The 72089-nt window shown below is 33.3% G+C and overlaps 1 protein-coding gene and 2 long non-coding RNA genes across 3 annotated transcripts; all 3 read left to right on the forward strand.

Moving 5' to 3' along the window:
* The first annotated feature begins 12576 nt into the window (after nt 1-12576).
* On the forward strand, nt 12577-25510 carry LOC124457555. The gene is made up of 8 exons (XM_047007787.1): nt 12577-12885; nt 13016-13248; nt 13417-13447; nt 13531-13762; nt 14254-14624; nt 19061-19097; nt 22997-23126; nt 24548-25510. Exons 1-8 carry the CDS (start codon nt 12780-12782, stop codon nt 25064-25066), a joined length of 1659 nt encoding a protein of 552 aa, XP_046863743.1. The 5' UTR covers nt 12577-12779; the 3' UTR covers nt 25067-25510.
* A 9606-nt stretch (nt 25511-35116) lies between these two features.
* On the forward strand, nt 35117-52266 carry LOC124458118. Its single transcript, XR_006953015.1, has 4 exons — nt 35117-35126; nt 48207-48212; nt 51060-51279; nt 52120-52266. It is a non-coding gene; the product is annotated as an uncharacterized LOC124458118 (long non-coding RNA).
* A 5120-nt stretch (nt 52267-57386) lies between these two features.
* Nucleotides 57387-58403, forward strand: LOC124458120. The gene is made up of 2 exons (XR_006953017.1): nt 57387-57611; nt 58132-58403. It is a non-coding gene; the product is annotated as an uncharacterized LOC124458120 (long non-coding RNA).
* The last annotated feature ends 13686 nt before the right edge of the window (nt 58404-72089 follow it).

A 72089-nucleotide genomic window follows, 5' to 3' on the forward strand; every position in this document is an offset into this window, starting at 1 on the left:
ACCCCCATTCAAACCTCTATGTAATAAGTTAAGTTAGAAATTTGGTACTACAAGTGACAGTTCATAAATATAGAAAAGCTCAGACTTCAAACCATGCAAGTTTATTGTAACCCTTTACCCATCTCCACATCAGAGCCAGCAAATTCACTTTTTGAGAAAAAACTCAAAATTTTTTTTCTGTCAAAGATTAAGAAAATTATCAAAGTGAAAAATTGCAGTTAAGGACAGCTTAATGCCATGAATGTTTCTTAGGCATTTCACTAGACTATTATCTTCTGTAAGTATATGCAAGGTGTGCTATATAGCAATCACTAGTAGCATTGTATTTGCAAATACAAACAGAATGTAACCAACATGTCTTTAATTATATAATTACATGAATGTTAAAATTGGTTCATGTGTCATGCTTACTGGTTATGATAAATATCTTTTCATATGATCAAAGCTCGTTTAAATGTAAATCTGAAATAATTTAGTTTAGAAATTATACTGATCATGAGAAAAATTACCTAGTGATCATGAAAAATGCTTTGCTGTTTTGCCAAATTTCAAGGTTTATCTGCATACATTGGAAGACATTTTTACTTTATAGAAAATGCTATTCATACATCAATAGCCCTTTGGAATTTATGGCAAACAATCTGGTATGAGCCGTAGATTAACACACCTTTACATCTCTACATGAGGTGTTCAGTTAGAAAAGGGGACAATATGTGACATGGGACAACATTTCATGTATGTGAAATACTCAGGTTTAATACCATTCCAGTCAAATTGTCAAAATAAAAAGCTTCATGGATCATAAGACTCAAAATCACAGGTTATAGTAAACAGCTCCTCATGTAATCAATGTTAGTTTTCTCAAATCTTAAACAATATGTAGTATAACTGTCCAATGATTGAATGATCAATGATCATAAACTGAAAAGCCCCAAACATTTGTTTATGATAAAGTAAATAATAGTATGTCACCTTATGGCTACAGGTTTTTTGTCCATTGAAATATATTTGCAGGAATGTAGGATTTCGCTGCCATATAACGGTCACGATTCCCCAAGCATTAAAGAAATCATAGCTAATTTAAGTCCTTCGGCAACAACAATTTTAGAAGCATCAATCTGCTTACCATACGCCATATTAACATAAAGTGCATCACACACTCGCATAAATTGACTTTGATATATTGCATTCATGCATACACTTCACTTGTCCTTTACTTACGATTTTCGATGTAAATTTCTGCTGATAAAACTCAAAACAATGTTGGCTTGCTTTTGAACATCAATGACTGAAATGTCGCTCGCGAGATCGTCTTTGCCAAGCATTTACAATTCATCCATAAATTTTTCACCCTCTTGAAAAAATTCCCAGTTTGGAAAGCAGCATTCATGTCAACATATGAATTTGTAAAAGATTTCCATAAATTCCATCTGATTGTAGTTTAGTTTCTGTCATGCTTCAGAAAATTACTATGAACGATGAAACATTCAATTCAGACAGTGAGCTTGAATATGTTAGTTCAGTTGGCTATCAGTCGAAATCGGTCAAACCAATCACAGTAAGACAAAAATTCAAATGAACCAATTGTAAGATAGCAATTGGACTCCCTTATAGGTCCGGCCACCCCTATTATCGGTCGAGATTATTCCAGACTGTCCACTGATCTGGCCATTGACCAATAAAATAGCGTTTCTGGCGTTCATAGACTCCTTTATAAGTCGAACCAGTCAAGCCACCCGCTTATCAGTCGGTTATTCCAGGTCAATTAAAATTCAACTGATTTGGTTACCAAGGAGATATCGTTGCATTAGTCATTAGTTTTCAATAATAAATAAAGCTGGATTTTTATCACGAAGTAAATGCGACAATAAAGTAAGAATAATTAATGATTTTTAATTAATATGAATAGGCAATTTTTGAATTTCAAACATCAGTCGCGCGACGGATTTGACATACTCTAGATCCGCCCCTGCATTCAGACATCGAATTCGAATTATCTGAGCACTGATTTGAGGCCATACTTTCCGGACAACTTGTTTTTTAATATTTTATTGAAAATACTGTCATTCTTTGTTTTTAAGACAAGAAAAACGACAACAAAATCACCTTCTATAATATAATATTATATTGACGGAAACAGACGTGTTCAACTATCTACGTCACAAGTATCAATATGGCGTCGTAAAAAATTCGCAAATAGTACCCGACTTTGGAGGCAAAAATAAGCAACTTATATTTATCTGTTTAAGTCCAGCGACATGTCATAGTTCTTCAAATAATCCAAATTTTCAATTAAGCTCATAAAAGAGGGGGGCTAAAATTCGTGATATAACCACTTTAAAAGCGAGAAAATAAATGCCAACTACTTGCCAACAGATAAAAAAGTTGATATCTGTTAAAAAGTAATTACATTGATGATAATTCAAATATACTGTTAATATATAATGTCGCCATATACAACGTCAATTTAAAATTTTTGTCACAAATTTGCAAGCTGGCTACGCCATTGTAATTCCCATATCATCATTAACTCAGTTACAGGTGACTTAAAGTACTTTATTTATTGCGAGTGATCTATTTGGTTTTTAAAAGAATTTCATTCCGTTAAGAAATCAGCCAGGTACATTCCAATGTATTAATACACACCCCATTTCTAAAGTGAAGTCTAGTAATGGCCTTGGATTTTTTAAAACCTGTCTTTCTCAATGCCACTCATTGTCTTTATCAATTTGTAATTCATCATTTTATGTTTATCTCTTTACTTTTTACCAAGTCTTTGTCATTCTTCATTTTTTTATAATTGCCTTATTTACTTTAACTTCCTCTTTCATCCTTTTAAGTCCTTGTTTTACCATTGCAAGTTCCATTTGCGGAGGCCGAAGCAAATTTCGCGCCACCTTCACCTTTGAACTAATGATTTTTGCAGTGCTTGCCGCAGTATTATTGAGTTTCGATACTTTATGTTAGCCTTTGCATTTTGATTACACTCTACCGATGACTGCGCTACCACTAAAAAATTAAAAATACGTACGCGAATAGGTTAAATGTCGTCATGTAATCGTGTCAACTTGTGAATTGCCGTCCTATCACCTGGACATTTGGACATTTTTTAGTATAACATTGTGGTTAGCCTGTGAGCAGGCTACCCACAAAAAATATTATTAAGCTTGGATTAATAAAAAGATGCAATGCCAGTAACGATTCCTGTCTGTGGGAGAAAGCCAAGAAAATTGATTGAAATAGGCAAAAAACTATACACTTTTATGCCTCGTTGCGCCTCCTAAGAGGACATTGAATTTGGCTCTGTATTTTGTCTACAGTCATTGTAACAATTGACAAGTCAGGTTTTGTTGCTACATAAGGAACATCAAGAATGCTCCTCAATTACTTTATCCCTTAATTGACTGTAAAATGCCCCCCCTTACAAGGTTTCATTTTGATCAATCTTCCTGTTTCTCAACAATTAACTTCATTTACTGTATATTATAACTGTGGAAATAACTGTTCTGCTTCAATTCATTTTTCTAGCCAAAATTTAAAACTTCGTGACTCATAATCATTTCTGCGCCCCAATAAAATCAACAGCTTGGGGGGACTTGCCTTCCCCTCCCCTCCCTGCCCCCTCTGCCCCCCTTGCCACCACGCCACTGCGTCATTGTCAAAATTTTGACTCTGAAGATTACTACCACTAGGGTTGTCGAAACGTCAGTCAACAACAACAAAAACAGTCCTTCTCAGGACTATACCAACCTGGCGATCTACATTTACAAACATGTAACGATACTCCCGGATTCAAACCATTTACTTTAATATAGATATATATAGAGCTATTTACACAGTTTGAGATATCAGATTATCGTGAATGTGTAATTGTGATGTGATGTATTGTGTGATGTATTGTTAGGGTGAGGTGTTGAGAATAGAAAAGCTTAAGAGGGATGGAGCTGCCTTGGGTATTAAGTGAAGGTTTTAGTTTGGAGATGAGGAGGCTTTCGTGGATTATGAGGTCGAATGTGTCGGAGCAGAGTGAGATGATCTTAAAATCGTCTGGCGAAACATGGTGGTTAGAGGAGATACTAAGAGTAAGAATACTTGACATTAATGGGATAATATAGCGTTTTCCAGTCAAGGGAGAGATCCCCAAGTGTTCCGAGATTCTGGTATGTAAATAGCTCAATATATATCTACATTCTTGTTAACTTCCTAATTCGTCTAAAGATGTGATAAGTAAAGACGAAACGTCACTGTTTTAATAAATTTAATAAAACCAAATTGTTTATGACTATGTTTAAAATTATTTGCTGGGCTCTAATACTTATATTGAGAATCCGTTTCCCGCCTGGCACTTCATTGGCAATAATATCGACAAATCGATATGACAATAAAACGCTTAAAGAATTTAGAAAGTATTAACGTATCGAGCTCGAATTTGGTAAAGCTATATTGGATTTAAAATTACTTACAACATGTAAAAAGCGTTCAGCAATACCACGTTTCTTGTGGTTCAAGGTTGCAAATCGCCGTCTGCGTAGTTCTTGCACCTATCGACAATGTCAAAGCAAACTAATCCTCGAAGAAATAAATGACAATTACTCCAGAATACGCGTACTATCTGCACAAGTAACAACGACCCATTCTCATCTGGCTTCATTCGTATCTACACTAGACTTTATACATTTGAAGAATGTTTCAGATCGTGAGAACTCGAAGAAATTAAACCAGCACCAACTCATACAAGATCGAACGCTTTTCATCTTTGCGCTAAGAACTACAATAAAATTCAAATCATCCCAGACAAAGTGGTGTTCAATTTCTCGAACAGGTTAATCACAACACAAAAAGACATCCTTTCCAAGGGTTTATATTTTGCCATTGCAACTACTAAGTTAAACCACTTTAATTTTCTCGCACCCTTCGAAAAATTCTTTGCCGCAACTCATAATGAAAGCATCTATGAACACTCTGGTTTTCACTATGTATCCGTAAAACCCGAATGAAAGACATAGCACTATCTGGTCTTCGCAGCTACAGCCGTCGTAGTTTTTTATTTTCAAGAGACGAAATCAACCTTCTAAACGACCTTAAGAATGACAATAGCATTGTTGTCATGAAACGTGATAAGGGCAATTCCGTTATCATCCTTGATAAAACCGACTACAATAACAAAATAATAATATTAATAAAATAATATTTAATGTACTGAAGATGGCATCATGAGATGTCGAAACATGTCTATTTTAAAAATAATCGTTGTGTGTATTAAATGCGCATTAGCTATAGTGCTTCTACGAAATTATGGAATAATAAATATTCTATCAGTTGCTTGAAGATCGACCTACGGCGAGAAGCTCGGGGTAGCGACACCAAAAACTTGTCGATTTTATTTCATTTTATCTTACGCTCTTCTAGTACATAGTATATCGAGCGCTATTTTATCCAGGAATATTCTCCCATTAATTCATATATATATGAAAAATCTGATACCTTTCTTCGTAATATACGCTTGAAAGCTTACTTCTTACTTAATCCGAATACTACCACCGTTATAAATATACCAATGGCTTCAAGAGCACTAAAAACGCTAAACCGATTGACGACCTAAAAGATATCGGGAAAGACATGACGAAAATGATACAATGAATAAAATTTAAAGACGTGAACAGCACATTCCTCAACAAAATGAAAGATAACACCACTACCATGAAACACGAAACGAAGCTACTAATCCCTGCCGACAAAACAACGAATTTCCACAAGCTAGGCAAGCCAGCATATTGCGACCTCCTTAAACAAAACATCACAAAATCATACAAGAACTCAAATGCCGACACAATAAAAGCCATCCACACGGAAGACAAAAATATCACATACAACTGGGTACATCTGACAGAGTAGAAGCCAGCGCTCACAAAAATGCACTTATAACATTTAAAGAGCATAAACCAAACTTTACGAATAAACCAACCTGCCGACTTATCAACCCAACAAAATCCGAAATTGGTAAAATTAGCAAGAAAATACTGGACAGAATCAACAGCAACATCATAAAAACAACCTCTTTCAACCAATGGAAAAATTCATCATCTGTGATCCAGTGGTTGAAATCAATCAAACACACAAAAAACGTCACCTTCATATCCTTTGACATCGTAGACTTCTATCCATTCATTAACTAAGACCTACTAAACAAAGCACTGGATTTCGCCTCAACCTACGACAACATCACAAACGCCAAAAGCAAACATCATTATACACGCTAAGAATTCATTTCTCATACACAACCAACAACTCTGGCAAAACCAACAACTCTACATTCGACGTCGCAATGGGCAGCTTCAACGGTGCTGAGACATACGAACTTGAAGGAAGCCAGTTCCTGTCTCAACTACAACACATCACAACAGACATATGACTTTATCCAGACGACGGACTGGCCATTTCAAACACCACATCAATAGAAACAGAGAACATCAAAAAGGAGATATGCCGCATCTTCAACAACAGTGGACTACGCATAACTATCGAAGTAAACAACTAAGCTTTGATGCAAGTTAATGTATTATTGACGGTCATCCTTGACCATGCCATTGAACAGTTGAGGTATTATTGACAGTACATCCTTAACCATGCCATTGAACAGTTGAGGTATTATTGACAGTACATCCTTAACCATGCCATTGAACAGTTGAGGTATTATTGACAGTACATCCTTAACCATGCCATTGAACAGTTGAGGTATTATTGACAGTACATCCTTAACCATGCCATCGAACAGTTAATGTATTATTGACGGTACATCCTTAACCATGGCATTAAACAGTTAATGTATTATTGACAGTACATCCTTAACCATGCCATTAAACAGTTAATAGATTATTGACAGTACATCCTTAGCCCTGCCATTGAACAGCTAATGTATTATTGACGGTACATCCTTAACCATGCCCTAGAATGTTAATTGGGAGTGGGTGGTGATATTCAGACATTCGGTTGCTCCTGCCTGATTTCTTATTAAAGTGTGTTTTTTAATGTAAATCCTTAAGAGATGTATAATATATAAATGTAGCTTATAGTTTTTTTGTTTGTGCTTGTAAAATTTATGCGTAATTTATTATTGTTTAATTCTATTTGTAATTTTGTATAAAAATTATATTTACCTTTTTTTGTGTCTGCACATGCGCAGATATACGTATTGTATGACGTCTATTACTGTAAATGCTAAAGCTTTAGGATCGCGGCGCTTATTTAATTTTTAAGATTTTGAATGCGTCGCGTATGCGAAAGCGGTACTTTAGTGGTACTTATTTAATATTTTTATTGCGCCAAGAAAATAGCGAGTTGACAAAATACAAAATCTATTTTCATGATAAAATATTATGTAACTTGATGAAAATAATGTTACATACGCGCAGAACAAGGATGTCCTGAACTGTAAAGGTTAATAACTTATATTTCTTCCGAGCGCCGCTCTAAAGTTACTCAGATGCGGTGAGTGACCGGAAATGGCGCTAAATAGCTTTTCTGGATTCTGAGGGCGGCGCTTGAACTTCTCCGTGCGTGAGTCACGCGTGACATTGCTATCGCCTTTCCCCGCTAGTTCGCTGACTTGATTATTGGCTCAATAGCGAGGATCTTTCCTGCACGTCTAAAAAGAATCGATAACAGCAGCCATCCATCCACATCAATTCACTTTACCGAGGGTACCGTCGTTGACAGTTTAGTAATTTAAGTACCATTTTCGTGTTTTTTTAAAAGACATATTTCTCAAATGCCTAAGTTTTATAGTTAGATGATTTGTCAAACTCCAGTGCCATTTGTTTGACAGCATTACAAGCGGAACGGAGGCAAAATTAATAGACAAACTCTAATAGCATTTATTAACGAACTTCAATGCTTACTTTTTTTTCTTACTTAAATTTTCTGTATCTTTAAATGTTGTTATCGGTTGTCAAATGTATTAGAGAAAACAATATCTAAAGTATTTTAGTCTTATTGCAGAGTTTTCATCATATTTGTGTAGACGTGTATTAAGTCTTTTACAAATATTTGTTATTATTCATTATAATGACAGTTAGAGGAAATTGCTCTTTATTTATAATTGATTTAGCAGCTAATAACCGAAATAATACAACTTAAAACATCTTGTAAGTTACTACTTGAGCTAAAAATCTGACACGCATTTTAACGCAAAGTACGATTGAAGTATTTTCAAAGATGAAATTCGCGACTCAACGAGTTTTCTTTAACTTTAAAATGCTATATAATTAATTTTACATCAAGGAACATCTACGCATCATACGCAAGCGCAGATACATGTACGCAATGTGCACCTATTTTTATTGTATTGAAAACGGATGATTCATCATAACACAAACTTCCCATTTCATAAATATGAAAAATATTCAGTTATACAAAATCATTTCCCCAGCCACACGTGAAAGTATATTATATTTTTCTATTTAGGGTTTTGAGGGCATGAAAGCATATTTTGGCTCATATGATGGCCAGATAAGATTATTTCGACCCATCGAGAATGTGAAGAGGTTACAAAGAACAGCAGAAAGACTGTGTCTACCTGTAAGTATGAAATGTGTCATGAAATGTAAAATATAAATTTCACCACTTTTGAATACATGCCATTGTTTGAGTTTAACTTAAAAATAACCGCCTAAAGTTGTCAATGGGGAGCTTTTGCAAAGACTACGTGTAAGAAGTACGTCATTTTGGCGCGAAAACATTGTTTTCACAAGAACTACTCGTAGCTGTCATCAATCTGAGTCGATGTTTTGTAAAAAAATTGAAGTCGCGACTACGATGTTTTTTAAAGCAATAATCCGTAAACACATATGATTTCAATAGAAACTAGTAAAGTAAAACATGCATACATGAATAATACCCAAACTATCATTATTCCACCACTCTTAAATCCTGTATTAATAAAAATAAGTTGTAGTTGTTCAATTTTTAATTCAAAGTACCAACCACTCTATGGGCTGTAAGTTTTTGAGGAGAAAAATGCAACCAAGGCGCTTGCCCATGATGTATTTGGAAATGTAACAGCTTCGTACCCAGGCGCGATGCCCACACACGCCGTATAACATGTTTAATTTCTAAAAATTGCGCTTTCAAATCAGTCACTCGAAGTATTAAAAAAGCGTCAAATTGTTGAAAGCACCAAAGCACTTTGGTACTATAGGCTGGAAATGTCCTATGTTGAAAAATGTGCTGCAGTTCTTTCTTTTGATGTACCCCATATTCGCCATTGTTTTCCTTAAACAACTAAACCTAAAAAATATAACAACAACATCATCACAGCCATCTTGTCTTCATTTACATAAACATTATATATTTTATTTCATAAACTGATAACTGCATTGAATCTACTTTCTCGAATATATACTACTTATGATATTTTAATATAAATGGTAGAAGTGATGTTAATAGTCCACAAGCAGTAAACGGCTATATTGTCTGTCACATTCAGTGTTTATGATTCAAATTAAAACAGCAAGGCAGCAGTAGTTCAAAAACTGCGCTATTTTCAAATACTTAGTCGATTAAACATTAAACAATTTAGAAGACGTGCATTCGGGCTAAACGCTACCCTCTACCTAATTTTTTTCTGATATTTTTACACATCTCTTTGACATATGTGTTTCTTAGATGCTTCCAATACCAACAATGGAAAATGGTCCAAAGATCGCCAGACGGTTTTACAAGGAACTTACTGATATTCAGGTAGATGCTGCATGAATAATGTATTCATTTACCCCATATTTCGATCCAATACTCCATACTAAGTTGTTCTTTATTTTTTTCAGTATGGAAAAGTTTCCAGTCCATGGGCATATGTTGTAAATGATTCATCTGATGAGAACGAAAATTTACAAGCTATGAGTATAAATTAGTTGCTGTTTCTGGTTCATAGAAACCTTTTTTGTCGTATGTCATATGGACACTAAGAAGCTAAATATAACCCATTTGTAGAAAACCTCAATAATAAATACTTGTTTGACAGAAAGAATTTATGCTCGTTACCTTTATTTGCTGAAATAAGATTTTCCTAAAATAATTATGGCTAGTTGTAGCAAAGTCGGCTCGTGTTTTATTTTCCTATACAATGCAACTATTGCTTTCTTCATGTACAAATATTTTTGTATATGAAACAGAGACTTTGTGTCGTGGTGTCAAACTTAAAGATGGATTTCAAAATAGCAAATACCATGGTGAATGGTGATAATAACAATGTAATAGTTCTTAAAAGAACTGTTTTAACCAGAACTCTAACCCAACAATTTAAAGGAACCGTTATTTACAGCTAGAAAGAGACACTATGCATTTCGGCAGACTACTCATCAGGCGTCAACGTCTGCTAAATCCAATCGCTGAATCACATAGAAAACATCTTTTAAGCAACACTCGCTGTGCCAATGCTTATTCTGATGAAAACTTTAAAATTATTTAAAAATGTCGCTCGTTATTCCAGCTACGCGTCATGGAGTCGGTATTAATTCAATTGACTAATCCTGTCCTTTGCCGACAAAAGGATTACGTGTTTAATCTGTCTCCGTTTTAAGTGTCATCTCTAAAAGTAGGGATGACATTGACTATTTGTAGCATTATAAATATAGCATGATTTGGAGGTTCTCATTTAGCAGACGTTGACACCTGACGAGTAGTCTGCCGAAATGCATAGTGTCTCTTTCTAACTGTAAATAACGGTTCCTTTGAATTGTTGGGCTTGTATAGAACTATGTATTTGTTTTTAAGTAAATTTTACCTCACTATTACTTCCCCAAAGTTGATATAGGTCGCAGCTAAAATTATTCATAAAATTTTTTTACCTGTAACAGGTTTAACAAGCAATAGCCGAATATCTTTGTAGCTGACTAAAGTTTTCAATTAAAAAGCACCGTGCGCTAGACTTATACAAAATTAAATAAATTTGTGATAATTTCGGAGTTTCATTAGCTTTTGACGATATTTTCGCAATTAAGTTTTTTTTATGCTTTTAATAATCGATATCACTTGACTCCGCCAGTCCGTAAACAACTGGTTGTTATCAAAGTACTTACTTGCTTGTTTTAAGCAAGTAATCTTACCTTAGGCTATGTCTCAGTGAATATTTTAAGTATAATTTCGAACGATTAATCACAAGTTCAGTTTAACAATCCTGCGTTAAATAAAGTTTTTAAGAGCATATTTTTTAGTTTTTAATGTAGAACCTATCATGCTAGAATAAACGATGTATTTAACGTAAGAAAATTATAATTTTAACTTAAGTTATTCTAAGAAAGCACTTTAAGAAACAAACGCAATAAAGAAATAATGATTTTGAAGATGAATCAACGTTCAGCAAGATGATGTGTATAAAGAAATGCTTAAAAATGTTGGTAACAATTTTTTGGTGGTTTGAATTTTTTGTCAGATCGAATGCTTCTATTTTTGTCTTTAAATGGCTCAAATAAAATGAACCTAAGTGCCTTTCTAGCTTAATTTATGTATAAAAAAGTGACATACGCAATAAGTTAGCTACTTAAAAGAAACAGATGTTGAATGAAGATATGATCTTAGCACTTTTGCCGGGATCAGCTTCATGAGACAATTGCTTAAATTGTCCAGCAAAGCGCGAAGATCATATCTTCATTTAATTTCAACACCACACTGCATATAACATTCTTTCAGAAACAGATGTGTTGGATTTAGACATAATTTATTAAATTTACTATAACTTTGTTGTCTCATTACATATTGGCGTCATTTTAGTAATGAGAGTTATTTCACTTTAATATTTAATACAATTCGACGCCTTGTATACATAAACAACGTGTTGTTATGACAATTTATATTTACTAGTTTATGATGTCCATTGGATAAAAATGTTTTTTATTTTGCAACGTTAAATGCAAACGCAAAAATTGTTTCCTCCCTTTGATTCATTTGTTAAAATCCACCTATCAGCGAAAACTTTTTTCTGAAATATTACAACAAGGTGTAATGTTTAACGTATCCCTGAAGAAAACGTTTTAATTTGTTCAAATCTTTTTTTTAATATGACGGTTGTAAGTTGCCTTTCAATGGAATTGCTAGATTTCGATTCTAGCAGAATTATGATATCATCGAAGGTATTTGGTGCATATATCTTCTATTGACAAGTGCCATGCATGACGTCACAAAAGTAAGTCAATAAAGACTTTTCGCACGACAGGCAACGTCCACTATAAGAAGGAGTTTGCCAACTTTGAACAGCGAAAAATATGGAACAAATGAATCAACCTAAAAAAAATTCCCCTGATAGGTTAGAAATATTTTCTAAATTGAACATCACAATTAAATTTTTTTTGTCGTTCAATTCTCTGTCACATATTTTATCACTGTGTAAACATGTTTCTTGATAAAGTCTTTCAACCCAAACCACCTGTTCTTAATGCACCCAAGCAAATAAAGTAATTTGGCCTTCCATTTACTGGCTTACACTCATCCCAAATCCGCACAAAAATCAATCCCCTTGTAGTGCTCCTTTCCCACACTGTGAATTACGATTCTTCTTTCGATCCACCAAACACCTCTCCAGCCTGTTTCCTTTCAAGGACAAAGTGCCCAAAACTCTGAAATCAAATGTTGTCTATTCTTTCAAGTGCCGATGATGCTCGGCATCGTTGTTGGTCAAACCACCCGCCACCTACACACTCAAATTTCAGAGCATCTGGGCATCACCTGTTTTTAGTGATTCACTTAGCTAAGCTGTGTTTTTGACTACAATGTTTAAGTGAGGCAACATGTTTTTAAAGAACTGTATAAAGGTGCTTTTAACGATTTTTTGGTGTTTTGAATATTCTCGTCAAATCATGTGTTTCAATTTTTGCTTCGATTCTTCACACAAAGGTAAGGCACGTTATGTAGAAAATACTAGCTATAAATAAGGTTTGTCGTAAAATATTAAAAATTTGCATTTAGCTAGACCCAATTCTTTTTTTATCAGAATTATGTTTGAAATATAGTTGTTCATTTCTAGATCGGAGACTGTGGAGCAATATATACAAAAAAATTAATGTGAAAAATGAGATGGAATGCATTGTTTCTTGCGCTAAGGAACCATGTTGTCGATCTATAAACCACAGGAGAAGGTTAAGTCAGGGAAGTCGGAGTCTTTGTGAAATGTTACATAGTGTCCTCAACAAAAGCAAAGAAAACGATTTAAATCATAATCGATTTTATGATTACATTGTTCTCAATTCCCCTTTCAAGGTAAAAATAAGTTTTATGTCAATCCAAGAATAATTGTTTTGATAAAACTGTTCTTTCTAGTTATATTAAATACGTATTTTTATATTTAGTTGTAACTTATTAGAGATGTTTGTTATTTAAACACAAATTCCTTTCTCTTCAATTCAAATGTTAATTTCGATTGTTTAGGAGTACAACGAAACATGCGAACTCCAATCGTGTAAGTTTAGATGATTTTTACATAGCTACACAATGTTTTTTCTCATATTTATATAAATATAAGGAATTTCAATTCATTCTTAGCTTTTAACAAAAGTTATGATTTGCTCTTTCCCAACGCACATTCTGAGAACATGATTCTGATGGATAATGTGATGCCTAATATGTCAGAGTTAACGTTGATGTTTTGGATAAAAATGAACTCAAGTCAACAAATGGCCCTGTTTTCTTATGCTATAGAAGATAGTTCTGATGAATTTTTTGTTGGCTTTGAAAAGAATTGGCTTATTATCAGAATGCAGTCCAAGGATATTTTGTAAGTTATTACGAAAGTACTTACTCATTTATTTGCATCATTTATCAATCAACATGCCAAAGTATGTTGAATTGCATAAAAAAAACATTCATTTTTATAATAATAATAGACATTAGTTTTTAAGCAACCAAAGCATTTTTGGTTGGTATAATTATTAAATAGTTTACATATGAGATTTTCGATGCTCTTTGTTTTGGAAACTTAGTAATTAATGTTAAGTTTTGTTTCGTTTTTCTTATCTTTTATTGAATTCTTGGTTTGAAAGAGGTGGTTTTTATCAGGAAGAATGAATTGAAAAATGTAAATTATCAAATATTTTTTGCTCATTGCTTCGAAAAATTCCAGTTTCATGATTTATAATCTATCAAATATAACGAATTTACAAAAAATAGCTTATATGATTAAGATAACTTGGGAGTTCCATAATACAGCTTTTTAATTAATGAAAATAATACTAAGTCCCTAACTTACTTCTATTCGTTACGTTACAGAAAACTCAACATTTCACAAATCAACGACGGTTTTTGGCATCACTTGGCCATTATCATTGGTCACATGAGTAAAAAAATTATTCTTGATGGATTTACAATTTGTAACAAAACTAAGTTAAATCATTCATTACCATTATTACATGGTGGCGGTGTTGTTGCTATTGGTCAAAAACTTGAATGTGTGAATGGTGTTTTTGATCCAAATATGTCATTTGTTGGTAAAATAAGTTATTTGAACTTGTGGAGCAAGATGCTGATCATTGATGAATGTACAACTTGTCTAAATCAGAATACTTTTGTAATTAAGTGGGATCTTATGTACCAATTTACAAGTGGAAATGTTACAAAAGTGCCTTCATTACCTAAGTTTGGTAAGTTAAAGTTGCATTTTTACTCCAATCGTTTTATAATTATGTTTATGAAAATAATTCAAAGCAGGGGCGGATCTAGAATTTTTCAAACATCAGTCATAAAACGTCGGAGGCGCTCCGCACCTGGGGGGGTCTGAGGGTATCTCTCCTGAGAAATTTTGAATTTCAGAGCCTTAAAAATGCCATTTTAAGCGTTTTAGAGCATTACAAAATGTATTTTGTGGGCATCGCTTTTGCGTAAATGCAACACATTTTGGTTACGTTTTTTTCAAAAAAAAAATGAAGTGAACAATACTTGAATGTTTTGCCAAATATTTAGGCTCATTATTATGCCAAATATATGGCTCATTAGCATGTCTAGGAACGTAAAATTTATTTTACAATAATGCTATATTCAAAAACAGATATAGCCTTTAAAAATTTCTACCAAGTTGTCAGGCATAGACCCCCCTAGAGACCCCCATTTAAACCTCTATGTAATGAGTTAAGTTAGAAATTTGGTACTACAAGTGACAGTTCATAGACATAGAAAAGCTCAGAGTTAAACCATGCAAGTTTATTGTAACCCTTTACCCATCTCCACATCAGTATTAGCAAATTCAACTTTTGAGAAAAAACTCAAAATTTTTTCTGCCAAAGATTAAGCAAAAATTATTAGAGTGAAAATTTGCAGTTAAGGACAGCTTAATGCCATAAATGTTTATTAGGCATTTCACTTGACTATTATCTTCTTCAAGGTGTGCTATATAGCAATCACTAGTAGCATTGTATTTGCAAATACAAACAGAATGTAACCAACATGGCTTTGTGTCATCTTACAACCCTACATCACACAAAGCCACCACAATCACAACATTAACAAGACGTGCACAAATCATATGTGATTCACCGGACGCTCTACAAAACGAAAACAACTATCTCAAACGTGTTTTTGACAAAAACCACTATAACTCTGACTTTATCAAACGTAACACTTACAAACCCAACGAACCCAGCGAAACGAACAACTCAGTGACAACAGCAACGATACCTTACATCAAAGGTACGTCTGAGACTATCTCGCGTATCTTACGACCATACAACATACGTGTCGCACATAAACCAATCACAACGTTACGACAAGTACTAACGAACATAAAGGACAAAGAACAACCCAACGAACGACAAGGTGCAGTTTCCAAAATAAACTGCTCCGACTGCCACGCCTCCTATATTGGGGAAACTGGCAGGAACTTAAACATAAGACTTACTGAGCACAAATGAGCTACTAAGAAGCAAGACAAAACTAATCACATTGCCGAACATCACCGAATCACAAAGCACAACATTGACTGGGACTCGGCAAAATGCATCACTTACAGTACTGACTATAGACAACGGCTTACATTAGAAAGTTGGTATACCAACTTGGAACAAACCCCCCTGAACAGATCACAGCAATTACCGGCACCTTACAAACGACTTATTCACAATACAAACAAACGATCAACTAAAAACATTACACTTCAAACTAATTCACAATGACAATACACAATTGACACCCACACACTACAACTAAAAATGTCACACCTAAATCACACATCAGAACTAAAAATAAAATATTTGACTTCACACTAATCCACAATGACAATACACATTTCCTGCACATTTCCTGTACACACAATACAATGACGTAAGAACCAGACAACAAATACGGCTAACCTGACGTTTACTCCTCATTTGACTCTGAAGATGACTACCGCTAAGGTTGTTGAAACGTCAGTCAACAACAACAAAAACAGTCCTTCTCAGGACTTTATTAACCTGGACGATCATCATTTACAAACATATAACGATACTCCCGGGCTCAAACCATTTACTTTATGTCTTTAATTATATAATTACATGAATGTCAAAATTGGTTCATGTGTCATGCTTACTGGTTATAATAAATATCTTTTTATATGATCGAAGCTAGTTTAAATGTAAATCTGAAATAATTTAGTTTAGAAATTATAATGATCATCAGAAAAATTTCCTAGTGATCATCAAAAATACTTTGCTGTTTTGCCAAATTTCAAGGTTTATCTGCATACATGGAAAGACATTTTTACTTTAGAGAAAATGCTTTTCATACACTAATAGCCCTTTGTAATTTATGGCAAACAATCTGATATGAGCCGTAGATTAACACACCTTTACATCTCTACACGAGGTGTTCAGTTAGAAAAGGGGACAATATGTGACATGGGACAATATTTCATGTATGTGAAATACTCAGGCTTAAAACCATTCCAGTCAAATTGTCAAAATAAAAAGCTTCATGGATCAGAAGACTCAAAATCACAGGTTATAGTAAACAGCTATTCATGTAATCAATGTTAGTTTTCTCAAATCTTCAACAATATGTAGTATAACTGTCCAATGATTGAATGATCAATGATCATAAACTGAAAAGCCCCAAACATTTGTTTATGATAAAGTAAATAATAGTATGGCGCCTTATGGCTACAGATTTTTTGTCCATTGAAATATATTTGCAGGAATGTAGGATTTCGCTGCCATATAACGGTCACGATTCCCCAAGCACAAAAGAAATCATAGCTAAAAGTCCTTCGACAACAACAATTTTAGAAGCATCTATCTGCTTACCATACGCCATATTAACATAAATCGCATCACACACTCGCATAAATTGACTTTGATATATTACATTCATGCATACACTTCAGTTGTCCTTTACTTACGATTTTGTATGTAAATTTCTGCTGATAAAACTCAAAACAATGTTGGCTTGCTTTTGAACATCAATGACTGAAATGTCGCTCGCGAGATCGTCTTTGCCAAGCATTTACAATTCATCCATAAATTTTTCGCCCTCTTGAAAAAATTCCCAGTTTGGAAAGCAGCATTCATGTCAATATATGAATTTATAAAAGATTTCCATAAATTCCATCTGATTGTAGTTTAGTTTCTATCATGCTTTAGAAAATTATTATGAAACTATCTATCATTCAATTCAGACAGTGAGCTTGACTATGTTAGTTCAGTTGGCTATCAGTCGAAATAGGTCAAACCAATCACAGTAAGACAAAAATTTAAACGAACCAATTTTATGATAGCAAGTGGACTCCCTTATAGTTCCGGCCACCCCGCTTATCGGTCGAGATTATTCCAGATCGTCCACTGATCTGGCTATTGACCAATGAAATAAGCGTTTTTGGCCTTCTTAGACTCCTTTATCCGTCGAACCAGTGAAGCCACCCCGCTTATCAGTCGGTTATTCCAGGCAATTAAAATTCAACTGATCTGGTTACCAAGGAGATATTCATTGCATTAGTCATTAGTTTTCAATAATAAATAAAGCTGGATTTTTATCACGAAGTAAATGCGATAATAAAGTAAGAATAATTAATGAATTTTTAACTAATAGGAATAGGTAATTTTTGAGTTTCAAACATCAGTAGCGCGACGGATTTGACATACTCTAGATCCGCCCCTGATTCAAAGTCAAAACATTTTTCGTGAATTTTACTAAAAATGGCAAATAGTAAATAAAAAAAACGCAGGTTCATTTCCTATAAAGCTAAATATTTAAATCGATGTAAGTATTTTAACTGTATTTTCTTGAGACGTTTAATTGAGATGTACCCAACCAAACTGAAAATAAGATCTTATCTCGCACTTTTTTATCAATTACTTCTAGCAAAAAACCTGTATTTTTCTTGAAATTTGTATTACGTGGCATTACTCGCCTAACAAACATGTTCTTAAACCGTACCCAGTCAGCTATAGTTTTATTAAATGGCGAAATTTTCAACTTGAACGGCTTTGCTTAAGTTGCTCCTACAGCCTTTTTAACTTCTAGCTAATTTCTTTTCAGTAAGGTATTAAATAAATTTCTTGCTGTTGTAGTAATTTTATATCTTGGTCTTTTTTGATAATTCTGCTTCTTGCTATTTATTCTTTTCTTCTCTATTATTTTTCTCTTGTGTCTAGCTGGAAATGTAGATAATTGATTCATGTTACTTAACAATGGCAAGTACTTCTATGTTTCATCTTTCTTCCATTTTCTGATTGACCACGACGTTTTTTTATTTTCTTTTCTCAAAATAGACCCCGTGCAATGAAATTCATTTTGCTAGATCGCTTTAGTTCTTTTTGTTTACGGTCTCTATTTCCTCAAATCAATGTTTGCAATCAGTTCTGCTGTTTTCTCTTATTTGCATTTTAATTGTTCGAATCTTTCGTCAGCTAGTTTTGACATAAATTTGTTGCTCACTAGTATTGATGATTGGTTGATTTTTTAATTCAAAGCGCGCTTTAGTATATTCAATAACGCTTCAATAAAAAAATGTAGGAAATTAAAGTTAGCTACATTTCATATTACGTGTTGTTCAAGGTTGTCCCAAATTTGACTGATGCTTATCTAACGCTTCTTAACATTTATTTTTCAGGTTTTTCATCATGCAAAGAAGCATTAAAAGATAACAGGTATAGTATGCCTAACACATAATTTATTAGGAATTCGTGTTCATTATCTGATTAAAAAAGTTATGTCCACCTTGTTTTTTCCCACGATTATTGAGCTCAATTCCACGCCCACGCTTATTTTGTCGCGGTTGGTAAACAAAAGACAAAAAACACAGTTAAGCTTTGGGCAACTGGCTTTAGATAAACGACTCGAAAGACATTGATTTTATTAGTTTTCATTTTATTATTAGAGCAAATTCATGTTTAACTTAAAAACATAATGAATTACCGCAATAGTCTTCATCTGGGGCGGATCTAGAATAAATCAAATAAATCACGCGACTGAAGTTTACAATTCAAAAATTAGTCATCAAAATTAATGCTTACAATTCTATTTTGTCATTGGACTAAGTCACTAAGGAGTTATATGAGATATGCTCATGCAAATCTAGTGTTATTTTCGCTTGTTAGTCGTTAGTGTCGATCGCAAAATTTTGTAATTGGCGAGAAATTCTGATATGGATGGAATTTTACAGTATGATCACAAAAAAACTGACATATTGGACAATAACGAAAGAGATCCAATGAACGAGAAACAGATGCCAAAAGTTTTTTTCAAAACTTAAATTAAGTTTTTTTGAGCATCGCAGACTCCATGAAATAAATGAAGATATCAATAAACTGTGGTGGTGCATTTAAAGCACATGGAAACGGATAAACCGATGAAGAAACGACCGAAAAGCTTAAAACAAACTGAGTTTTAGGACAAAAGCGATGTTAATGATGAAGAAGCCTTGTTGCAAACGACAGACATCCTGGCCAACATGGTCATAAAGGGTGAAAGAAGCGTCGAAACTGCTCGAAATGAATAGGACGCTATGCTTATTGATATCTAGAAAGATTTCCATCAAGAGGAGGACCTAGGTCTGAGCATAAAGAAGCAACTTACTGACATTATAAACAAAAGTTAGCCTGCTAAACTAACCGACACAAAAATAAAAGAAAATTTGAAAGAATACGCACGACCGGCAAATTCTTAGAAACTAAGTGTCCCAGAACACAATATGAGTCCATTGAAAAAGGAAGATTTATTGCATTCAAAGCGAATTACTTTAATTTCGACCTCTTTTGCTAAAGGTATAAGGTTTTTTGCAGTATTTTTTGAAGTTAGTATGGTGTATGAGACAGTAAAAATGGTCAATTATTGATTAGTTATCAGAAGCCTCATTAAGCCGTAACATCTGACACTCTATCAAGGTGGCTTAAAAAATCTTAAAAATGGATGGTATTACTGACTTTAAAAGACACAACACCAGAGCTGCGTCATCATTTGCAGCAAAATGGAGTAATGCTGATATTGCATGAACCTTGCAAGTTGCTGAATGGATAAATATCTACGCTTCACATATCTTATAACAATTCCCTGCACATCAACGCCAGTTTTAGGCTAGCGTTGTTACAGTGCGGTCCAAAGGACCAAATGTAGCAAAATATAATGTTATTGTTATTCATCGAGAGCGGTTTTTCAGAATATATTGACGATTGAGGGGCTGTTATTATTACGTACGCTCATGATCCCAACACTTTGAATATTTCGCGTAACTCTTTAGTAACGTGGTCCAATGACGAAATAGAATTTAAGTGTGATTCTATGCATGTGATTTAATGAACAAGGAAACTAAGAAGTCAACCATGCACAGTAATGCCTGAGAGAACAATTTGGTTTGTTTCCCACCTATGGGTTTTTTTTCCTTATGTTTTTATCACTCACAGCATTGAAGACTGAACATTTGACCTGCGTGCACATATCTGACGTGATTCCCTCGTTTCATTCTCCAATAACTCATAGAATTACAATAAAACTTCAAATTACAGTTAGTTTTTCGTTTGATTTTAAATTATTTTGTTATCATCAAAATTCCTGATTTATAATGTCGTTCAAATTTCATTGTCAAAATTCTATTTTATATCTGAAAACTTATATAAAGGTCACCCTAGTAAACAGATCATACGATTTTAACATATCTGGAATTATATTAACTGACTGACTAATAAGCGGGTTGGCTCGACATGTTTGACAAATAAGGGACTTTAAGAATGCTGTTTAAGCCATTCCATTGGTTAATAGCCAGATCAGTAGACGATTTGGTATGATATCGAACGATAAGCGTGATGGCCGGATCAGTTAGGGAGTTCAATTGCTATTGTGTAATTAGTTCGTTTAAGTTTTTGTCTTAAGCCTTGTTCACAGCTACAAGCTTTCTACCTGCGAATACGCCTGCGAGCGTTGACGGCTTTCGCCTGTATGCTTTTGCCAGTTTTCCTAAGCGCGAAAAGTCAAAATGGCACCTGTTAATAGGAAGCTTTTTCCTAGAGTTTGGTTAGCAATTTGTTTGCTCTTACTCAAATTAAGATACAGGAAACTGGAAAAGTTGATAAGAAATTAAAACCCCGGAGGCTTAGGGTCCAACCTTTGCAACCTTACAGAAAGATCAAATTTTGGGCTATACCATAGTTTATATTTAGAGCTAAGATTGTTTAAGCAAGACTACTTCTCCAGGTTTTAATATTTTATTTTGTGTGCTTTGCAATGCTGATGTGTTTTCAGCATCGCTATTTTAAATATTGAAATGTGAGGAAATATAAGGATTGCGCGGTACATTTCAACTTGCGATGGCTGCCGAAGAATGTTCACAGCAAGAATATTGGCTTTGTTGTGATTGCTTTTGTTTATTTTGACTGATAGTTTTTTTTTCATATATATGGTTTGAAATCTGATTTTTGTTACATCTATAAAGTGTCTCTTTTGTTATTTTATTTCTTAACTCATAGAAGCATGAATGGGGTCACTAGCGGGGTCTATGCTCGACAACTTGGATATAAATTTAAAGACTATATCTGTTTTCGATTAGCATTATTGTAAAGTTAATTCTATGTTTATATGCATGGTAATAAACCTTAACTTTTAGATTAATATTCAAGTATTTTTCATTTCACAGTTTTTTTTTTGAAAAAAAAAAACGAAAACGAAAGCAAAATATGTTGTTTTTACACAAAAACGATGCCCACAAAAAATTTTGTTTTACTGTCAAACTGTGAAAATGGCATTTCTGAGTTTTTAATTAAATAAAGTAAATGGTTTGAGCCCGGGAGTATCGTTACCTGTATGTAAATGTAGATCGTCCAAGTTGGTATAGTCGTGAGAAGGACTGCTTTTGTTGTCGTTGACTGACGTTTTGACAACTTTGCGGCAGTCATCTTCAGAGTCAAAGCGGTAGTCATATTTCGATTAGCATTATTGTAGAGTTAATTCTATGTTTACCTTCTTGGTAATGAGCCTTAACAACCTTAGTGGTAGTCATTTTCAGAGTCAACCTTAGCGGTAGTCATCTTCAGAGGCATTTGACGTCGGTCAACAACAACAAAAATAGTCCTTCTCAGGACTATACCAACCTGGACGATCTACTTTCACAAACATGTAGCTTTAATCAAAATCGAAAATTTCCCAAGAGAATTTGACCATACCCTCCTCGGTGGGGAATGTCTTAGGTGATCCATTACCAAAGTTTGAAAAATCCTAGGTCAGCTCCCGCTGTTCTTTAATCAGTTTCGCTTTTTTCCTACTTTTTGATGTAGTAAAAATTTTCTTGAAGCAGTGGCAGATTTTTGAAATAATTCTTCTAATTTTAATTTTATTTATGAAAACACATTATATAAAACGTACTGTTCATAATATTCTAGTAATAATACATAACTATCCATCATTATACTCACTCAGGATTTTTTTTTCTTAAACAAAATGTTTGAAAAAACTTGATGTTTGATAACGTTTCTTTTTATAGAATATTATATTAATAAATTCTAGCAACAAAATCAACGTTCCAAATTGTTTTGTTTTTTATTTTAAACAAATGTAATAGTTCAAAAGATGGTGTGTACTTGATAATGACAGATACTTCACTTGGCTACAGCAAAGTTTTCTGTATGAAAAACATTTCTGGTTGTTCTGGAGAAGACTGGACGCTAGTGATGAAAATTGATGGGAAAAAGGTACAAAAAAATAAACTGAATTTTGCCTTTAACAATAAATAGTAATATATAACACTTTAAGACATAAACTTTTATCATATGTGCAGGCATGGCAAAATGATAAAAATATATTCATGTTGCACTCAGGAGCGTTATTTTTGATGGAAATCGCAATTTTTATCTTTACATTGAAAGTTTTTACAAACCATAAGTTATTATTTAAGCCTGGTTAAAGTTTCCACTAAATCATAATTGCTAACAGTCATTAATTTTCATCGCATTTGTTGTTACGACTTCTGCACGCAAATTAATAGAGACTTTATAGAAGTATTAAATACAACAATCACAATAAAGTCGTAAGTATTGGCTGGTGATGATTTTTGGAGTGGTGATTACGACTGATATTTTACAACCTAAATCCTACTTTAGAAACAATAGCTCACTGCTATTTAGTACAGTCAAAATATGCAGCCATAATCAACAAAACTTTCTTGGAAATTTTTGAAAAAGGCATTAACCTTTTTTTTGACAGCCTTTTAAAAGGTTATAGAGCTAAAAATTACAGATAGAAAAAAATTTGAAGCAATGTGGCGGAAGCTAATGAATTATCAGTTGAATAATGCTAAAGAAGCACTTGCAATTAAAATAGGCTGACTCACTTCTTTCATTATATTTCATGTCCACATGTTTTCCGTCCAGAACACCAATACAATTTTCAAGACTTTATTCATTTTTTCATTCACAAAAATTCGTCCACTCTAGTGGGAGATTTTAAATAAGTTTTGCTTAGAGGTAGTACATGATCAAGAGCTTGTCAAAATAAATTATATCTCTTAGTTTCAAAATCAAAACAAATATAGAACAAAATTATTGGTAACTAGTTTCCAAACAATGAAAGTTTACTGATCTAAATGCCTATAAGTTATTCCGAATTGTCTATATGTCCAAGAATTAGGTGCAGAAATTTATTTTGACGAGCATTAAATCTGCAACTGAACCAGGACAATCCAAATTGCATGTTTTGTTTCCAATGCCGCTTTGCGCATAGTCAATTCAAATCATTATACATGCAATCAAGTTAAAAACTGTTTTTTCACGAGTGTAGGAGATTTAAAGCAACATTTGTTCATATTAAAAGAAAGTGAGTTGAAAGTCAAGCAATATTTTGTGCTAAAATATCTTTATTTTGTGTGTTTATATACAACAAGCAAAAATTCAGTTCTAGAAAAAGGGAGGTTTGAGTGAAGAGTTTTCGTGTGGAAAGGAATTTGCGCCATCACTCATACTAGGATTTCCGACTGTGTTTATATTTATACACGTTAAAGGGTTATTTGCTGTTTTGATGAAAGGAAATACTGTTGGCTTCAAAATAAATGTTAGTAACATTTAAATACTATGTAGATAGTTTATAACATGCTTTAATTTACAAAAATTATGTTTAGGAAACATTCGACTTTAACTCATCGTTTTGGACAAATAAAAAGAGTTACAATATTAAAAATGGTAAAACAGGAGTGGATAATTTGGAAACAAAACTTCCTACCTACTGGAGCACAAAAATAAACAAGATCTGTGTTGGAATGAAATTCGAAGGTGAAACAAATTTTATCAGCCTCAATTTTCCTGCTAAATCGTTGTACGATATAATTGCCGATGGAAAATACCGCCAAACCAATGTGAGCAGAAACAAATGGATGTCATTGATTTATGACAGTGTTCTTCAACCGAACTGCAATAAAGAAGGTTTTAACGCAAAGGCAGGAAAAGAGTCATTTGCTCGTGTAAGGATTGGTATCCTGGGAGATAATAAAAACCATTGTAAGTCAAGCAACTCTTTCATTGGTTTTGGCTGTACGTACAAGAATTGCACGCGAAACGCTCAAAAAAATAGCTGTGGAAACTTTAAGCGCTGCAATAGAAATAATAACAAACAATCAATGGGATACATTTTTGTTTCCTAAATATAGTAATACTTATGTAGATCCACATTTTTTTGTTTGAAGTCATTAATATTTGTGTAGTTTGTTTTATATAGTTATGCCAATAAGCTCTATCAGTATAAATTGTAAACTTACTTTCTTTTTATTAGCTATACGGACAATTCATCAACTTTTCTTTAGAGTAATTTATAGAAGACTTTTACAAACTAAATTAGCAAGTCCATTTTTGAAAGGCTATCATTAGATTTATCTATTGTGAGGGCAAAATAATTGTATTCTTTAAGATTTTTATGTTTTAAAACAGTACCAAAAACGTATGTTAATAAATGGCACATGTAAAAATAACACAAAATATGCTTGTTATTTAAATTGGTAGCACTCATGTTTTTGTAATGAAAGAACTTGCAGCAGAGACATCAGAAGAAAACTGTTTTAAAAATAAATTTTTTTCATTCCAATTTAAAACAGTTTTGTTTATCTGTTTCATTACAAACAAAGCAGACAAGAATATTTTCTCTAAAAGCAACAAATCATACGCTTTAATTTCTCACGCATGTAAATATCTGATCCATTGCAGAAAATTAAAATGAAAAATTCAGCAGCTTAGACCCTATAATTATAGCTATTTAGCAAAGATTTATTGCAATAAAAGATCTAAATAAATGCAAAACTATGAGCATACGGTTATTTGACGATTGGCACAGCCTGGTCACAAGTTTAGCATACAATTTGTTTAACATAGGCATGCTTCATTTTATCATTTATTCCATGGACTCATTCAGGAATAAAATGTAAAGAATTTGAGTAGTTCAAACAATTTATTTTGCACGCATTAAAATTAGACTTAAAGTGATGTAATTTTCTAAAAATTATGCAAAATTTGAGCAGTATTTACATAGATACGGTTGTATTAATTAAGACAGCGTATTTAAGAGAAGCAGAAACTTAGTTACATAGCTACTAAAATAATTTTCGTTCAAGTGTATGGTTTCGTGTTTCACTTTTAAAAGCTATTAAATTAATAATTCCCCTATTTACATATTTTGCTTGTTTGAAACACGCTATCTTATTTTTAGGCAATGTCACATGCATAGTCATATTGTGCGGTGTTTCTGGAATTACATGAATCATAATTCATGTGAAATGTTCCCCGTTTTAAATATTTTTTAATAGCATAATTTTTTTTTTGAGTACAACAGATCACAAGGAAATTATTTTGGCACGACCATTTATTAATTGGTAAAGAAAATTTAAAATAAGAAAATTATCATTTCATTACAGAAAAGTAATTAAAAAAACAAACGTTATGAAAGCTAATATGTTTATAGTGATTCACTTATAGCTAAGCTGCTTTTTTTTGACAACGATGTTTATGCGAGGTAAACTATTTTTAAAAATATCTATAAAGTTACAAATAGCAATGTTTTTGTGTTTTGAATATTTTCATCAAATCAGATGTTTCATAATTTGCTATGATTCTACACACAATGTTAAGGCCCGTTGTGTAGAAAGTACTATAAATAGTTTTGGTAGTAAAACATTTAAAATACACATACATACACCCAGAGTCTTTTTTTTTATCAAAATTATTTTTGACATATAGACTGCTAAGCACAATATATAAAAATATTGATGTGAAAAATGAGTTAGAATGCATTGTTTCTTGCCTTAAGGAGCCATGTTGTCAATCTATAAACCACAGGAGAAGGTTGAGTCAGAGACGTTGTAGTCTATGTGAAATAGTCCATAGTGTCCTAAACTATAGCAATGGCAAAGATATAAAACATAATGGATTTTACGATTGTATTTTTTCAACTCCCCTTTAAGGTAGAAATAACCTTCATAAAGAAGTACGTTGATAAAAATGTTTCATCAAAGTTATACCAACTACCTATTTTTATCTTTAGTTGTTAAATGTTACACGACGTTTTTTTTATTTAAACACAAATTCCTTACTCTTTATTTCAAATGATAATTTTTTTGTTTACAAGTATAATGAAACATGTAAAATCCAATGGTGTAAGTTAGATGCATTCTACATTCACACTGGTTTTTATATTTATATAAACATAAGAAACTCGTTCTTAGCTTTTGACAAAAGTAATTATTTGCTCTTTTCCAACGCACATGTTGAGAATGTGATTCAAAAGACTTTGACTCTAAAGATGACTACCACTAAGGTTGTCGAAACGTCAGTCAACAACAACAAAAACAGCTCTTCTCAGGACTATACTAACCTGGACAATCTACATCTACAAACATGCTATTTAATAACGTGAAAATATTAACGCAATAATTGGCGTCAGTCCTGTTTGAATTGAGATGGAGGGGGGGCATATTCTTATATTCTGCTATGCTTGGTTAATTTCTTTATAAAAACAATGTGATTGTCACAAAAAATAATTTTGGCATAACTGAATATATCACTATGGTCCCCCGCAGATATCGCAGGACTGACGCCCATTTTCGCAATTGTTTTAATTCAGAAGAACGTTTTGTAAACGATGTAGAAAAGTTAAGTGAAACATCATCTTTCTACAACCTTAAACCAACGTTGTATTAAGGTTGTGCTTTTAAATGAGCCGCCATTAGACAGTTCAAAACACTATGCTTTTGAAAAACTGATATGAATGAGACTAATGAAGCGTTTGTTAACATTTCACTACAGCGCGGACATGTAAAAATTTGTCTTTGTGGTACATATTTTAGAGACAAATCTGTTTGAACTCGTTATCCAGCCAAGTCAAAAGCTATTATCTGAAGAAATAAATTTTGTCCATTTTTGAATTTTCTTGCTGGTCCGTATTTCCAATCATTTCAACTAATTTCTCATATTAAGAATAAGCCGTATTATGTCTATTTCAAGAAAAAAATTAATGAAAATCATCCACGTACAGCTTTTTGACTAATATTGTTTTGACAACAAGGAAACCCCCGATAGATCCTACGTTGTTTATTTGTTTGTTTAGGTTTCAGATAAAAAATGATGGCAGTTTTTATTTACATAAGCATATGTATATGCATATATAGTATTTTAATATTCAAATAGAATATTGCCAAGATAGTCTTTAAGAATTTCCTTAGAGAAAAAAGTCCTGTTAATGGCACATTACAGAAAGTTGTTATTAAAGAGTGAGTTGCTTAAAGATTTATAGAAAGCTTAATAAACGTTTTTGTTTTAAAAAAACATATTTGATCAGTAAATACGCTAATTTGACAAACTTTGAAGTGCAATTTGTGAATGACAAAGATCGAATGAATATAATTATGTTCTTTACCGGCTGCGAGCTCAACACAGAAAAAATATTTTTACGACCTCTCAATGCTTATTTCATCATCCTTTTTAGGATAGTGAAATATTCAAGTGTTCCCCATGGAGGTCTTCTACAATGAAAGAATCATTTGTAATAAAAATGTCATCAGGCCAATCAAAATGGTCCCGATGCATTTTTTTTGACGAAAAAACTTTCACGGTGTTTATGCAACCGATACTCGTCTTGTTTGCACAAGTAGAACTTCTTACATATTCAAAGTTAAACTATAGATTTGTTTGCTAAAAAGTGCCAAGGAAAATGAACTTATACAAATTTATTAGAATTTGTACTTGGTAACCTTGGTAACCTTTGTGTAGTCGATTAACAATTTAGAAATAAAGCAAAAATATCAAAATAGTAATTCAAAATATGGAAAAGGACGGGAGGTTATAAAGTGTGCATATGCAACTAGCTGCAGGAGTTAAGTGAGATACAAACAAGTTGAAGTTTTCAAGGAGTGTGGTCTATTATCAATTTTATATCGTACTTGGCTAATTATAAGTCGCAAATTACTTGTAAGAAAGGGAAAAGTAGGGTAGTAATTACTAATCAAATTCTTGTTGGTTGTAACGAAGCCTACCTATGTTTAAGAGTTATTGTAATTTGTCATTACTATATCTGCATTAGAAGTACAGAGAAGTTTGGATTGCCTGTTGACAAATGTGATTTGTCTTGATTTAATAAAGCAGTACATTATCTATACATTCAAAGGGTTTTTTGATAAATAAGAGTATATAATTTTAGTCAAACTTTATGGTCTTATAGATGCATTCGATGTTGCAAATTACTTTGAAAGAAAGTTGTCCTAGAAACACAGAAATACACGTAAACCGTATTAATGTCAATTGCAGAATGCATTGGGTTTATCATAGGTTATTTCGTTTCATTCACAATATACTCGTGAGTAGCTATGACACTACTTTAACGCTAGATTTCCTCAAACACATTTCTTTTATTCTTTAGGCGAGATTACACCGTGACTGTTGAATGTATTAACCATGTGTGAATGATTATAACCTGTATTAAAACAAGGTCCAAGACATCAGGTCTCCTTGCTAGCTGCCTTAACTGCTCTTCTGTAGCGGCAGAAACGTAAATATTTGCAATCGATGACGTCAATACGACAATGATTTCCTTTCTAGACGGTTTTCATAATACCAATTATATTTGAAAATTGTATAAGTAGAAAACAACATCAAACGGAGCAATATTGAGAAACTCTTCACTCAAATCTCTTGTGATTTTAGAGGGCACCATACTTGCTTGACAAAACATGAGTCAGGCTTCCGCGTTCTAATTTATGATGTACTCAAACAGTGTCCTTGCCAAATAATTAAAACCTACAGAATTATATCAAAACAATCCCATGTTTGTAAATGTAGATGGTCCAGATTGGTACAGTCCTGACAAGGACTATTTTAGTTGTTTTTGACTGACGTTTCGAACACCTTAGCGGTAGTCATCTTCAGAGTGAAATGAGGAGCAAACGTGAGGTTAGCCGTATTTTTTATCTGGTTCTTACGTCATTGTATTGTGTGTTCAGGAAATGTGTGGGGTGAATTGTGTATTGCCTTTGTGAATTAGTGTGAAGTGTAATGTTTTAAGTTGATAGTTTGTTTGTATTTTGAATAAGTCGTTTGTAAGGTGCCGGTAATTGCTGTGATCTTTTCAGGGAGGCTTGTTCCAAGTTGGTATACCAAATTTCTAATATAAGCCGTTGTCTATAGTCAGTATTGTAAGTAATGCGTTTTGCCAAGTCCCAGTCAATGTTACGCTTTGTGATTCGGTAATGTTCACCAATGTGATTAGTTTTGTCTTGTTTCTTAGCAGCTCGTTTGTGTTCAGTAAGTCTTATGTTTCAGTTCCTGCCAGTTTCCCCGATATAGAAGACGTGGCAGTCGGAGCAGTTTATTTTGTATACTGCACCTTGTCGTTCGTTGGGTTGTTCTTTATCTTTTATGTTTGTTACTACTTGTCGTAACGTTATGATTGGTTTATATGCGACATGCATGTTGTATGGTCGTAAGATATACGAGATAGTCTCAGATGTGTCCTTTATGTAAGGTATCGTTGCTGTTGTCACTGAGCTGTTCGTTTTGTTGATTTCGTTGGGTTTGTAAGTATTGCGTTTGATAAAGTCAGAGGTAAATGGTTTGAACCCGGGAGTATCGTTATGTGTTTGTAAATGATGATCGTCCAGGTTAATAAAGTCCTGAGAAGGAATATTTTTGTTGTTGTTGACTGACGTTTCGACAACCTTAGCGGTAGCCATCTTCAGAGTCAAAAAGAACATCTCAGTGTCATTTTGACTCTGAAGATGACTACCGTTAAGGTTGTCGAAACGTCAGTCAACAACAACAAAAACAGTCCTTCTCAGGACTTTATTAGCCTGGACGATCATCATTTACAAACATATAAAGTCAGAGGTATAGTTGTTTATTGTCAAAAACAAGTTTGAGATAGTTGTTTTCGTTGTGTAAAGCGTGCGATGAATCACATATGATTTGTGCACGTCTTGATAATGTCCTGATTGTGGTGGCTTTGTGTGATGTAGGGTTGTAAGATGATTGGTCTAGTAGTCGGTCAGTATGTGTTGGTTTGCGATAAACTGTTGTCCGTAGTTTTTGATTGTCTTGTTTTACCAAACAGTCGAGAAAAGGAAGAGTTCCGTTTTCTTAGTAAATTGTAAGTGGCTGTTCTGTTTGTTGATGTGAGGGTGAAAGTCATTAATCTCGTCTGCATGTAGTGCTGTGATTGTGTCATCTACGTAGCGGACCAAAAAAGTGGTGCACGTTTGTAAGTCGTGACCGCCCGTTCCTCTATAGACTGCATTACAATTTCAGCAAGAACTACAGAAACGTGTGAGCCCAATGCTGTTCCGTGTAATTGTTTGTAGTGTGTACTTTTGTACTGAAAGTAAGTCGAGGTGAGGCAGAGCTCCAGTAGCTCCATAATGTCTTCTGTCTGTAATGGCAGTACGTCCGTGGTGTTTATAATGAGGGTTTTTGCACAAGCAAGTGCTAGATTAAGTGGAATACTGGTATACCGTGAGCTAACATCAAACGACACTAGTACATAGTTGTCCGGTGTTTGTACAGTGCTCAGTTTTCTAATGAAAGTTTCAGTGGATCGTAGCCTGTGTTTTGATTTGTATGTAAGTGGTTGCAGTATATCAGTCAAGTACTTTGAGAGTTCGTAATAGGCGAACCACAAAAGGATACAATTGGTCGCATGGGTATTTCTGCTTTGTGATGTTTTGGTAGTCCGTTTTAGTCTGGGTGGTCGCGGTACTGAACATCTAATTCGATAGTAAATGCGTTCAGATATAATGTTGGATTTTCTCATCGAGAAGATCTTGCTGTTAAGTTTGCGTACTAGTGATGGTGTTTGATCTCGTTTAAGTTGTTCGTACGTTTGTCTGTCTTTGACAAGGTGTCCGTTTTGTTGAAGTAATTATTCCTCTCCATGAGCTTTGTCACGCGTTCTTTTTCTGCTGGTAAAATGACGATGTTGTCGTCGTGTTTTAGTCGTTTGAGTGCTTGTTGCTCGTCCTTTGTCAAGTTCTTGTCACTATAGAAAACAATTGTAAAGCGGAGGATTTCCTGCTTCTGATCTCGTCTTTGCTTGTCTCTGACAAGTCTCTTTGATACGCTAGGAATCCTCGACACTTGATATTATCTTCTAAGTTGGCATTCGTCTACGTGTTATGGAATGTTTTAGTCCGTAAGATAGTGGTCGTGTTTCAGTTTCGTCTACTGAGCGGGATGAGATATTCATCACCCAGTTATCGTCATGTTTATGTCTTGTACATGTCCTAGTGCATTTTAAACGTTCAACTTTTGTTGTTGTTTGATTTTGTGTTGTTTCTCTGTCTTGTTTGCTCATTTCTATGAAATAGCTTGTATCGTAGAAAGTAAAGTATCACTTAATGTCGTTGGTATGAGTTCCTTCAGTTTTTTCAGTCTTTGTACTTGTTGTTTAATGGAATAGTTGATTCGTCTGTGAGAGTCGTTAATCCGTGCTCGTATAAGTCATCTGGTGGTGGATTTGACAATCTGAATAGCCTCTTGTGTGTTCAACGGGGACTTAATTCTAAGTCCTGTTGGAAGAAGACCAAAAACTTTGCACTGGTGATTGAACGAGAGTTGTTGGCGTATGCGTCTGACGTTGCTTGCAAAACGTATGTAGTTGTTAGAAACAACACAAACAAAACAACAACAAAAACAGTCCTTCTCAGGAGTATACCAAATTGGACGATCTATATTTTTAAACATGTAACGATACTCCCGGGCTTAAACCAGATATTTTATTACGATCATTTGGACGACAGAGCGAACAACTTGCTAAGGACACTTGTAATATCATCATTTTACAAGCAGACAAAGAACGCGTGACTGTGGTCTTAGACGGGAATGGTTACTTCGAAAAAATGGACACCCTTGTTAACAACAGACAAAGGTACGAGCAACTCGAAGGAGACCCAACATCATCACTAGTACGCAAATCGAACAGCATGATCTTCCCTATGAGAAAATCTAACATTATACCTGAACGTATTTACTATCGACTTAGATGTTCAGTACCACGACCACCCAGACTATACGGACTACCAAAACATAAAACCACAAATACCCATGCGACCAATTGTATCATTTAGTGGTTCGCTTACTTACGGACTCTCAAAGTACTTGACTGACGTACTGCAACCACTTATAAGAAAATCAAAACACAAGCTACAATCAACTGAAACTTTCACTAAACTGAGCACTATACAAATACCGGACAACTATATACTAGTGTCTTTAGATGTGAAATCACTGTTCACCAGTATTCCACATAATCGGGTACTTTCTTGTACAAAACCCTCATTATAAACACGGACGATCTACATTTAAAAACATGGGATTGTTTTGATATAATTCTGTAAGTTTTAGTTATTTGGCGATGACAATGTTTGAGTACATCGTAAATTAGAACGCAGAAGCCTGCCTCATGTTTTGTCAATTAAATATGGTGCCCACATACGGAGACTTGAGTGAAGAGATTCGCAATATTGCTCCGTTTGATGTTGTTTTCTACTTATACAATATTCCAATATAATTGGTATTATGCAAACCATCTAGAAAGGAAATCATTGTCGTATTGAAGTCATCTAGTGCAAATATTTAGGTTTCTGCAACTACAGAAGAGCAGTTTAGGCAGCTGGTTAGTAAACCTGATGTCTTAGACCTTGTCTTGTACCAACTTAATCTTTTGTGCTATATTTAATGACAATATGCTTATACTATTTAATTTGTATAATTAGCATATTGTTTGCCTTATGTTGAGAAGAATTTAGGAATTGAACAAAGCAAAGCCAACTTTAATTGTTTCGATATATTTGACAGCATCACATTGTGAAAAAACCACTTAATGCAATAACGTTTTAATTCATATTTTGATGCAAACCATAAAATTATAAATAATTTTCTTTAAGATAATTATCAGAAACTGCACAGTTTTCATTTATTGGTCTTTGTTTTTATCCTGAGATACTGATAAAAGCTTAACCGTGTTTTTTTTTCATTCATTATTTCTTTAGAAAGTAGGCATACTGATGGTAAGATTTCAACATCAGGAAGTGTTGTGGCATTGCTTATTTGATCCTGTACTGTAACAGCAGGGTAGAGTGTTTAATGTTACATGAAACGGCTAAGTTCTGTGAAATGGCCAAATGCAAACATAAGTTGATGTGGCTTGGAAAAACACTCTGTTGATATTTTATGGCTATTGTGAGTCATAACAACATCCACTAATGCTTTGTTCATCCTGGGTAAGTATGCCTAGTGTAGGCAAAATTTATTACTGTTATTGGCAATATCTAGCTTTTTTTCAAATTCCATCTCTTCTAAGGTTTCAGTATAATATCGACTAACCTGAACGTTAACATCACCAATTGGACGTTGTACTCTCTGATTAGGAACTGAAGATCCCAGCTATGATCAAATCGTACCATTAACGGTCTACCATATTTATCGACAGTCTTTAAGAACTTTTGTAGTACAGATTCAGCCTTGTTGTTGTCGGATGCTTCTCGAAAAGTGATAAGACTAGTAAAGCCATCAATTGTGAGGTGGGTTTCAAAGCCTGTGTATGGTGGCCCTGTTTGAATTCTGAAATAATCCTTTTAGATTGGAATCAGAAATGGCTTTAAATATTTCAGGATTAACAATAACTGCGTTAGGTAAAAGGTTATAGTTTGTTGGCCGAGTTTGTCATTAGCGTACGGTCATTTGATCAACGCTGAATCCAAAATCAAGCATCTCTTTGACTTTGCTAGGACTTGCACCAGCTTTAGGTTGCCTTTTCAATAAAGTAGTTAAAAATAAGCGTAATGAGATCATTAAACAAATTAGCTAAATATCAAGTGTACTTTTACCTTCTTGTGGATACGTCTGTTTCTTCGTCGATATTCCCAACCTAAATTTCCATTGTGGAACGAGTATAATACAAGAATGAAATTTTCCAATTGCAAAGTAAAGTTTATAACTGCAGTGTAACTTAAATACGAACAAAGTAAATTTTGCCACCAGCCTAACTTTACCACCAAATTTGTTAATATTGTAGTGTCAATACATTCCCCGTGTAACATACTGGAAGCAATCGTTATTACAGTTTATTTTGAAATTCGTGTTTCTTCTTAGTCATTCTCCAGTTTAGCAACTGCTTATTGTTTTACATTTGGCACGTACGATATTTATTCTAAATTCGGATTGATAAGCAGTGGAGTATTTAATTTGCAATAAACAATACATGCCTTGTTTGGAGAAAATATACGGTTTGTTTGCATTGAATACAGAAATGGTTACTAAATAATGAAATTCGAGACATTGTTTTGCATAAATAGTATTTTTTTACACTTGGCGCCCCATATTAAATCACCGATTCTTGAGAGTATTCAGCCAATCTTGTACATTTTCATAATCAATGATCAAAAAACAAAATTTCAACTCCACTTTTGTCAATTTAAAACACAGTGCACTGTTCTTTTTCTGAGACATTTCGTACAAAGACATTACATTAATATCATCGCTTTTCTGCTAAAAAAATACCGTTTTTGGACTTCGTTAAGAGTTGTTAAAAAAGTTATTGCTTTCCAATTGTAAAAGATAGAGCCAACTCTTGGCATCAAAATGACTTTGGTAAAACTACTATTAAAACTGCAGTAGCTGCTCAGGGATCTTGCATTATAAACGGATTCCCAAAAAAGTAAAATATTTTTTACAGTGAAGATGGTAAAAATTGGACACTTTAAAGAAAATGGATCGAAAATTGTATAAGTGCATTTGAGTAAATTCTCGGTAAAAAAGTATCATGTGCAAGAAGTTTGTCGTTTCGGTAAGGTATCGAAAATGTTTCGGTAAGTTGGTCTTTCTAGATCTTATATTTTACGTTGCAAGCTTACCCCGGCTACATAAAAAATTTCTAGAATAAACAAATTCATAATGTCATTTTGGTCATTAAGACAATAGCATCTACAAGATGTCTTCATAGTCCTCTATGCTTCCTTTTCGGCATTTATTCTCAGAATTTTAGAACATTTAACTGTTATCACATTTCCAAAGAAAATTTAAATTTTCTAAAAAAAATTTTGGTGGAGAGGGGCTGAGCAGATCTACAACATCACTGAGACTTTAGCCACAGCAGCTAAAGTCGATATATGAATTTCTTTGAGCTAAAAAAATCTTTTCGTTTACCATTAGCATCAAATGATCAAACAATTTTGAATAAATATGACAAGAACAATATAACTGTTCTTAGCAATATTAGGATATTTAAAAGTGGCCCTGTCAGTTGAGTTCACACTTGCAGTCAAAATTTTCAAAAACTTGTTATATGAACTTAAAAGAAGGCGTATGCAAAAATATGCTTAATATTGCTGATGCATAAAAGTTCGTAAGTTTTATGTACTTTATGCATGTTATGTTTGTGTGACTTTTGTCCTTATTATAAAAGCTCACTAACACTCACACTCACACTTAGATGACTTTGTAGCCATGCTCAGAAGTTGTGATTTGGGGTAAGTTTTTAAAAAGACGTTGTTCTTAATATTACATCCAAATTCTTAACTGACTTATGAACGTTTTTTATTGTAACTGAAATAAACGAATTTTGGTTTTATCCTTGTGGCAAAGGAGGCAGGTGGATTAATACCGTTGGTTCTAGAGAAATAAGTCTTTAATTTTTTAAAATAGCTGTTGTAATAGCACTTCTATTTTGCTAAAGAAAGAGTGCGGCCACCCCTATTCAACATCAATGTCGTAGAGTGCAACGAAGCATTGATTGGAGGAACTGGTCTTAAGTGTTTGCGGCTGGCTGGCTGTCTTTATTGCTGAGGTTGTGATACACACTATCATACAATATCAGACCTGTGTAGGTTAGGATTGTCAACAGTAGAAAGAATAACGAGTGTTCTTTTCATGGCCATTATTTTATCGGTTTCGCACAAAGCTTAGTTGCTGAGCCCTGATTTTCGTTCGGCGTATCGCTGCTGATCTTTTAGAGGCTAACAACATGTACGCACTGCGCGCCTATTTTTACTATTTTAACGCGAGCGCAACATGCAATATTTGATCCGCGTTTGCTGAGTGTAGCGCGAGTTAGATTGCACTCCTAATATAATCACATCATTAAAGCTGTTAAAAAATTTAAACTATAAAAGGAAACTTTTTGTCAGGTATTTATTTTTTGCAATCAGTAATAAATTTTCCCTGTCACACAATTCATTGTTTTCCTTTCAATAATCTGAGTGAAGAATGTTATATGCAACGGGATCCCGTTCATGATACAATTCCTTAAAGTGCAAAGATCATATCTTCATTTAATAATTTGAGTCAAAAACAACCTAACAAAGAGACATTTTTTTGAAGATTTTTTTGCAGAAAGCATTTTTTTGTAGAAACTGTTTGAATAAATTTAAGAGAACGTTTTTGCATTCAATGCCAATTTAATATTTTTAATACGAATTGTAGAAATATTATTATTCTTTTAGAAAAATTGTTCAAAAGTATAATATAATGATGTGCATTTATACATATTGCACAAGTGGTGTGCCTAAAAAAACTTAAACTTGACATTATATTAATAAGACACAAACATACGTAGTACGCCACAATTTATGACAGAAAAATGAAAAAATACAAACAGTTACTTTGCTTTTATGCATTCGGTGAAAACGAAAAAACACTTTCCTGTATGATGATTGTAACTTATGAAAATATTGGTGGTAAATTTTGCTCTGAAAATGTTTACGGAAGGGGGGGGGGGTTGGAGGTCAAAACATAAATGTGTCTTTTGTCCTTATTTTCTGCATTTTTGAGAGAAGAATGGGAATGAATACATTGAAATGAACTAAATACAATAAAAACATGGAAAATTAAAATCATGTGAATTGGGATGTATATAGATAATTACCTAAGAAACTAGCCTTGTTTGAATTTCATGTTCTTTAGAAAGTTTCATGTTAGTTAAGTAAAAAGGGGGATAAACCATATTATAATTAACTTTAAAAATTGAACAAAAGTTGCTCATAGACAATACCTTTTCTGGCTTTATAGTATTTTATGTATGAACGAAACTAACATCTGCAGTGCACATTTTCATTTAGCTTATAGAGACACTTGAAATAGTTGACCAATATGAATAACGTCAACATAAACATATTTTTTCCCGGGGTGTTGTTATAAGGAATTGAAATAATTTGGTCTGTTATTTTCAATGTAAATGGTATTTCTTGGAATTGTTGAAACAATATTTTGTTTCATATTTTTTCTGACAATGAAAAATAATGAAAGATAATGAAAAATCATCAAAATTTGTTTCCCCGTCCACAGAAAAGTACTTGTCTTGTGTTGACAACAAAATTCAAAAGCCAATATTACTAGCACTTTAGGACAAAACAATTTCTTATTAAGTTATATTTTTTCTAAGCTGCTGTTTGAGAAGAATAGAAAACAACTCGTCAGAATTCAAAAGACAAATTTCATTGATAGCCAAATTGCTTCTTCTATGGTAAGTAAAGAAAACATAAAAATACCTAAAATTCAGAGCCTATCACATAATTTAAGAACAATAGCTCGTATGGATTAAACTTCCTTATCAAGAGCATACATTTCTTTATCATAGTCATGCTTATACGTCATCCAATAGATAATCTAACACAATCTTCATCTTATATAATACTTAGCGCATTATGAAACATTTTGTATGTTTTTTAAACATTTTCTGTAGTTTAGAGTAGCATAGCCATGCATCATATATACATATATGCTACTTGGTAATTTGACTTCTCTAAAATTCTTTAAAAACATTTTACCGTTTCGCAAATCTTTTTATCATTTTATATTTATCCTTATGATGAAAACAAAAACGAATTGATTGATCACAACCAATGATAAAGTTCTACTAATTTATATTTATGAATGTCTGGAAATGTCTTATATCATATTTCCATTGATGCGCCAGACAAAATAGTTGCTACATCAAAAATATTTGAAGCAACCATCATTAAGTATTTTTATTGTAAATGCAGATAACAAAAATAAACAGATAAAAAATGTTTTTCGACTGTCATAGTCATTTAAGAATTATAAAATATTTGCAAACTGTTTTACGTTTTTAGATGAGAATGATAGTAAACTAAAACTTGAATGCATGTGTGATAAAGAATGTTTGATTGGACATTAAAACTAAAATTTAGGATTTAGGGAAGTAATCAAGAAAGAGAGGTACGCAATTGATATGGGGCAAATCATCATCAAACATCAATACAGAAGTCATTATAAAGAGCAAGAAATACATGCAGAAAAAATGATACATTTCTCGTCTCTTGTTTCTTCTGCTACGATTATTCAATATTGCAAGAATACTTATGACAGATGGCAAATACCTTTTAATTGTCTGAAGCAAAATATTTGAAGAAGTAAGAATTTTTTAACACTGCAAAGTTGCATTCCTCTATTTAGCTTTTTAGACTTTTTTTTACTTTAGCAGTTCAGTAAAAATGCTCATAAATTTCATTCAATTCCAAACTTAAATAATTATGAGAGTCAAACTTCTCTCTAATACTGACAGATGTTGTAAAGCAGAATATCATGTATTGCATAGCGGCATCGGGATTCTGTTAAACACTGCGCAACAGACTATTTTGCCCTCAACTTTGCTGGCTTAGTTGAGCAATACGTCTTTCCCATTAAACTAAGTTCACATGAGCAAGTTTGAAATCAACCCATTTTAATTGTTTCTAAACTGCTCTTGGTAAATTTCATATTTTGCGTCATTTAATTATAATGGACATTGAAATGTATTATTTCGTTCTATGCTTTCGTTTCCTAGAAACCTTATATCTATTTATGCAAAACAAGTTATACGCGGGTGAACTCGACTTATATGAATTGTTGTAAACATTAGTCATTATAATGAACAATTTGTCTAATCTATTGCAACAATATTCAATCGTCATCAATTTTCTGAAAGTAAACGTGAAAATACTTTTTGGGGAAAGAAGTTAAAATGTTACGTAATTGTAGAAATCAATACTTGATTCATACATCCCAAAAAAGGCTAAGAACAAAATGATTATATCATTGGAGTGTTGATAAGACTTTCATAAATAATGCAAAAATTTTATTACGAAAGCTTTAAAGAAATTAATAATCGTTCACCTTCTAACAAATAGAAAATAAAGATGTCATCAAGCTTAACAAAAGCGTTTCTTGGGACTCTTATAATCCTGTCTATTACTGGGCAAATAGTAAATGGTAATGACGACATATCAATCTGCAAGAAAAACTTAGAGAAACTAAAAGATAACGTGGAAGAATGGATGGAAACCTGCGTTGATAAAGATGGAAACGACGATAACACAACTGCATGCAAGGAAGTAAAACAATACAACAAAGAAATGATGCAAATGCAAACAGAAATGTGTTTTTTACGAAGGTATAATCTTTAGATTTGTTAAATTTTCATAGTATCTTGTTCATAGCATTAAAAATAATATGCAACAATAATAGGTAGAAGTTATGCAGTCAATCTAATTTCAGTTATTAGTAATATTTCTACAGTGAAAAATTCTTTTTAAAATACTGATTTTGGTCTTCCACCAAATATTATGATCGTAAAGTCAATAATAATTTGCATTTTTTTAATCCACTCGCATCGTTGTTATTTATAGTTTTTTTTTATCATTTATTTAGATGTTTATCCAAAGCCATATTTGATTATTATGAGCTTTGATAAAGTATACTCTGTTGATTCTATTACTGGAGATATTCATGTCAGCACTATTAATGGATCCAGTAAGAATAAATTTGACAATGCATCAAGATATAATGACATCGAAATTGATGTAGTTGAGAATGTGCTTTACTACATTGATGACAAAGACATCAAACGGGGAAATTTTGACTTGACTAGAAACGAAATTTTTGCGAAAAATGTTTCTGTTCGTGATATTACAGTTGACTGGATTGGTCGTCGTATCTTTTACATTGACTCCACGAACATTATCTACCAAATTTGTTTGAAAAATAAAATTACAAGTGTTATGAGGCTTCAACCAGGATTACAATTTTCCAGCATTGTATTTGACTCAAAACATGGGTAAGGCGATATTGAATTTTTTTTATTAACTTGTTAACGCAAAATTACGAAACTATGTCAGTAAGGTAAGAGTTTTTTTTATTTAGACACGGTGTTTTCATTTAATAGAAAAGTTGAATTTTAGAACTCCATATTATTGTTTGTTATTTAAAGGTTTAATAATAGAAAAAAATATCGATTTTCGAGGGAAAACAAAACTCGCTTTTTCCCGAGGCAGCGAATATTAAGTATTTTGTTGGCTATAAAGAAACAAACCTCATATATTTCGACAGATTTTTTTTAAAATCAACGTCTTTCGGAGAGATTTGGCCAGAAAAATTTTATTGCGTGACTATAAGGCATTTCAAACCAACTGCAATGATAAACACATTTCGTGTGATTATTCAGCACAGTAGTAGTAGTATTGCTGCCCGTCGAAACGACGATGGCTGTCTGCAAAAGTCCATTTAGTTCACTGACTTCCACAAGCGCGCTCGTGACTTAACATGCCACTGCGGCTTGCGCAGGTCCTGTTGCAGTGTTGGCAACGAAATTCTCCCGAGTCTGCGACAGTGGAGGCGTTCCCGGTAGCGTGACGTCTTGATCGTTTTACAGCGTTGTTCCGCCGCCTCAAATCATCCTTCTTATTGAGACCGTTACGTGACTTGTCTCTCCAGTCGCATCAATTCGCCGCTTCGAGTTGCCAATTATCTATTGAAATTTGACATGTTTTCAAAGTGTATTTGAGAGAGTCTTCCCAACGCAGGAGCGGACGACCAGTACGTCTCTTTCATTCAGCGAGCTCTCCAAAGAGTAGCTGTTTGGGTAATCGATTGTTTGCCATGCGAGCAACATGACCAGCCCACCTTAGCTGCATTTTGGCGAGGGTAATCTCAATGTCCATGGAGTTGGCTCTCGTCAGAACTTCGTCATTCGTTACTCTTTGTTGATAGGAAATGCGGAAGATTGCGCGCAGGTGACGTTGTTGTAGCTGACGGAGACGTGTGACGTGTCTACGGTATAACGTCCAAGATTCGGCACCATACAAGAGAGTCGACAGTACCACTGCATTATACACGGCGATCTTTGTAGTAACTTTAATGTCATGCGAAGACCACAGACGTTTCCACAGCCTGCCGAATGACGAACTGGCACACTGTATGCGGTTGTCAAGTTCTTTGTCAATGGAGCAGTCGCTGGTGACAGTACTGCCAAGATACTTGAAGGATTGAACGTTTGTGAGCGGAGTGTCATTGACAGTGATCGGGATGTTATCGGTGAGTACGAGAGAGACATGACTTCTGTTTTCTTCGTGTTGATGATAGCGCCAACGGATTTGGTAGCAGCCTCGAAGCTATCCATCATGCGCTGAAGGGATTCCTCCGAGTTGGCAACAAAACGCAATCATCTGCATATTGAAATTCTCTCATCAGTGTCCGCGTGCATTTGGTGCTGGATTGGAGGCGACGAACGTTGTAGAGCGAGCCATCCATCCTGGATCGTATGTATATGCCTTCTTCAGGTATGTTTTCAAAGGCATATGTGAAGAGAGCAGTCGCAAAGAGGGAGAAGAGGGTGGGAGCAAGTATACAACCTTGCTTCACTCCATTGTTGTATTGAATGTCACGAGTCAACTCGCCGCCTACCGAGATCTTGACGCACATGTTGATATGTAATAACTTTAAGATATTGACAAATTTTGGTGGGCATCCCATTTTTGCGAGGATGGTCCACAGTGCCTCACGGTTCACAAGATCAAACGCTTTGGTAAAGTCAACAAAAGTCATGTATAGCTTTTGGTTCTGTTCTCTCGATTTCTCCATGAGCTGTCGAAGGGCGAATATCATATCACTCGTTCCACGATTTCGGCGGAATCCACACTGGGTTTCTGGCAGTACTGCTTCGGCAAAAGGATCGCGCATTCTGTTTAGCAACATTAGAGCGATTATTTTCCCGGCTACAGCCAACAGACTGATGCCTCGATAATTATTGGGGTTATGGCGGTCATTCTTCTTGAAGATGGTGATGATGTTTGCATCACGGAGTTCAGCAGGAATGGTCTCATCGGACCAGATATTTTCAGTTATGCCATGCAGATGTTTTGCAACCAAGGGTCCTCCGCACACAAATAATTCTGGTGGAATTCCATCAGGGCCCGCACTTTTGTTGCACTTGATATGTTTGATGGCATTTTCAACTTCTTCGAGAGTGGGCACATCACCAAGAGTGTCAATCATAGGTCGTTGAGGGAGATTGTTGATGACATCCTCATCATAGATGCTGGTCTCGCTTAGAAGCTGTGTGAAGTCCACCGTTCTCGGGCGTCGTCGGATGTCGTAAGGAGCTTGGTACCGTATGAGTTGAGCAGCGGGACAACGGAGCTCTTTTTTGGCCCGTAAATGACGTTCAGCGACCGAAACAATTCTTTTGCATTTCCAGTGTCAGCATATCTTTGGGTCTCTTCTGCGCGCTCTTGCCACCATTTGTCTTTCATAACTCGGAGTCTGTTCTATGGTCCTCTTTATTTCCTTTAGTCTGTCACCGATTTCATTCATTCTTGCTTTCATTAGTTCGGCAATTTCTACGTCATTCTCATCAAACCAGTCCTTATGAGAATGCTTTTGGTAGCCAAGGACAGTCTCAGCTGAGTTAAGAAGAACCGTCTTCAGACTATCCCACTCTGGAGCAGTGATATTCTGTAGCTGTTCGTCGATGCAGGTTCTGAGGGATGTTGCGACTTCTTCTGATTTGAGTTTCGAGACGCAGAATTTCTTCGGAATTTTCTGAGCTTTTCTGGGTGCAGGTTTGCTGATCTTGAGACACACCTCTGAAATTAGAAGTCTATGGTCCGTCCAACAATCAGCACCTCGCATGACTCTAGTGACATGGAAGTCTGATATGTCTTTTGACTTTGTAATGATGTAGTCAATTAGGTTCCAGTAACCAGAGCGAGCGTGCTTCCATGTTGTCTTTAATTTGTTTGGTAGTTGGAAGTACGAGTTGGTGATGGTCAGGTTGTTTTCAGCGCACATTGTTAAGAGAAGATTACCATTGCTATTTACATTGCCGATGCCATAGTGAACGAGAACGGATGGCCAGCTGTGGAAATCATTGCCAACTCTAGCGTTGAAATCGCCAAGGACGATACATTTGTCGTGGGCTGGAATAGTGCGAATGATGGCTGACAAATCTTCATAAAATGCATCTTTCATGATGTCAGAATGCTGCATAGTAGGAGCATACACGCTGATGAGATGGAGCGAACGTTGCTTATTCAACAGCAAACGAAGTGACATGATGCGGTCCGAATGTCCAACTGGAAGCTCAGATAATCGGATGGAGGACTTGATAGCAAAGCCAACTCCTGATTCGTGTTTCTCTGAAGAATGTTTGCCTTTCCAGTAGAAAGCGTATCCACCCGCTGCCTCTGTGAGTGATCCCGAATCGTGGAGTCTTGTCTCGCTTAGAGCAGCAACGTCAATATTATAACGATGTAGCTCACGGGCTACAAGAGCGGTAGAACGCTCAGGACGAATGTTTCCTGGATTGTCATTTAGGGTTCTTACGTTCCAGGCCGCAAGTTTTTTGAATTTCATTGTTATTTTGACCGCTTTGAATGAGTACCCCGCAGCCGCGGTGTGCTGAGCAGGCGAGTGATGAGAGTGCGATTTACTCCACCTTTTCTAGGAGCTTCCCCGGATTGGGGGAGGGTGCGCATCCCTAAAAAAGGGCATCCTCGTCGCTTGGTGAAATACCGAAGGATATTATCTCTCATTCTATCCAGCGATTGTTAGAATCCAAGCCGCCAGCAATCGAATTTCGCACTAGAGGCTGCCAGCCTACTAAGCCTGCCCCCGTCATGAGTCATCCGTATTGATGGACTTTTGATGGACTTTTGATTGCAGACTGCATGCACAGTGAGAAGAGCATGGTTGTGCAGGCCATGTTCTATTGGCTTGGCCACGCGGTTCCATCTTCAGTGGCACAAATGATCGCGACGACTGTGAAACTACGCGGTTGCAGGGGAGAGGCCGTCGACACAGTTAATCCGTGAACGCCCTTTGCTGGCGTTTTTCCTGTTACGCCGAAAACCATTTACCCATGGCTGGGGACTATTTAATCCATAGCTGGGCAAACCTTGTCAGACCGCAGGGCGTGTCCACACGTAGGTGGGCCTGGCCTGTCGTGACTGCGGGGGGGTTTGTCCTCCGTAGGTTTCTGTCAGGGTTACCTCACCCTTAGCCTTTGGGCAGTTAAACCCTAACCGCAAGGCAGCGGGTTCCAGTTAATTTAAGGGCGCCGGAAACTCGCCCTCGCCAGAGCCCCGTTAGCCAAACACAGGCTGCACCACGAGTAGGCGGGTTTGACTTGACTGACAGAAGCTTATTATCGCTTGGACATTTGCGGCACTTTTAATGCGCGTCCGTATGAGTCCTTACACCCCTATGAGTCCTTACAACCCTATTCAGCACACATGCAGTAGAAAATAACATGCAGATCCTGAAATTGCAAAAATCGACAGCGATATTTATGTTGAGCAACCAACTAGCTTTGAGAAAAAAAGGTAATAACGGAGGGATCAATGTTTATATATGATGAAGTCATTAAATGAAATGAAACAGAGCGGTAGAAACTGAAGTAAAATATTAAGTAATTATTTTGCACATAAAACTTTAGTCAAATACTCACAGAATTTGGCTTTCCACAACCTAAAAAAAAGTAGTACAACTTCACTGTGCAACTTAGTGTTGTACATTTAATTGTTTTACTGGCTTCGCTAGCCACCTAAGAGCTTTTTTCTTTGTCAGAAAAAGCAATTTGCTTGACGCCTCCATGGTAATCATATGCTTAATAAGATATGTCCTACAAATAACATTTCAACAAATTGGGAGCATTGTTTGTTGCTATGCTGTGCTCTTTTGTATACTTTTTTGAGGCAGTGTAAGAGATGTGCAACAATCTCAATACGGAATGGCAATAAAGTTTTAAAATATTCACGAATGTGGTGAACGTAAAAAACTTCAACTTTTCGTTTTGTAATGAAGATAAAAAGAACTACACGCATTCCGACGTAGTTAGTTTTCAAAAAATGTTGCAATTTAAAAAAACATAATTATTATATCAAGTTTATAGTTTTTTCAAGCCTTCTCTTAAATTGCATTGAATGGCAGAGTATATTGAAAAGTCGAGGGCTGCAAATTAAGTGGCTGCACACTTCCCTTTAATGAATCCAATCACACAACCAAACAACTCACCTGAATGGAAATCATCCCACTACCTTTAGTTCATGCAGTGCTTCTTTGTGTAGCTTAGGAAAACGTTAGGTATGTAGTTGCTCTACTGATGATGAATCTGAAGATAATAATCATGTGATTAAAAAGAAATTGGCTGAAAAGCTTTGTTTAGCGAGAACATTCTGAATATGTTATAAATAATTTACGAGTTTAAAATAATTTCTCTTCTAACGATTCCTATGAACTCTCCATTGATGAGAGCTTTCTAATCAATAAATACAAGCCTTCACTCTTCGTGCAAGGAGGTTCCATTCCACTTAACCTCGCTTAACTTCACTAAATTTTACTTTCCAACTTCTTTATCATGTAATCCATTTGACAACGCCTCTTTTAGTCGTAATTTAACACCTTTTGTAAATACAATATCTTGTCTTAACATCTCATTATAATTTATTACTTGCCTGAATATGTCTTGAGTAAGGACGAAACGTCAGTATGAATTCCATTTTACAACTTTTGGTCTATTTCTATGGCTCTAATTAAAACTTTATGTGGGCATTAATTTTTATCATATTACAAGAAAAAATTAATTTTCACGAACACAAAAACCAAAAGAACGGTAGTATATACAAGAAAGTTTTTAAAGAGTTCGGGGAAATGTAAAATGAGCGACAAGAAGACATGGACTTTACTGTTAATCAAATACATAATATAATTTAGAAATGTATTGCAGAATGCAATTATGATGCTATGATAATCAAAACTGCCAGTTGCATCAAACATTTTCGATAAAGTAAAGGCCATAGTATTCAAGCAGTTTTTGCAACATGTCTAATCAAGAGATTCTTGAAAACACGAACATGACATGGTGATAGAATCAACATTTTCAAATGATACCAATAGCGAAAGCTCTGGTGTCAATATTTTTCTGATTTTTCAGAAAAACAATGAAAAATTTGACAATTAAAAAGAGAAGTAAGATAGTTGTATAAAATCTTTTTTCCAAACAAATTGGAAAAAAGCATCAACAAAAGACAATGTTTGTGAAGCTATAGCTCTTTTAAAGACATTTGTAGACGATGATCCATCCAAGGAGCTGCTACTTTTCATGCAAGAGGAAACTGAAAAATTAAGAAAGCTTGAAATTGAAATGACAAAGCTTTCTTTATTTTATATCTACATTAAATAGTGCATATCATTTACCAACACCAAATTTTCACTTCGAACAAAATTTCCACGCATCAGCTAATTTTCAGCATTATCAATTACCAACACAATTCATTCGGCAGCCACTCCAAACAACAGCATTACTCATTCCGACAATAATCTCAAACAATACCAATCATATAGGTTATGTGAATAAAAATAACATATTACATTTATTATGCTCTGAATCACATGCAATGTTTAATTACTTCATATAATTTAGTTCGGTTTTTAAAAGAGAGATTTCAAACGATAAAGATGATCTTTTCTTGTTAATTACAATAGCTTTATGTTGCTATATTATCAAATTTCATGAATATGTTACATTAAACCGACTATATATGAAGGTAGTTCTGAATACTTTGACAACATCTTTGTTTAAATTAAAAAAAAATTCTATCTTTCCTTTCTTGCATATATTAGCCTGTTTATTGTTTATGTATTTCAATACGTATAGAGAAAACTAATGTACAAAACAAATGTTTTATTAAGGTATCTAATCTTGGCAGAAAGTACAGAACTTTTCTTATGGTTATGGAGCATGACTGCAAATAAACATGATATTTTTCAGTTTCACTTCAGTCAATAGCACATGATCTAACGCTTGACATGGCTAAAGAGAAGATTTATTGGCGAGCTTCAAACGGAAATGTTTTTCTTGTGATTACTACTCCCGTAATGTAATTGATTTTGGAACTTCAGGAGGTCCCATGGCAGTATTTGGGGATTTCATTTATATCATGACTAGTGTCGGACAAAGTGTCGTTAGTGTCCATAACACAACAGATCAACGTACGAGACGTAAATTTTTTCTTCCTGTAAACAACGGTTATCTTGATTTGGCTGTAGCAATACACAGTATCAATCCTGACTCAAACGGTAGTGAAATATTTACTTATTTGACGTAATAATCTAAGACTTGCAAAAACTCCCACGCTAATGTTCATAAAATAGAAAGACGTTAAAACGTTCAAATGTACATTGCCTAAGTAAACGGTTGTTCTTCCTTCCAAAATTATAGAAAATTTGATAAGCTTTAAGTTCAAAGTGCAAAGTGTCTAATTTGGATGTTTTTGCCGTTTGTCTATTCTTGCCACACTTCTTGGGTGTTAACTTTAAGTCTTTATTGTTTCTTACATCATTTCAACAATCACTCTGGTTTGTAATCAATCATAAATAAGAAAAAATTCATGAAAATAGGTTGAAAGACAAAAACATCCAATTTGAGTATGTTCTTCAGTGAGCTTAATATTTATCAAATTTTCTAAAATTTTAGTTTATTGCAAAACAGAGTTTAAACTTTTACATCTTTAGATTAAACTAGATTTGAAACTTTTCATTTTCTTTGTGCATACAGTTCAAATTGAGGCAATCACGAAGTATTCTCATGGTTTTCGAGATTAATTTTTAATTCATTTTACTTTTAAATAAACAAGACAAGGCAATGCCAAAATACACGAGCTTTGACACATTTTGCGAGAACTATTGATGAATTGATAATTTTCTGAACATTTTTCAATTATCTAACTTCTTTAGATACATCCTATTTTAGTATCCCAAACAGCCAGCAAATTTGTTCATACTCTGTTAAGTTTCAACGTTTATTTAATTGTTTTGTTTTTACGATATTCGCGAACACCAAAAATACCAACATTACATAGCAAACTTGCTAGCTGGGTACGTCATAGTGGCTACTGAATGAGAAATTGTGTTCTTTGAGGAAGAATATGTTTCGTTTAAAATCTCTGCTTGATTTTATTTTTAATTTTATTAATATTTATAGCGACAAAAACTTTTCGCTTTCCTTTATGTGGACCCTACACATACTATCGTAAAATTAATGGAACATTGAACTGCACGTGTATGGAAGGATTTTCAGGAGAATGTAACTCGTGCCAAGGTATGAATGTATTAGTGTCTTTATCAAGATCTTTTAATCACGGATCATGAATAAAGAGCATCTCTGTGCAATTTTAAAACTTTGCTCTCAGTCGAGAAATCTGAAGAGTTCTCTGTGCAGTTCTATTTTGCAAGGAATTTGCCACATGTACATTTTACATGTAACCACAAAAATAAGGCTCAAAGCCACACATCATCATTATCAATAAAATCAAGCGGGAAATCAGTACTAAATTTATGAAAAGCTTCAATACACTTAAAACTCCATCAGCACAATAAATTGGAAGTATATGGTTCTCTAAATGATAATAGCATATGTTAAATATTTGTAAATGTAGATCGTCCAGGTTGGTATAGTCCTGAGAAGGACTGTTTCTGTTGTTGTTGACTGACGTTTTGACAACCTAAGCGGTAGTCATCTTCAGAGTCATTTTGACTGGACGATCTACATTTACAAACTTGTAACGATAATCCCGGGTTCAAAACATTTACTTTAGCATATGTTAACATCAGAACATTTTGATTTTCTCTACATAAAGGAAGGGGTAGGTTTAGGGTTAACACTACTCCTGCAGTTAGCAACCTAGATATGGCCCTGCTAACCTAGATACGCTATATTAAGTATTTTTGACTTTATTATGGGTTTTAACTTGGAATTCTGTAAATCCAAACTATAAAAAGCATTTTGACCGACAAGTTTTCAGACGTCCTAGAATGTGCGCACCGAAAATATATTACATAAAATTTCTTAAACCAATGAGATTGTATTTTATGAACTTATTCAAAGAATTGACAAGTATGGGTAGTGTCCAATTATTTCATTAGGCTATGTAGGCTGAAGCTAATAGGCCCGCATTTTAAACAATCCTGTTCTATTTAAACATAGTTTTTACTCTTTGCCTTTTTTGGATGAGCTAAATGTTCACAATTTCAACCATATATGATTTTTTAGACTTGCTCTTATTGCTCAAAACCAATTCAAAGCTACTTATGCACATAATCGCATAATACATGATTATTTTTTACCTCCATTCTGTATGCAACCAATGAATATAGTCAAATAATAATGTTTCTTCAAGAGTTTTATTTTTAGTCACAATAAAACTTCTTTAATGAATTATTGCTCTGTCGTTTTCAAATACTTGCATGCCTTTTTTGTAAAAAAATCACGATGTATGGTGTTGTTTTCAATATATTGCTGTCAATTAAAATTACAAAAAATAAAGTTTTTAATTTTAACATAATCAGTGTTACCCGAAATTATATTCGCCGTTCCATTGCATATTGTCGTTTATTCAGTTTTTATAGAAAATTAGAAAAAATTAGCTGTGGCTTTTATTACGTTTTTTAGAACAATCATGTCTCCTAAAATAAGTTAAGCAATAAAACGAAATAAAAATGAGTTTCTGATATACTTGTCTTTTCAATATATCGGCATATTACGATGTTTCCACTCTGCAATTTAATATTCAACCACCCCTTCCCCAGTTGTGATCAATAAGAAACGGTCCTAGTTTAATGACGCTCAAAACCAATTCAAAGGTACTTATGCACATAATCACATAAAAATAATTATTTTTTACTTCCATTCTGTATGCAACCAATGAATATTGTTAAATAATAATGTTTCTTCAAGAATTTTATTTTTAGTCACAATAAAAACTTCTTTAATGAATTATTGCTCTGTCCCTTCATTTTAAATATAAATTACGTTATTTATTTTGGCCAACGTTAAACCAGGCTGTGTAAAAGCAAATTGGTGGGTATCTTTCAACAAACAAGGATGGTCAACTTGTGACAAAACAAACCAGTTTATCACTGGCTTATATCTCAGTGCATTAAGTGCCAACAATGATGGACTTTACCGTCTTGAAGAAGCCAAATGCTGCAAATCTAGTCCAATATATATTTGGCAGAAAAGTATTTGCCGAAATGCTAACTGGCGGGACTCTTTGAAAAAGTTAGTATTTTCCCCCAGAATCAATCTTTTAACTGATATTAATTGTCTGTTGGTTCATTTTCTCAGTTCTTTCTACTGAGAAAATGAAGGAAACGTAAGAAGTTTGGATACATTACTTGCACTATGACTTAAAATGATGAACTTTTGTGATTGTTTAGTTTAACGTAAAAAATGCGTACCAATATTTACAGGTTTTTTTTCAAAGGTTGATCCAGGATAGTGCTTACTATTTTCACTTTCAATTTTGATTTTTATCAAGTTTTGTACTTTATTGTTTTTTTTACCTAATTGTGAACACTGATCGTATTAGTAGCAACCGATAGCCGAATCACTCTTAATAGTAGCGAGAGACTTGTCAAGCGGAATGAATTCGTGTAATAAAATTAATGCTCAACTTAGGGCTCTAATCAAAACTTTATGTTGGGCATTAATTTTTATCACACGAATTGAATCATTCTTAGTCTCTAAACGTGGTAACTTAAACAGCTTTTCAATAATATCAAGGAGCAATGTCTTGAAAGTTGTCCTTTAATTTAGTGAAAAATTCTTTTCTTACTATCTTTTGTCTGTTGGTTTTCCATGTGCTCGTAGCTAGCTACATTTTAACTTGTGTAGCAACACTTTTCTAATGAAGATTTACGTAATTAAATTGACTTTTTTAAGACTGTATACATAAATGTATAAATAATATGGAAAAATAAGCAGGATAAGCTGTTTAAATCTAAATGCTGAACAACAACAAAAAACGACAAAAAAAATAGTAAATGCAGTCCTGTGTGTGTCATTCAATCCTCAAAAAAAATAAAGATACAAACATATTTCCTTAAAAATGTATTTCAGAAAAGGATGGAGTGCTTGTTCGATTGGATATTTTCTAAATGGTCTCTATTGCACAAACGGACAACACTTACACAACCTCAAAGAGGGAAAATGTTGCAAACCAGTCAATCATCCCGACAAGTATGGTGATTGTTACTATGAAAATATCAAAAATGATTTCAACAAAAAAGGATGGGCAGTGTGTAAAAAAGATGGCTACTACGTCACTGGGTTAAGACGAGATTGTGGTAAATGCTGTAAAATGTGGAGTGGTAAGAATCATAAAAACTAATTCTTTATTAATCAGGTTAAGACAAAGTCCTTTCGCCTTTCTAGCTACATATCATATTTTAGAACGAAAATATATCAAAACTGCAAATATACAAATAGTTATTCAGAGTTTTATGATTAAGCATAAAAATTTCCTGTTGTATAAGGAACTTTACAATTAAGAAACAACACATATGTTTTAGAAAATCAACCGTTATTGGCTTCAAAAGTTCAGTACGATAAAAAATAAATTAAAAGAGAAATATTTAATAAAATGAACTGTCATTCCATTTAAGCCTAATTTTGGTGAGCAAGTCCTTTATACATAGCCACACACTTAAAATGCACAATTAATGAAAATCAGTTTATTATTTCCATGTTCAGTGACTTATGCAACAATTGAAAATCATAATTTCCTTGTTTTTTTTTTTATTAAAATATTTTGTGTGATTTTAATATAAACGTTTTGAAATACTTGCATGCCTTTTTTGTAAAAAAAAACACATATATAGTGTTGTTTTCAGTATATTGCTGTCAATTAAAATTACTAAATATAGAGTTTTTAATTTTAACATAATCAGTGTTACCCGAAATTTTATTCACCGTTCCATTGCATATTGCTAATAATACTTATAGCTCAAAATTTGTCTGATGAATTTTTTCTAAAATATATTTTTTGATATAGTTGGAGTTTGTGATCATAGTCCTTGTAAGAATGGTGGTTCGTGTGTTGTTGATGGTAGTTCATACAAATGTACATGCCCTCCAGACTTTATTGGTATTAACTGTGAAACAAGTAATTGGAAAACTTACATTCATTGTAACACTACGTAACAAGAAAAAATGCGTGATTATATATGAGGATTACATATAACGCAGTAAAACGAGATTTAAAGTTTGATATAAAGAATGATATAAAGTTTTTATTGAACAAGCTTTCATAGTTAGCATATATATATATATATATGTATCAATCATTGTTTCGTGATTAAATTATCACGAAACAGGCTTGTCGGGATGAAATTGTAGTTTTGTGTATACTAATCGAGCACTGTTTTATACGGAAAATCATAAATTATAAACTTCCTATATATATATATATATATATATAATAATCCTGGATTCAATATTCTATATATTAGAAAAGTAGTCATATATATATATATATATATATATATATAATCGAGAGATACAGAAAACCGGGGATCGTTTTGAGGCAGTCAGCGGTAGTAAACATAAAAATAGAGAAGGGTGAGCCTGTGATTATATACATATATATATATATTAAAAATAAATAAGAGTAATACAAAATATATAAACAAGAAGATTTTATAAAAAAAGGTGTATTTCAAATACAAAACAAAATACACGAAAGTATTAATCACCTATTTTTTTATAAGTACTCCAATCATCCTCCATCTATCATTAAATAACTACTACTCTCTATCATTAAATAACTACTAGTCTCTCTATAATTAAACAACTACTAGTCTCTCTATCGTTAAACAACTACTAGTCTCCATCATTAAACAACTACTAGTCTCTATAATTAAACAACTTTTAGTCTCTATCATTAAACAACTACTAGTCTCTATAATTAAACAACTACTAGTCTCTCTATCATTAAACAAATACCAGTCTTGAAAAACCACAGGATTTCGTCCATATCTTCTGACAAAAATATCATCGAGTAGCTCAAATTTACAGCAACGCTATAGAAGACAGCAAATTCAATACAACATCATTTTCAACTAAGGTAGAGAAACACACCCAGTCCAACAAATAAAAATGCACTAGAAATATTATTTGGTTCAATCCACCTTTTAATAAAAACGTTGCAACTAACATTGCACAAGATTATTTGAAATTGATTGACAAACACTTTCCTATATTTAATCAACAAACAATAAAATTTTCAAACGCAATACTGCAAAAGTTAGTTACTTTTTTTTGTTTACTTTTACTTTTATACAACTTTTTACCGCCATCAAAATATCACCCTTTTAAATTTTAGTTGTCCCCAACTTAAAAAGAAATAAATATAAATAGGTTTACCACATTTAAGTGCGTTTCTCTGAAACTACTACAGTCATAAATACAAATACTAGTTTTTACATTAAAGTGGGATTTTCCACAGCTTTTGAAGAAAATAATTCTAAATTTGGTCTCCAAACAACTTTAACAAACTTCTAGCTATATCATTGTTACTTTAAATAGAAGTTAGTTTTTTGTGCAATTATTTTTAATTTTGTATTGTGTTGAAATATCAAGGCAAAATATTATCTACAGCAATACGATAATTTTGTGTTCATAGAGTTACCACTATCATCTTGCGACTCACGTCTTTGTAAAAACAATGGTATTTGTACAATTAATGGAGATGCATTCTCGTGTGAATGTGCTGTTGGCTTTGAAGGCAACACTCATGAAGGTTAGCAAGGCTTGAGTTCTCCTTGAAGTTATTGTTGAAAATACAATTTGATTTCCATGTATAAAAGACTTGAATATGGGTCATTAAAAGCTTTATAATCATTCAAATATCAAATACAACTTGGTGTTAAGCTCACTGTAAATCATATCGAACCTAAAAAACGTAATTCCAAGAACGTAATTGAGTATATATGACATAAACACAATTATCAAATATTTATTAGCTACATGTGATATAATCATCAATTACAATACAAACAAAAATTTTGTAGTGCATTTTCATCACAATGTTTAGGGTTGATGTTTTTTTTCATTTTAGTCCCTAACGCTTGTGCCAGCGAACCTTGTAAAAATGAAGGTGTTTGTACAACTGTTGGATCTTCTTATAACTGTAAATGTAAATATGGTTTCACTGGAATGAATTGCCAGAGTAAGTGTACTCATACGTTTTCTTAATTAAAATACAGTCAACATGTATTTAAAACTGGACCAATCCAGATATTTTTATACAAAGCAAATTTTGCAAATTTATGATGTCAAACTTCAAATGACGCCAAATGACCTAAAACTTGAAACTATTGATAATTTTAGTTTTTTATATCAATGACACAAACAGACGCGGCTTTTCCATATCATCGTTTATTAGTATTTGGCACATGTCTTTGGTAAAAAAATTATCAAAATTTATCATTATATTAGACAAAAAGTGCTTAATCATTTTAGCAAATTGTAATACAAATGAAATAATCTTTTCAAAGCAGTTCAGATTATGAAGATATACCATTTACTTCTATTAAAAAAAAGATGCTCTATATGAAAAGCTAGCAACTTCGATGGTTGTTTACTAAATAACTTTAGGTTATGGCAAATAGGAAGGAAAAAAATGGATTTAGTGTTGGGTTTTGGAATGCTTAGTTCGCAATTACATTTATTTACTAATGTTTTAATTTTTATCTTCACGCTTGCAGAGTTAACAGGGAGTTTTAGCAAGAGTACGACTACGACTACGAGTACGAAATTTAACCGTGTAAGGGAATGGCACGATGAAGTTTGCTGTCGTTGTCGCTTCGTCAAAATTTTGCTTTAGTTGTAAACAACAGAACGAGCCTTTTTATTGTGTAAAACACCGACGTTTGCAAAGCAGCTACGGCTCTATTTGACAATAATGATATCAAAGAATCGATAATACTGGTTTTGCGAGAATATTGGACTCTTTAGACTGAAAAATCTTCACTATTTTAAGTTTTATGTACGATATATTTGCACTATTTTATTGTTTGTTTACCTTTCACTTTGCGTACGAAATACATGAAAGTTTTGCAGGTCATATTTTCCTTTTTAATATACATCTGCACTCAAAAAGAGTTCTAAATGAAAGCCTGGATGCTCGAAAATAGTACTGTAAACTAATTTCTTACAGAATGAAGAATTACACCTACTTTCTTTGCTTAAAAAGACATCGTAGTCGCGACTACGAATTTTTTACAAAACATCGTACGCAGATTGATGACGGCCACGTGTTTTTGTTGTCGCAACAATGTTTTCGCGCCAAAATGACGTAAATCGTACTCGTAGTCGTACACGTAGGCTCTGCTAAAACTCCCTAATACCAACACCGTGCGACAAACGTCCTTGTAAAAACAACGGTGTTTGTACAAACAATGGAGATAAATTCTCTTGTAAATGTGCTTCTGGTTTTAAATTCGAAACTTGTGAAGATTCGTTCAATTTTTTCGCTAAACCAAAGGTCTAAGATGTTAAGCCAATTTATTGGATTCATAATTACTATTTAACAATCAAAACAGAGCAAGATTTCTTTAACTTACAAGACACACAATTTGTCACAAACCTACTAAGACAAAGAAATTATTATGACTTTGAACAGTCAACATTGCAACAAGTACTACCTTCAAGTCAAAATCAGTTAGCTGCAAAAATATCAAGTAAATAAATCTTTAACATCTAAACATTGCCTTGGAGAGGATGAATTAAATACTTGTTAATAAAAATACATTAACTCAAATTTTATCATCGTATTCAAATTTCAAAAGTTTTCTTTCTGAAAATTTTAGTCTGTCGATTAACTTATTTCACCTGGTCTGCCTCGAATCTATTCTTTTCTGTATTTGTATTTTAAAAGAATTGGAAACATGAAAGCGTTACCTTTTGTTCATTGTGCACATGCGTCATCAAAGTCATTATAGATGGTTTTCTCAACAGAACTAATTTGGATACACTATATTTAAATTTTTCAAAATTGGATGATATTTCGTTGTAAATGTTAGAACACGACTTCAGTGATTGTTTTATACGATAGGCACTCTTGCAAATATTTCTTTAATATTATGAATAAGTAAATTTACTTACATTTATATGCCAATTATAGCTAGTTAGATAATTCTACAACATAATAAGTTTTTGACAACTACTCTTTAAGACAAGTTGACAATGGATAATATCCAACAAGATTTTTGCTTTTAAAAATGATTAGATGTAAAATAAAAGTTTCCAAACTGAATTATTGCAATTTAGTTTTATACTGCTATTTCGTTAGAAATAATTATTTCCATTTTAATTCCAGCCCTTGTTCATCCTGTCTGCGTGAACGCTAATTGGGGGATATCTTTCAAAAAAAGAGGATGGTCGACCTGTGGCCCCCGAAACAAGTTTATCACTGGCTTTTATCGTAACAGCGTAGTTAAATATGATGGACTCGACCGTCTTGAACAAGCAAAATGCTGCCCGTTAAGTCCAAAATATTTCGCCCAATACATTAATTGTAAAAACGCTGACTGGGAGAGAACTTTCAACATGTTAGTACCTTTTCCTAGAAATATACTTTTAGACAATAATTGTGTGTTGGTGTACCAAGCTAGTGCATGCTACTGTGAAAATGAACGAAAAACCAAAAAAGAGGAAACATTACGCACACCATACAACCATGAACAATCATGACGGTTTAATTTTATGTCAATAAGTGAGTTCCTTATATGGAAAATTTTTGAAAGGGTTAATCTGAGATGGTACTAATTATTTGTTGTTGTGTTTTGACATTTTGACTTTTCATTTCAATCGAGTTTTGTACTTTACTCCTCTTTTAACGTTGTTGTGAAAACTGATCGTTTTGCTAGCTCCTGATAGCTGAGATATTCTGTTTTTTGCAATCAACTTTAAGAATTGTTTTTTTTATGAGCTGCGTAATGTTTATTAATTTTTTTCGCAATGAAAATTAGCGACTGAAACAGCTTTTTAATTAAAAAATTTGCAATGTCTTAAAGAATTAAATTGATGAAATAAAGACAGAAACATATTACCAAACAAATTGTATTTTAGACGAGGAACATGGAATATTTGTCCAGCAGGGTATTTTCTATATGGTCTGTATCGTTCGTGTGGCAATCACTTATATAACATCGAAAGAGGGATGTGTTGCAAACCATTTAATCATCCCAAAAAATATGGTGGCTGTAGCTTTCAAAAAACTGATTTCAAAAAGAAAGGATGGACAATGTGCAAAAAAGATGGCTACTACATTGCTGGGTTAAGACGAGATTATAAAGGGAATTGGCTTCATAATATTGATTACTTGAGATGCTGTAAAATGTGGAAAGGTAACAATCAAAAAACGTATTTATTTTTAAACATTAATGAAAAATTAAAAATTTTATAATCTCTTTTTGTGTAGGTTGAAGCTCTATGGCACCCACTTGACACGTTATTAAAGGTTATGGTTTCAGAAGAAAAAAATATTTGTTGTAGTCAGAAAGTGTATTTTACTTAATTACTTAGCTTACTGTTTAATAAAACTTCGCATTAAAAAGATAAAGCGTGTACTTTTAAATTGCCATGGCACAAACTGCGTACCTAAGTTGTAATGCATGAAACTCTTCAGTGATTTTTCTGCACTTGTAATTCCATGACAAAAAATCACACTAAATTTCTATTCTTCACAAGTATAAAACTTTCAACCACTTTTACACTTGTTATATGAAATATTATGTTTTAAGTGTACACATAACAAGAAGAGTAACTGGATTGCAAGTTGCTTTACCCTGCAAAAACCATTTGAGACCTTATTTGAATGGTAAGGCATAGTGTTGTGGCCTTTAATGATTTGTTTTAGTCTATTCATAAAAATCATTTTTCAGATTTTAAATGGATACATATCTTAAAATAGTTTATTTCTTTAAATTGTTTAAACAAAGTAAATAAAGTTACACAAATCGTTTAAATAGACGGTAATTTGGTCATGTAAAGGAAATTTTGTACGTGATTTGGAAATGCTTTATATACGCAAAAGGTACGTAATAAGTTGGACAGCTGTCTCCATGCGATCAAAAGAATTCCTTTGATTCCGAAGACTGTGCTTTTTTAATCGCAAAATTACTCGAGTTAAGAAGTTCTTTCAAACATTGAATCATGAAAATATTGCAATGTAAAAGAAATTTACTGTCCAAAGTGAATCAAAATTTTATAACATAAGGTTTGAAAGCGAGGTCCAACTTAGACGATACAAATTGCTTGGCTTATTAAATGTTATCTTTGCAGAAACTATTATAAAAAATTAGATATTCCCTATCTTCCATGAAGCCCTTTGACGCTTTCGTTGATGGTGAGAGAGTTATATGGTATAAGGAGGCTCTCGTTCATCACAAGAGAGGTATGAGAAAGTTACATTGCAAAAAGTGACAAGTAAAAGCACGTATAAACATGCTTAAATTATAAGTGAAGTAGGCAGAAGTTGTTTAAACGTTTGTAGTATCCTTGAATGTTTTAGCTTTTATGAGAAGAATTCCGCATGTTGATCAAGGGAAACAGATACTCGTTTTCCATGAAGCACATGGATGGTTTGCTCGTGATAGATGAGAAACAGTAAATGCAAGTGTTAAATCGGAAATATATAAACCAATAAAAATTGTTTGAAACATTTTAAGGTTGTCTTAGTTATAAGTGCCTGAAAAGGCACAGTGTAAGAAGAAGTTAATCGAAATGGTGCTTGGTTTACTTCGTGAGAAGAACTCGTGTAAACAAAAATAAAATTCAAAAGCAAAAGCCCTGTTTTCGTCCATGATTCTGGATATTGTATATTCTATAATATGTTTGCTTTCGTCTGATGCCAAGGAGCTTCTTAGCTTTCTTATTGAAAAAGTAGATAAAAAGCCGCAATACTGCTTGTGTTTTAAAAAAAAAGAAACTTGTGTCATTCTGAAACTCGGATATTGTAGTCTGTCAATAACGAAATATTGCCAAGTTGTGAAAGTTTCTATTTATGTATTGTATGCACAAATTCTCAACGACCATTGCATGTAAAATTTTCTTTTAAACATAAGTTAAATTGTTAAATAAGATATTTAAAAGATTTTTACTGGCGTCATAAATATAGGAAATGTCAATTGTGACTTGTGTCACGTAACAAAAAAAGTAATTTCCTTGATTTTAACGAACGACAGTCATGTGCGCGCAGATACTTTTTCACATAATTTATATTACGTACCTTGTACAGATGATCTTTTCAGCTTTTTATTTTTTAAATTTTAGTCAACATCAGTTCAAGATGTATCACAGAATATGGAATATATAGTTGGTCCACTTTGTTTCGCAATTTACTGCTGTATGTTCATTTAGTATAATAGCAGCCATTAACAATTTCCTCATTTCTAATTGTAGATTATGCAATTTACTGGTTCCACTACGGCCATCAAATGAGCAGTAAGCTATGCGTAATACAACAAAAAATTAAATGGGAGGCCTCACTGTATGTTTCTCAACTACAGATCTATAGACCTTTATATAATATTTGATGATGCAAATATTATGTATGCCTTAATAAAAATACAATTATATTACTGTCATGACAGGGCGGATCCAGGGTGGTGCAACTGATGCGAGTGCATCAGTCATAAAATTGAATATTTCACAACATTATAACTTACAATCAATATGAGCAAAATGCAAGAAATATATCAGATTGGAACGTTTATAGTTTCTAAATGCTTTAAATACCTTAACACTGACAATACATTGACAACAGATATACATTGATCATTGAGAAATATTGTTAAAAGCCTTCGTAGATTGTTTACATGTGAGTATCATATTGATTACAGCCGCATTGTTAAAAAATGCGTCGCTAAATATGGCGTTTTTATGTGTCGACATTTTTAGCGAAAATTTGTTTCATAATCCAGCTACACTGAGCTGAATTTGTATTACTACGTCACGGTGGCTAGATAGTGAATCACTACGTCACGGTGGGGAAAAGTGCACCAGTTGGTGCAACAGTCCCGAGTCTCTTTGGCCGAGTGAACCACCTAAACGTCACGAATTTCATTGTTTTTTAGCCTACGTCACGGTGGGAAATCACTGCTGACTGTTGCACTTAAGCCCACGAACACCAAAATTTCATTCTGACTGGTGTACTTGAGCCAGCGTTATAAATCTTAAAACCTTCAAAATTATAATTACATGACCATAGCGTTTGGCTTATTTATATCTTGAAGTCATAAAGCTGAAAGTAGGCATATATACGATCTTGGCTCATTGATTCAAGACAGTAAAACCAGCGAGATTTCGTCTGTAAGAAAGGATTATGAAGCAAAAGTCTCTGCTGCCATTCCGACTAAAACAGACCTGTTTCGGAAAGGAAAGCTGGCGAGAGATCTTAACGCAGAGTTGCTTATCCCTTAGCATATGGGAGATAATTGGCGGGCTTTAAAGTAAGTAGCTTGAAGTGCTTACTGCTTACTATGCTTGACATTGTAATGCATAGCTATAGGTCTATACTTGTATTTCTGTAATGCTTATGGCTTACTCTCTTTAATGTTAGGAATATGATGGGAAGGGGCACATGGGGTGTTTATTCCTGTTGCATTTATTTAAATTTCAAAGCATCCTGACCTGCATTAATCTATTAAATGGAAATTTACTGTATTGTATTTTACAATGTCAATTTTCAAACTCCATGTCCAATATTGTTGGCTCAATGAAATTTAGCCATTAGTATAAGGCAATGCTCTGGATTTATGCCATAACTAGTGTGCACATAATTATGCATGTTGTTGTGCCAAGTTTATAAAGTGTCATATAACATAAGATCACAAAACATTTTATTCACTACTACATGTTTGAATTTGGGTAATCCTGCATATTTATACTTGAGAATAATTCACCTTTACTAAACGGTTACTGTTTTTCGACTGCCTTATCCAAACACACAGGAGCTAAGCAAGAGTTAAGTGAAGTGCGCAAAACGTGAGCCAAAGGCGAGTGCTATTGTACCGCTTTTCTAAACTCGAGCAACTTTTCTAAGAGTTTGAAAAGGAATTTTAAACAATGAAAACCATTTAGTGAATGTTTTATACAATAACAACAAGAGAATAGTGTTAACAACAAGAGATTGTTCTTAAAAATACATCACTTTTTTTAAATGTTTTTCCATATAATAAAGTAAATGTCAACCAAATTTTATGTTCAATTTTAAGAACCAGGAGGACTCCACTACTCTTCATATCGCAGCACAGGATTGAATTGTCGAAGTCGTTAAATTATTGCTAGAACATGATTATTCCATGATAAACTGGAAGACTAAAGATAAATGGAAAGCACTGCTGGAAACTGCCTTACATGACAAGAAAGATGTGTTGGAATGCTTACAGGACAACAAGGCAGCCATTAAAAACGATTATGAATTCATTAACTGCTTGAATTTGGCCATTTAAAGTGATGATCAAAAGGACGCTATAATGCTATTGTGTCATAATAGATGGCGATAGGTTTGAGTAATCTTACTTACCATGTGTTTTCTTCAAAGCAAAGATATTTCATACCTAAGTTGACATTGTAAAAAAGTGTTACTTTATCAGTATATCCGTTGAACAAGAATAGCTCTTGCTTATAACGCAATTCTTTTAATAAACTTTAGTAAACTACAATTTAAGAACTTTGATTTTTGTTTTCAGGTTTTGGAAAAATCTTTTCACGATCCTGAAGTACAGATTTCAAATTTGGTTTCAAAAAACATATCAGATGTGGCTTACCAAGCTCTTTGCAACAGCCTGATTTCCACAGGTGTCCAAGAATGGGATGATTATAAAGTTGAATACGACTTCATATGTTTACAAGTTAGTGGCAAAGGTATGTTCACTCTGTTTTTATTCTCTTCTTCACATCGTTCCTTAATGTGCCATTCACTAAAAAGAATAATATCTTCATATAAATATGTTTTATAACTTTTATTGTACCTGCAGAGTGCAGTATGAAGTCTACTAAACGTAAACCTAGCACACATGGCTGTCAAAGCGATGGTGGATAATATAAGCTACAAATGTCTTTCTCATCCTGTTTAATTGAAATATCTTGAAGAAAAGTGGAGAAATAACACATGGAAGTATTACACACTTGAATTGTTTATATATCTTGTGTTTTTACAATTTTTTTAACTTCTATGCATTTAGCATTCCCAGCTATAAGACAACGCTTTTAAACAAAGATGATAGTTCAACATATACCATTCCTAACACGACACAAAGTATTTTTAACAAAACAAATTGCATTCCTGTTTATGAGAAAACATCCCAAGACAACGGTAATCCAGCGCATATACATCTAATCAACAATAAAGTTTCTTACGATGTGTTTGTTATTTCTAACAATAGATAGTGCCTCCTTGACAATGGCAATGGCAGTTCGTTTGTTTTTTTTCGGGCTATGGTTAAAATAAGGAACTTTGTTAAGTGGGATGAAAAAACATTTATTATTTTCTTCTTTATTCTTTCTATAAATTATCTTAAGTAATTAAAAAGATACGTAAAGTCTTTTCTTGAGTGAATATTAGCTAAGCTAAGTTGACTTTTTCGCCTTTCCCACGTAAGTTTTTAGTTCGGTTTTTGGACAAAAACAATTTAATAGTTTTTTCAAAAATGTCAGTTGGTATACGTATTAGTGATATCTGATTTATTACAATTTAATTTTCTTTTTCTATAGTTAGTTCTTTACAAATTGCACTTCTTTATCGACGACATGAACTTTTGGAATGTGTTCTCTACATATACACAGTCATCTTTCCTCGACGATTTCTCAGTGTAAAGCCTGTTCCATAGCATTGTTTTCTACACGGCTTTATCTGGTTACAAATATCACCCAATTTCCATACATTAGTGTGCTGATTTATACAATAAGAAGAATGGAATTCACATTATGCATGGTTTACATATCACTTAAACATCAAAATAATTTTGGTAACAATGCGGGAAGTGTTGGATTGAGTTGTGTAAGCTTTACAATTAAATGTTATGACGATTAAAATTTCGTGGTCTGTAAAAACATACTATCTTGATACTCGTCGATACTAAAAGTTTTTTGTTTCTGTTCACCTCAGTTGAGAAAAATATTTAAGTAAATTTTCTTCTCTAGATGTAATGATCCTACTGTTATTCTTCTTGGTAGCGTTTGCAAAAGCATTTACGGTGATCATGAATGATAGAGAAAGATTCAAAATCTTTGGGCATGCTGTTTTAACTGCCATTTCCTTGATGATGGGTGACTTTAATTTGGAAGAAAGTTTTGTGGAAAATGATATCTCTTAGTTCAATACATTGAAAACGCTGCGAATAGTTTATTTTGTTGTGTTTCTTCTGTTTGTGTCTATCATCATTATGAATCTTTTGGTTGCTCTTGCAGTTCAAGACATAAGTGACGAGTTCAAGAAAAAAATAGGCAAATCAAACCCTTTTATACTGTGTGTAATTGGAATTTTTTGAGAAAGCAATTTGTTCTTATAAATGAGAAGCCTATATAGGAGAATCTTCTTTAACTTTAATATCAAAAATATCACTTTGATTGAAAATATAGTCTATATGCACACTGCCTTATAATGATTGAAGAAAAGAGAACAAGAGCAGTCTTCTGAGGTGAATAAACAACAGGAAAAAACAGTCTTTACATTTCCTTAGATATAAACTTAGATAGCGAAAGTTAGTATAGGTAGTTTTAAGAAAAAATTAGAATGCAAAAAATATATTAACGCTACTTAAAAAAGCTAATACGCACAAAAATAACTTAAAGGAAAGCTTAATCAATCGTGCAAGCTTTTTTTAACTCTAGGTTTATTTTACCAAATCAGCGGACACTGTTTTTCACTACTAAAATAATAGGATGTCAAGTCTAACGATGGTAGTTGAATGAAAAGATTTTATTTTGGAGGCTTCAGATAAAGAGAAACACTATATTAATAGCCTCCGATGTCAACGCCAAATACGTCGGTACAACGTATTTGTGAAAAAAAGGATAAAAGCTTCGATATAAACCTCAACCTTTTGTAACTATTTTTTTCTGTGAATATAAGATAACTTAACTCAATATATTTTTTTAAGGAGTTATTAAAAGAGAACAAAAACAGCCTAAATTTACAACCCTATTGTATAAACTAAAAGATAACGTGTATCAGTGTTAGCATAAGTGATGATCTTATGTAGAGCAATGTCTTTTCTCTAGGATAAAATGATAATTGGTTTAGAAACAAAGATGCACAGCTTTAAAAATGGTCTTGTTTGAATAGCAACAACTTTTTAAAACCAGCTGCAGATTGCTGAAACGTCGAGACAAAACTTCGGTTACATGATTTGGAAATATATTTATGGGTCTGACCTCATTTTAACAGTTTTAGAAAAAACATTAAAGCAATGACGTATTGGAAATGGAACTTACAATTGTGAAACAGGAACTTAAAAGGATGAAAGAGAAAGTCAAAGTAAAAATTAAAGAATGACAAAGACTTTAGTAAAAAGATAAGAGATAAACTTAAAATGATGAAAGACAAATTGATAAAGACAATGATGGGCATTGAGAAAGACAGGTCTCAAGAAATCCAAGCCATTACTAGACTTCACTTTAGAAAGGGTGTGTATTAATATATTAAAGTGTACCTGGCTGATTTCTTTAGGAAATGAAATTCTTTTAAAAACCAAATAGATCACTCGCAATAAATAAAGTACTCTAAGTCACCTGTGACTGAGTTAATGATGATATAGGAAATACAATGGCGAACACAACTTGTAAATTTGTGACAAAAATTTTAAATTGACGTTATATATGTCGACATTATATATTGAGGGTATATTTGAATTTTCATCAATGTAATTACTTTTTACCAGATATCAACTTTTTTTTCTGTTGGTCATAAGTTGGCAGTTATTTTCTCGCTTTTAAAACATGATTCTTTACTTTAATCTTCTTAAAGAAAATGGCTTAAACACGGGAGTATCGTTACATGTTTGTAAATGTAGATCATCCAGGATAGTATAGTCTTGAGAAGGACTGTTTTTGTTGTTGTTGACTGTCGTTTTGACAACCTTAGCGGTGGTCATCTTCAGAGTCAAAAGAATCTGAATATGACTCCGTCTAAGGTTGTTGAAACGTCAGTCAACAACAACAAAAACAGTCCTTCTCAGGACTATACCAACCAGGAAGATCTACATTGACAGACATTTAATCTTCTTGCCGCATCAAATTACTTAAGGACATAGTGCAAGTGTCTTTCAAAGTAAATGTTAATTTCGTTTAGAATATGCACTTAACAATATCTACTTTAAAAAACAATAATGAAATGAATGTGATTAGTTATTTTTCATAATGTGATGTATGACGACATCTGCCAGATCTGTTGTAAACGACAACTCATGATGCATGTTGTTTTGTTGCGTTGGATTTGTTCTTGCGAGATTGCTATTAATAAAACTCTATAAGCACTATATTGAAGACGAAGAAAACGTTTTACTACGACCAGAGGAATTTCAAACCCAGCTAGGCGACCACACGGGCCGACAAAATTAATACGGATTAAATTTAAGATAACGACTTTTTTGGAAAACAAATAATTTAATGGCAATAATGAAGAAGGGCAACATTTTGTCGAACGTAAAAATCACTTTTTCAGAGCAAAAATATGAAAGACGAAACAAAACACCGATCGATTTTTTTGGTAGCGTAGGGACGAAAACGTATAAGTTGATTCAAAGTTTGGTAGCCAACGATGTCCTCAAAACTAAGAGCTACGACGAGCTGACGCAACTGGTACAGGATATAACTACCAACCGAAACCATCAAATAATTCACAGACAATAGTACAGCGTTAAAAATTCAATACTCGTTTCCAAAACCAAAGTGAGATCTTTTCAATGTTAGTGGCAGGACTAAAGCGTTTAATCAGAGGAACGCGAATTTGTTTGAAATTTGGACGAAATCTTGCGAGATTGATTTGCTTATTGGACAAATTTCCATAAGACTCAATAGCGATTGTTAGCAGAAGTAAAACTAACCTTAAAGTGAAAACTTCACCTTTCTTTTGCCATTGAAACATCCGAGAAGGTCGCTTCAAAGGATCGCTGAAAGACCACTTCGTGTTGTGTTTACACCACTATACCCCATACTAACTTCAAACAATACTGCAAGAAACATTATACCTTCAGCAAAAGATGTCGAAATTAAATTAATTCGCTTTGAAAGCAATAAATATTCCTTTTTGATATGACTCCCTCATTCAGTTTCTAAGAATTTGCCGGTCGTGCTTATCTTTTCATATTTTCTTTTATTTTTTTTCGGTTAGTTTAGAGACTAACTTTAATTTATAATGTCAGCAAGTTGTTGATTTATGCTCAGTTCTCATTGTTTGGATCTCTTTGTTATTATCCAATTTGCCAGTTTCTTTGAGATCATAATGTAAAATTTCATCCAAATCAGGATATAAAATTTTGCAATCTACACTAATGAACTAACATGAGAAACTAAGCACTAGATTTGCGTGAGCATATCTCACGTAACTCTTTAGTGACTTAGTCCAATGACAAAATAGAATTGCAAGCATTAAATTTAATGACTAATTTTGATCTGTAAACACAGTCGGGTGACTTTTTGATTTACTCAAGATCCGCTCCAGATTAAGACTATTGCGATAATTCATTATGCTATTTTAGTTAAATAATTATTTGCTCTAATGAAAAATGAAAAGCAATAAAATCAATGTGTGTCGATTCATTTCTCTAAAGCCAATTGCACAAAGCTTAACTATGTTTTTTGTCTCTTGTTTACCAACCACGACAAAATAAGCGTGGGCGTAGAATTTAGCTCAATGAGCGTGGAAAAAGTAACAAGGTAGACATAACTTTTTAATCATATAATGAACACAAATTCAAAAAAAAACTTTGTGTTAGGCATACTATACCTGTCATCTTTTAATGCTTCTTTGCATGATGAAAAACCTGAAAAATAAATTTTAAGAAGCGTTAGATAAGCATCAGTCACATTTGGGACGACATTAAACAACACGTAATATGAAATGTAGCTAACTTTAATTTCCTATATTCTTTTTTTTTTATTGAAGCGTTATTGAATATACTAAAGAGCGCTTTGAATTAAACCAATCATCAATACTGGTGAGCAACAAATTCATGTCAAAGTTAGCTGACAAAAAAATTGGACAATTAAAGTGCTAATAAGAGAAAACAGCAGAGCTGATTGCAAACATTGATTTAAGGAAAATAGAGAATGTAAACAAACGAATAAAGCGATCTAGCAACATGAACTGACTTGCACGGGGTCAATATTGAGAAAAGAAAATTAAAAAACACCGTGCTCAATGTGAAAATGGAAGAAAGATGAAACATAGAAGTAATTGCCATTGTTAAGTAACATGAATCAATTATCTACATTTCTAGCTAGACACAAAATAAAATTAATAGAGTAGAAAAGAATAAAGAACGAGAAGCAAAACTTATCAAAGAAGATCGAGATATAAATTTACTATAACAGCGAGAAATTTAATAAATACCTTACTGAAAAGAAATTAACTAGATGTTAAAAGGTCTTAGGAGCAACTTAAGCAAAAACGTCCAAGTTAAAAATTTCAGCATTTAATAAAACTATAGCTGACTGGGTACGGTTTAATAACATATTGTTGAGCGAGTTAATGCCACGTAATACAAATTTGAAAAAAATTCTGTTTTTTGCTAAAAGTAATTGATAAAAAAGTGCGAGATGAGATCTTATTTCCAGTTTGGTTGAGAGCATTTTAATCAAAAGACTAAAGAAAATACAGTTAAAATACTTACATCGATTTAACTACTTAGCTTTATAGGAAATGAATTTGCGTTTTTTTTTATTTACTATTTGACATTTTCAGTAAAATTCACGAGAAGTGTTTTGACTTTGAATTATTTTTATAAACTTAATTATAAAACGATTGTGGTAAAAATACAACTTTAACTTACCAGACTTAGGTAATGAAGGCACTTTTATAACATTTCCACTTGCAAATTGGTACACAAGATTCCACTTCATTACAAAAGTGTTTTCATTTAGACCACGTGTACATTCATCAATGATCAGCATCTTATGACAGGATTTATCACGTGTAATGTCATTGTTCAACAAATTCAAATAAGTTATTTTACCAACAAATGACATATTTAGATCAAAACACCATTCACACATTCAAGTTTTTGACCAATAGCAACAACACCACCACCATGCAATAATGGTAATAAATATTTCAACTTAGTTTTGCTATACATTATAAATCCATCAATAATAATTTTTTTACTCATGTGACCAATGATGATGGCCAGGTGATGCCAGAAACCGTCGTTGATTTGTGGAATGTTGAGTTTTCTGTAAAGTAAAGAAAAGAACTAAGTTAGAGAAGTAGTACTATTTTCATTGATCAAAAAGCTGTATTTTGGAACTCCCAAGTTATCTTAATCAAAACAAGATATTTTTTGTAAATTCGTTATATTGATAGATTATAAATGAAGAAACTGGAATTTTTTGAAGCGATGAGCAAAAAAAATATTTTATAATTTACATTTGTCAATTCGTTCTTCTTGAAAAAAAAACATCTCTTTTAAACCAAGAATTCAATAAAAGATAAGAAAAACGAAACAAAACTTAACTTTAAATACTAAGTTCCCAAAACAAAGTGCATCAAAAGTCTCGTATGTAAACTACTTGATAATTACATCACCAAAAATGTCCCGCTTGTTTAAAAACTAATGTCTATTATTAAAAATGAATGTTGATTGATAAATGATGCAAATAAATAAGTAAGTTCTTTCGCAATAACGGTGTAATTGTGTTTGGTTGTCCTGAAATGTGATATTTCCAGTTAGTTTTACGAACGCAACTTAAACAGATTTTGGATCTGCATTTGTTAAGTGTTGATACAATAAAAAAAAACTAAATCATTACAACGCCCCTTACAAAATATCCTTTGACTGCATTCTGATAAAAGCCAATTATTTTCAAAGCCAACAAAAAATTCATCAGGACTATCTTCTATAGCGTATGAAACAGGGCCATTCGTTGACTCGAGTTCATTTTTATCCAAAACATCAACGTTATCTCTGACATATTAGGCATCATATCATCCATTAGAATCATGTTCTCAGCATGTGCGTTGGGAAAAAGCAAATCATAACTTTTGTTAAAAGCTAAGAATGAATTGAAATTTTTTATATTTATATAAATATGAGAAAAACCATTGTGTAGCTATGTAAAAATCATCTAAACTTACACGATTGGAGTTCGCATGTTTCGTTGTACTCCTAAACAAACGAAACTAACATTTGAATTGAAGAGAAAGGAATTTGTGTTTAAATAACAAACATCGTTTAATATTTTACATTTAAATATAAAAATACGAATTTGATATAACTAGAAAATAAAGTTTTATCAAAACATTTATTCTTGGATTGAGTAAAAACTTCTTTTTATCTTGAAAGGGGAATTGAGAAAAATGTAATCATAAAATCGATTATGTTTCAAATCGTTTTCTTTGCTATTGTTGAGGACACTATGCAACATTTCACAAAGACTCCAACGTCCCTGACTTAACCTTCTCCTGAGGTTTATAGATCGACAATATGGTTCCTTAGCGCAAGAAACAGTGCATTCTATCTCATTTGCCACATCAATTTTTTTGTATTTCAATAATATTTTGATGAAAAAATAATTTGGGTGTAGCTAAAAGCAAATTTTTTAAATTTTACGACAAACAATATTTATAGCTAATATTTTCTACATCACGTGCCTTACCTTTGTGTGAAGAATCGAAGCAAATATTGAAACACGTGATTTGATGAAAGTATTAAAAACACCAAAAAGAGTCAAGAGCATCTTTATACAGTTTTGAAAACATGTTGCCTCACATAAACATTGCAGTCAAAAACGGCTTAGCTAACTGAATCACTAAAACAAATTAGTTTTGATACGATCGTTTCTTTAAGTGCTTTTTTGTATTGAAATAATTATCTTATGCTAAATATTGTTTACTCGATCATACAGTGTAGTGCAAAAAATATTCCATTTGTAATCTGTTCTACTCAAAATGTAAAATATTATGCTGTCAAAACGTTTATTAAACCCGTAGTTTTCTACTTAAATCGCAACTTGTCATTCAAAAATGCCGTTAAATAGCGTTTGTGAATTTATCTAAGTTAAAATAGTGTGCTGACATTAAGCAAAAAATGAAAAAAAAGGGCATCAATAATTAAACATTTACAAGTAACACGCTCAATGCTATAAAAAAACGAATAAATATTGTTTGTTTTCTCTTAATAGCTAATGTTTCATTCATTTGCATTAAAATGACACTGAAAAGGAACTCTTATTTATGCCGTAAAAATAGCATTAGACTGCTTTGCAAAGAATATTTTGAAATTAGTTTGGAAATAAACAATTCTCTCCTTTACTCAAAAGCACCTTCTTAATTTCAAAGGCTAAATCTCAGTAAATGCATAATTGAAATAATTGAAAATTGCAAAAAAAAAAAGGCAAAATTGCTTCTTCGAAGCTGCCTATCGTCCGAAAAGTCTTGATTGACTTACCTTTGTGACGTCATGCAAGGCACTTGTCAATAGAAGATATATTTGCCAAATACCTTTGATGATATCATAATTCTGCTAGAATTGGATTTTTGCAAAGATGGACATGGTCCATTGAATGTAAGCTACAGATTATAGCAAGTTGTTCCCTCTGTCACCCAAATGATCGTAATAAAGTAAATGGTTTGAACCCGGGAGTACCGTTACATGTTTGTAAATGTAGATCGTCCAGGTTGGTATAGTCTTGAGCGTTTAAAATTAAACACTCGATGCCAAAACCAAAGTGAGATCTTTTCAATATTAATGGCAGAATCAAAGCGTCTAATCAGAGGATCGCGAATTTGATTGAAATTTGGACGAAATGTTGCAAGATTGATTTGCTTATGAGACAAATTACCATAAGATTCAATAGCGATTAAT

The sequence above is a fragment of the Xenia sp. Carnegie-2017 genome, unplaced genomic scaffold, assembly GCF_021976095.1.
Source record: "Xenia sp. Carnegie-2017 unplaced genomic scaffold, XeniaSp_v1 HiC_scaffold_6, whole genome shotgun sequence".
In the NCBI taxonomy this organism is placed as follows: domain Eukaryota; kingdom Metazoa; phylum Cnidaria; class Anthozoa; order Malacalcyonacea; family Xeniidae; genus Xenia; species Xenia sp. Carnegie-2017.

What these genes read in the sequence shown, in the direction of transcription:
- LOC124457555 (XM_047007787.1), top strand. Translation starts at nt 12,780, where the DNA reads ATGTTTTTAAAGAACTGTATAAAGGTGCTTTTAACGATTTTTTGGTGT. An exon ending in AACATGCGAACTCCAATCGT is followed by an intron (nt 13,448 to 13,530) that starts GTAAGTTTAGAT and finishes ATTCATTCTTAG; the next exon opens with CTTTTAACAAAAGTTATGAT. An exon ending in TGAAAATTGATGGGAAAAAG is followed by an intron (nt 23,127 to 24,547) that starts GTACAAAAAAAT and finishes AATTATGTTTAG; the next exon opens with GAAACATTCGACTTTAACTC.